The sequence below is a fragment of the Seriola dumerili genome, unplaced genomic scaffold, assembly GCF_002260705.1.
Source record: "Seriola dumerili isolate Sdu_G_001 unplaced genomic scaffold, Sdu_1.0 BDQW01000050.1, whole genome shotgun sequence".
NCBI lineage: Eukaryota > Metazoa > Chordata > Actinopteri > Carangiformes > Carangidae > Seriola > Seriola dumerili.
Window position 1 is genome coordinate 1,679,433 of NW_019174305.1, and position 55,987 is coordinate 1,735,419.

General features: G+C 41.6%; 2 protein-coding genes across 3 annotated transcripts in view; both read right to left on the bottom strand.

The window, feature by feature from the left end:
* Positions 1-9,423, bottom strand: part of htt (huntingtin) — a 32,612-nt gene extending 23,189 nt beyond the window's left edge. Inside the window, exons 1-13 of the mRNA XM_022739988.1 lie at positions 9,070-9,423; positions 6,939-7,022; positions 6,177-6,297; positions 5,811-5,870; positions 5,599-5,678; positions 5,148-5,286; positions 4,527-4,668; positions 4,174-4,352; positions 3,858-4,062; positions 3,151-3,228; positions 2,601-3,004; positions 183-309; positions 1-88 (exon numbers count right to left, since the gene is read on the bottom strand). The exon at positions 1-88 is cut by the window's left edge and continues 28 nt beyond it. Of these exons, the coding sequence (XP_022595709.1) occupies positions 1-88; positions 183-309; positions 2,601-3,004; positions 3,151-3,228; positions 3,858-4,062; positions 4,174-4,352; positions 4,527-4,668; positions 5,148-5,286; positions 5,599-5,678; positions 5,811-5,870; positions 6,177-6,297; positions 6,939-7,022; positions 9,070-9,167 (1,805 nt within the window). The 5' untranslated portion in view covers positions 9,168-9,423. The remainder of the gene's footprint in view (positions 89-182; positions 310-2,600; positions 3,005-3,150; positions 3,229-3,857; positions 4,063-4,173; positions 4,353-4,526; positions 4,669-5,147; positions 5,287-5,598; positions 5,679-5,810; positions 5,871-6,176; positions 6,298-6,938; positions 7,023-9,069) is intronic.
* A 4,189-nt stretch (positions 9,424-13,612) lies between these two features.
* Positions 13,613-53,822, bottom strand: grk4 (G protein-coupled receptor kinase 4). Of its 2 annotated transcripts, none has more exons than XM_022739896.1 (16): positions 53,527-53,822; positions 40,854-40,949; positions 35,041-35,153; positions 33,919-33,996; positions 32,624-32,724; positions 26,414-26,506; positions 25,738-25,801; positions 25,261-25,401; positions 20,646-20,836; positions 19,172-19,209; positions 18,505-18,594; positions 18,022-18,230; positions 15,906-16,043; positions 14,982-15,119; positions 14,561-14,692; positions 13,613-13,697 (listed from the first exon to the last, which is right to left on the bottom strand). In XM_022739896.1, the coding sequence occupies exons 1-16, from the start codon at positions 53,576-53,578 to the stop codon at positions 13,641-13,643; spliced, it is 1,731 nt and encodes a 576-aa protein (XP_022595617.1). In that variant the 5' UTR covers positions 53,579-53,822; the 3' UTR covers positions 13,613-13,640. The 2 variants fall into 2 exon arrangements, with proteins under 2 accessions (XP_022595617.1, XP_022595618.1); XM_022739897.1 differs by having other exon boundaries at positions 13,617-13,697; positions 14,515-14,692.
* Between the last annotated feature and the right edge of the window lie 2,165 nt (positions 53,823-55,987).

Below are 55,987 nucleotides of genomic sequence, written 5' to 3' on the forward strand. Positions count from 1 at the left end.
TCGTCCTTTGGTATGAAGCGGTCCACACTGCTGTCTGAACCCTGCCGGTTGTGACCTCGACCCTCAAACAGATGAGGCTTGCTCAGAGCTGCACACAAACACAGACACAATAACCATGATCAAGACTTCATATCAATGAGAGCAGAGCCTGTCTGTGTGTATATCTTTGTACACAAACATACCCAGTGCTGACTGCAGGAATGGTTCTGGTGGTTCTTCTTGGGAGGACGGTGCAGCTCCTTCATCTTCTTCATCCTGTAGTGTTCCAATCTGCATCCCAGAGTACTGACTCTCACTGCCATCCAGCACCTTATGCACAGACACAAAAACACATGACTCCAGAAGGGAACTAAACTCAGCTTTGCAAATACACCAAACGCGACAATCCGTTTCAGTTTAAAATGCAACCGCATGCAAAGGACACCTAAAGAGTTTTGAGTCACTGAGTTAGATTTGCTGGGTTGAGGACAAAGACACGGCACAACAAATGGCTAGAACTGGAAGTCAAACGACTGCTCCCCTGTTCAAACTCTACTGAATCATGCTCGGGTCTGACACAATTTACAGCAAATCAACTGCATACAGGAAAAAAAAGCACAGGCTTGATAAACTCTTCAGTTGTGGTTGCCACAGGCCGCCAGAGGAAGAGCAAGCTTTTGATCCAAACTATTTGACTCTGAAATTCATTTCCCCTCGATCAGGCAACTCTTACTTTTACTTCTTATTTTCCACTTGAAGTACACATGATTTTTACATCATCTGCATGACCTTTTATAGAAACCTAGTTTGGTGACAAGACTTCCTCCTAGGAAGATGCATCTATGAAGTACTCTTGAGGAATTTGAAAAATATTGTCTATTTCACCAGGTTTGGCTTCCACTGGAACAAAAGCCCGTCATAGCCTCTCGAAAGGGTATAGGGAAAATAATTAAGGAACAGACGGCCTTCATGCTTCTAGTTTTGAACTTCATGGCAAGCCAGTAAACATGGGTTATCGGGGTTGCTTGTTTTTACAAAGGTCTTTCAAAGGCATCTCATTTTTGGGAGGGGAATTACTGGAAACAAGGAAAACAAGGGGCACAATGTACTGTCAGTGACAGTACAGTAGAGAGGGGAAAGTAGCCAAAAGCAGGAAAGAATTCTGTGCACGGGTTGAGACGAACAAGCGAGCGAAAGGAGAAAGAATGAAGAAAGCCAAAACTTTCCAGACAAGCAAGCCCCTCCCACTCGTTTTCAGTGTCCAATTGGCTGACCTTGTCACTACTGCTAGAGGAAGAGGTGGCATAGAAGGAAGAAGAGGAGGAGAAAGAGAAAGAAGAAGACGAAGAGGAAGCAGTGTAGACAGAAGAGTCACTGTCTGTGGCATCGGGACCCTCGGTGGAAGTTGGCGAGGGTGGGGACGGCTCAATCACCCGCGGCAATGGAGTGCGCGACTGCGGCAATGGAGTGGGGAGAAGGATAAAGGTGAGGGGGGCAAGATCATAGAGGTAGAATTGTTAGAATGGACAATCTCACAACAAAGTGTCTCCAGAGAGTCACAGGTCAACATGAACCTGCCTCCCAAAGACTCAGTGGATTCAATATAGGCTGTGACATCACATTTTGTTCAATGTGTTATGAGGAGCAGATGTGACAATTTTATAAAATACTGTAACATCTGAGTTTGCATTTTTACTCCATTCCAACTACCAAAACCAATATTTCAAACATAACTGTCAGCCACTTTCCAATGTGTTTAAGACTTTGTGCTACAGCAGGCCAGTGGGACAAGGCCATAACCACAATGTCTATATCTAAAGTTCTAACATACATATTCCCATTTCCATTTTAATAGTAAGTAACTGTTACACATGGGGTGGAAATATTCTGCTTTGGATTTGTGTGGCAGTCAGTGGCACATTAAACATTGCTAGGATAGTGGGTTCCACTAAATATCAGTAAATTCTGGATGCAAATGTCACTACGTGCAAAATCCACCACGAACTGCTTCAAGAAACACAAGCTGAGGCTTTTGAAGCAGCCCTCACAGTCTCCTGACCTAAACATCAGTGAAATGCTCTAGGTAGATCTTAAAACATGCGGTGTGTGGACGACAGCCTAAAAGTATCTCAGAATTTGACGTGATCTGCAAGAAGAGTGGGTGAAAATCCCTGAATCAAGAACAGAAAGACTCTTAGCTGCTACAAACAAAGTGATATCTGCCAAAGGAAGGTTTACTAAGGACCGACTTAAACTTGCACCAACTTTTGTAAATGCCACAATTACGATTTTTTCATATTTTATAAGTTCATGAAATATAAAGTAGCAGTGCATTGACACTGCAGGGGGTTTACATAGAACTGTAGCTGTTGTGCCAAACAGAAGTAGGAATTCATTTTTTTGTCCATTCTACAAATCCTAATTCTATGAGGTGTACTGGAGCATCATTCATAAACCGGGTACTTGGTCATTACATACAGACCCCAAGGTGAGTCTTTCGGGTATCTAGGGAAGAGCGCACTGTATTCTACACACATATACAAAAATAAAATGCTGTATCCTCAAGCTGTTGCCCTGAAACTAATCAAATCTCTCTTGGATGCCCATACAGTCACACTGACCAGTTCTGCTACGTCTGAGGGAGTGACAGCTGAGTCTGGGCCCTCTGTGGTGGTCTGGGAAGAGTCGCTGGGTGGGAGTGAGCGATCATTAGTGCCAAGCAGAGTTCCGCCCTCTCCCAAGGGTCCTCCCTCCGGCGTGGCGTTTTCTGGTGTGGTGTAGTCAGCCGTCTCTGGAGTAATGTTGGCCCCGCCACTGGAGCTCCGGCTCAGCATTTCCTCCTCGTTGTCATTGGGTGACTCTGGAGTGTCTGATGCAGATGTCCCGCCTCCACCTCCGCCCTGCTCTGAGGAGGCACTGAGGTCCACGGAGTCACCAGGCTGCAGGGTATGCTGGGAAGAACGTGGCTGCTCTGTGATGATGTCAACCTGGGCTGCGGAGGAGCTGTCTGCACCAACGACTGACGCTAGGAGGACAGAAATACACCATATCACTTTTTTTATTTCAGATTGGGGCATTGCCATCTGGTTTGAAGTGTGAAGTTACTGAAGTCTAGTTGGTAAGACTGCCACATTTGCCAAATTACTATGCATTCTGGGTGATATATCTCACCTGTGAAGGCACCAGTGGTCACCTCTGTCCTCTCAGGGTCATCCTCCAACCCATCCTCCTCTCCAGAAAGCATTTTACCTTTTAAAAAAACAAACAAAAAAACAGTTTTAATGTCAATTAAACATTTAAGCATTAACACCAGCTTAACAGAGGAAAAAACACCTGGGCATGAGCAATTTACTTCAAACTGAGTGCATTCAAATTAATAACACATGAAAATTCAAATACTATTGATCAAGAATTTAGAGGAAAATCAACTGTCTTAAGTGACCCAGTCAAAGGTAAATTTACCCAAGCCCCGACTGGAACTTGAGTGAGAGGGTAGAGGTGAGCAGAGGAGATAAATAGACTAGTCACCTCTCTGTTTCCTGAGAAGGAGTGGACTGCAGGAAGACCCTCCCCCCGCTGCAAGTGGCAGATAAACAGGAAGTAGAAACGGGAGGTGATGAAGAGAAAAGCAGCAAAAGCTCAGAAGGACTCATAGGAAACACAACCAATTAGTTACAGGGAACCAGTTAGCAAGCAAAGAAAAAGGCCACAAACACAGACCACAGCAGAAACTAGAGAGGAGCACCAACACAGTTTGGTCGACTAATGTCCTTGCAAAGTCAGTATGGGTTAATGAATTAAAAGCTACCTGAAGCAAATGCAGGGCCCACACTGTTCAAGAGGAATAACAAGATTTATGAACACGGTCCGAAGCTTACCAATGAGCTCGAGGATGCTGCCAGAGCGTGCACGGCTCTCGATGTCCTGGCGAAACACTGTGGCATGTGGAATGCTGCCAGCAGTGATGAGCATGTGCAGAAGCTCTGGCGGAGGAGTCCTGAACATCTGCTGCAGGAGCTCCAGAGCAGCTGTGACCACATTGTGATCCCAGTGCTGTGTGTAGTGTAGTGTGAGCTCGTACACCTTAAGACACAAGCAGGAAAGTGAGCCAAAACTTTATAATAACTTTCTGACACGCGCACACGCGCACGCACACACACACAGACACAGACACAATCACCTTCTTCTCCTTACCTGTAGCAGCTGTTCAGGTGTTGGCTGTACGTCAGCCTCCTTCCTCATGACTCCAAAGCTTCCTTTGAGGCTGGTGGTGTTGACTTGCTGCTGCAGCAGAGGCATCAGGTAGCGAAGAGTTAATAGCACCCCTAGAATTAGGTGGCTGGGGTGCTCCTCATCCACTGGAACCAACAGTCCTGGAAAAGGAAAAAAGGTGAGGGTGTATCTTTCTTTGTCCAATCTGAACATTTGTCACCTGGGTACCTGTAACTAAAAAGCAGTTGGCTGAAATAAGCTTAACTGTCAAGTAAAAAGTTGGAAGGCAAGAAGGTGTGTGTACAGAGTATGTGTGTGGGCTTTGTGTGTCCTACCCAGCAGCACATTAAGCAGCCAGGTGTAGAAGTAGCTGGTGCGCCTGGAGTGTTGGCACACACTGACAGCTGAACTTGCTGCTGTCCGTCTGATGGTCGGGGAGCTGGACTTCAGGTTGGCCACAAATGACTTCAGCAGCACCTGGGACAAACGTGGTTAGACTACAATGAAAACACACTTCTACTTCGTGTATTTGGTGTCCACTTACTTTTGCAACTTCCTCCTGTCTTGGCATGTATGGGTGTGTTGGTGTGTTGTAGCCTGTATTTTGTCTGTTTGCAGTAATTATTTCATGGTTTTTATTTCATTGGAAAGGAACAGCGCTTCAAACGTTGAATGTTTCTACAGAGCCAACATGAGGAATATATACAGTTTCATTTGGACCCCACTGTACTTCTGAAGTCGAGAATCCTTAGGAACAACGTTCCATTTCAGCTAGTATAAAATGGCTTTCAGGTAAACTAGGTCCAGTGTGTTTACAAGAAGGCTGGAGCAGAGAGGAAAAAGGATAGGAAGCATCAATTTCGTCAAGACAAAATTTGAAGCAAAGCTATTGTTTGAAAACAACAATAATCTGAGCCCAAATTCAATTTCCAACTGTTTCTACCCTCTGTAGATACCTTGATCTCGCCATCATTGGCAAAGTGTCCCAAAGCTGCCATAATCTTGGGCATTGCTGCAGCCAGAGTCTCCTGCACCGTCTCCTCCTGCCGCTTGGTGATTCTGGTGAGGCACGGCAACAGGTTGACCAGGTAGGGTCTGCAGCACAAGGTGGAGATGGAGAGAGGGGTAACAAGGCATACACAACAAAGATGAGTAAAGGGCATTTAAAGCTGGGTTAGATAGTGATGTTGCTTCCCCCAACCATAGCTGATTATGTTTGAAATACTTAAAAAATAATCAAGAAAACACAATTAGCTTAATAAGGTGGTCCCCATATTTGAAATCATTTAAAGTGATTTTTAAAGGAGCACAGTAAGTTTATAAAGTACACCAAATTTGTTGTCCCCCCCACATAGGATCCCTGCTTGTCATGTGAATGAAGCCTTTTTCGGGCATATGTGCTTATACCTGCATTTCTGTGGTCTGATGAGGTGGGCAAGCTCAGCAAACCTCCACAAAGCAGCCCTCAGACTCCGAGAGGCACCGTTCTACAGAGGAACACCAACACTCATTAACATCTCCACAAGCATTTCATCACCATTTCTACAATCATACCAATATCTTATAGGAATGACAACACACAACAAAATGGCTCATGACGCAGACACATATCTCATTACCTTTTTAATTTCTTTGTACAGCTCCAGCTGCAGTCGAGGCAGGTTGGAGTCCATCAGCGCCTGAAGATGAATATCAAAAATTAGCATTCTGAGCAACATGGATGATTCAACAATAAAAACCTGTTTAAAATTTAACAACAAAAATAATGGCTTGGTGTAAATTTTGCTAATACTTATAATCTTTTATTGTTTTTAAATTGATCACATCTTTTCATGCGATCCAAAAAAAGGGAAGTGTACCATGACCCAAGTGAGCACCAACTAAAAATGTACTTATCATCAATTCACTATTGATCCTATTTTTTAAGGCAAAATGAAGGAGAATGTTGAGGGAGCCTGGCTGAAAGTTTATAACTTCCTCCTTACTTTGATGATTTTGTTCAGGCACTCATCGGCTACCATTCGGACATCCGATTCGCTGTCATCACTGCAGAGCAGGAACATCTCCATGGCGATGCCCAGCAATTTCTGAAACTCTGGAGACGTTCTGTTCACGGGACCAAAGAGAACAAAAGTCAGGCAAACGTCCTTAAACACAAACACGTTTAACTTTCAACAGACATTGTTTTTGTGTGTCAATAAAACTACTGTCTAATGTTCACAGACCAAATGTTCAAATGAACATACCCACACAAGTGTCTCCCATTCAGCTGTATTTAAGTCAAATGCCTTTTCCTTTCTCACGCACATACACATGACTCGCACATAGATCAGTTTTGTAGTAATACATTAGATTTCTTCTGGAGTAGCTAAATAGTTCAGACTTAATTTGATAGGCTGAGATGTTAGTGGAGAATCGTTGATGATTATAGTCATGACTACTTCTGAACTGGAGATCAGTTTCAATTCCAGACTGCTGTGATAATCCTCAACAGCAGAGGCCAATATAATCTTAGCTGCTCTTACAGTTTTAAAGTAATATAAACTAGATTCCTGAGGGCAGGACATGATGATGGGTAGAATGTGACTGAATTCTGGCATAAAGTCAGAAGTGAGAATATTTTGTTCCCTCTTAGCCTAACTCAAACTGGCATCATTAAACTTATGTAAACTGTAATCACACAACTTAGTAAATTGTAAAATGTGATTGGGAAAAAAAAAAATTTAAGTTCAACTAACAAGGCCTACCTCAGTGACTGAGCTACGATGTTTTCACATATCGTCAGACAGTGGGTCACCCTGTCCTTCTTTGTGGTGGCCTGTTCCTTTTTCCTGTGAAAGAAGAAATATGGGGAGCATGAAGAGAAGTGGCAGAAAGCAAGAGGCAGTCAAAGAAAAGGAGAGATGGAGGCAGAGAGGGAGTAGGATTGGAGAGAGCGATTCAGATTCAGTGCATTTGTCAAAGTCTAATGCTGGAAATCACTCCATCTTAATTAAATCTCTTGCTAACAGCCAAACAGCACAATGAAAATACAACACACTGTTCACTTCTCTAGATAATAAAAATATTAGATTTCAGTGAAAACACTAAACTACAGAGATCCATGAGGGCATAACAGGAATCCCAGCGTACAAAATGAAGCTAAATCTAATAGTGTTCCACGATTAAAGTGAGAATGGGCCATCTAAAACACTTTTGACTACCAAAATGCTTCAAAGTGGAAACTCACAAGACCACAACTTCAGACCTGTCTAACCTAACCTATCCAAATCTAACCATAGAGCATATATCAAAGTGAAAGGGAAGCAGCAGTATAAACCCTGTCCCTAATGTTGCGTAAAGCAGGTTTTTGAAGATTACTAAGGGGATACAGAAAGAGAGAAGAATCAAAATTCATGGTTATGGCATCATTACACCATCTAACAGTATATGCAGGCATTTCTTTTCATTAGATACATAATACTGCAAATTATGCAGAGTAGGAGGATCGATGATGGATATAGATTCAAAGTAGTTGCTCTTTCACACTGTGTGCATAGAGGTTGCAATGTTATCAGTGGTTACATAATTGATCAAAAATAGTGACCTCCTTGTGTAAACCTCCTGAACACTACAGCCATCATACAAACACAACAATAAAAGTTGCTAACAATGACTTCTTAGACATGACACAGGCCTGCCCCTGTACTGATCATAACTCAGTGCCTGCCAAATAAAATTTTGTCTGACTTGATCACTACTTGCTGCACTGTCACATTGACAAAGGAATGATAATCTTCTAAGAGCCAGGCTGCTGCAGCTTTGGCACCACAGCTGCTTTCCACTGACAGCAGAAGCTCAATGCGTGATGGGAGAGACCTGGCTTCCCCCTAACGTAAGTCCTTATTGGCTCACCAAATTTAAACTCATTTGAGTTTAATGATGTATCACGATTCTGAATAAGGGCTTTGAGCGGTTACATGGAACACACCAATTTCATACGACAAAAGCATTGTAGATAACATTTAAAATTTATTTATGACATTAGTGAAAACTGCCTGACTATGTTAATAAACTGGTAATACTAATCAAAAGGAAGAAACATCACAAAGAGTGTATTGCTGAGAGCAGGGGAAGATTTTATGGACATCTGGACTGGGTGATGAGCCTGATGAGTCCGTGGGTGCTATTCAAACATTACGAGTATTCATGGTCATAACACGACAGATCCCCCTGGCAAGACTGACTAGGCTGATTATATATACTCTCATGTGTTCCTTGGTTTGCTGAGCAGGGGCCTAACACAAACAAGGCATAAGGCATCACTTGCTCCACTGATCATGATGGGGTAAATTACGTCAGTACAGGTGCATTAATATGGCATTAATATGACGATTGATGCACCTAGTCATCGGCGAAATTAGTTATAATATCTGTCCTTCTGTGTGATTAATTACATAACGTTAAAACATTAACGTGGCTTTTCAAACAGAATGCCTCAGCTCAGAATAATTTATTAAGCAGACACTGAACCGTTTAACTGGTTCCTGACCCCTTTTGCAGGTGCGTGGGCATCAATTGGCAGACGTCCTCTATGTCGGCTATCGTTCAGCTAGTCTGACCCTACAAACCTGCCAAGCTAACACTCGTATGGCGTGAATATCAAGAGAAGAAACCTCGCTAGGCATAGCTGCAATGTCTGGCAAGAAGCATGTGTAAGATAGTAGAGAAGCTTAAATACCAGCTTAGACTCTGGCTGTTAGCCTAAACTAGCTTCAAGCTAACTATTAAACCTTGCTTACCTGAGAGGCGCTAACGTAGCTAGCGAGCTAAGCTACCTGTCTAGCCCAGCGCCTGTTAGTTCGCTATGCAATCACCATTAGACTAAAATCTACTTACTGCCTCTGGACAAGCTCCTCGGCGGTTGGTGGTCCCTGTTGTTGCTGGAATGACTTCAGAGACTCAAAGGCCTTCATCAGTTTCTCCATGGTGGCCATTTTAGCAATCAACAGTAAGCAAGCTAGCTTGGCTAGCTAATATTTACTATGTCAGCTAACTAGCTAGCACAGTGGGGACAAGTTAGCGCACGGAGAGAGCAAAGCGGTGCGTAGAGCGACGAGAGTGCTAACACTGCTCGCGACAACTACCACCAGCTCTCCGCTTTCTCTTTGCGCAAGAGGTCTCTTATTCTTCCACAGTATTACTCCTAAATGAATAAAACGTTGGTTGATTACAAGCCATCTTTGAAGCAGCGTTGCGTTCGCCAGACAAATCACACCGGGAAGTGGAGTATATGACAGCTTGACAGAGAGGGGAGAGGGTGCAGCCTCAGTAGCCAATCAGACCGCGTGTTTATGTTGAGTGGCGTGAGAAAGAACCAATGACTAACTGTGATTTTTTTTCTTTTGTTGTTATTGTTGCTGTCACGGGACCGCTGAAATCCAGCTTGTGAAAACAGATTGGTGCAAGACCAATGTTGTGGCAGTGGAGTTTATCGGTGTGTCAAGGGGGGTATGAGCGGAAAATGTGAAAGTGAGGAGGCGACTAAATCACGTGTATTGAAATCCAAGTTGTCCATCTCTCACATTCACATTTACATTTATACTGTAGCTTATTATACCCACAACCCCTGACTCGGTAGGTGTGGCAGAGAATGAATGGAGAAAAGACAACCGTCCAATAGAAAGAGATGTACTTTAAAGAGAACTTTAATATGCAATTATTTTCTGTGTAATGGATGAATGGGGTAGTAGTGGCAGCTTTAATGAAGTCCCACCTGTAGCAAATATCCTCTAATGCCACCAGTGCAGTTACTTATAGTGGGTTGAACATAACATAGCCTGTGGCATGACACTATTTTTTATTCCTCCTATGCCTATTTATTTGCAAGAAACAACAAAATAAGATATGACACAAATAAGTAAAGACACACGTTTTTTTTATACAAATGGCAGTGTATTATTTCATAATTACAAATGTCAGATATGGTACAACAACCAGTGATACAACTTGTACAAGAATTGACAATGACTGCAGTGGTTGAACAACATGACTGTACAGATACAAAAGAAAAAGAAAGAAAAAGAAAAAAAAAAGAAAAATCAATAAGTCCCGGGCCCAGATTGAATACCAATAATGCATATGCCATTCCTCCTTCCTTGAAAATATCACTGAACTGACATATCTGGACAGAAGAGTGTGAAACCCTGGAGGCCTTCCAGACTTGTATCGTGGTTATCCCAAAACTAGACTCAAGTGACATCGAGGAACTGAGGATCTCTAGCTTCTGATGAGTATCACCCCAGTTTTTTGGGGGGGACTGACTCACCATCAGTGCCTTGGAGGAAGGCAGAAGAGAAGGAATGCTTAAGTATTCAAACCGGGCCAACTCAGCTGGTCACTTAGCCATTTATAAAGTTGTCCTCAGATACCAGTGAGATATGTTGGCACTAGAAGGTCATCATTTACATATATAAGGAACCTGAAGTATTACAAACCAATACATGCTTGAGTAATAAAACATATGTATTTTTTTTTTTTTTTTAAAACAGGCATTAAAATGCACTTAGTGCGGACATTCAAAACTGTTGAGCTGTTTAAATTTCCTTTATGTGAAGGAACTTCTCTCAGGACGGACGGAAGGATAAAGAGGTTGAAAAATAAGGGGGGGTGTCAGAAATTAACATGGTAATTGGCACACATAATAAAGGCTGTCTGTCTCTCTTCAGTAAATTCTTCGGCAAACAAAACAAATTTGTTTTACTTAAATGTTGCTTTTGGTATCATTGGCAAAAAGGTTAAAGACACTTCCTATATAATCATTGTCAAATCACACCATAGTGCAATGGAACTGAACAAAACATCTTTACTGCTATATGGATGGTATAAAAGTAAAGTTACTCCAAACAATGACAGAGGCATGGGTGGCAAACACAGTTTAGTTTCCCTGTGTGTGTGAGTGAATGTGTGTTAGAGCTTAGTTACATGTTAGAAATACACAATTTACAAGGTTTTTGAGGCTAAAGAGCTAAAAGGCTAAAATCTACATTGGCAAGAGAAATCAGCATCAAAATGTGCCTGAGAGCAAAACAAAAAACAAAACAAAAACCAAAACAGAAAACAAAGACACTCAGAAACTCAAGTGACAAAAGCCAGCAACAGCTAGATGCACATATTCAACTCCTGATTTTGATGGAGTGTGCAACAGGGGGCAAAACTTTAGAAAAAGCCAACTCTCCAAATTGGTTTACTAAATGGGGAACTACATGCGTACCATTTTAACTGTATGCAGTTTTGAATATTAAAAATTCAATAAAGTGACATTCAAGCCCCTACACAATTTGAAACTATTGTATTGATAAAATGCAGACATTGTTTGTTTTGTTTTTTTTGTGGGAAAAATAAAAATAGAATCATAATGAATCAATCCTTCAGGTAAATTGATTCTTACTGCACAGGGGCATAGCTAATTTACTTCAATGCATTAGACTGAACAAAAGCTGCTTTAGCATACAGTGTAATATACACGCACAAAGCTAACACGTCCAGATTGGATATTCACAGCATTAAAACAGGTGGTGGGGAGTAAACAGCGACTGCCTCAAAAGCAAAATTCAAAAGCGAAATGGCTTCAAATGCCTCTGAAATGCCAGTGAGAACAAACAGAGAGTGAACATAACGAATCCTGATTACAACATGTTTGGGAAAATGTATTTGTTCATGATTGATTAACTTGAATAGGAAACACTTCCTCTATAAGACAATAATGCACAACAATTGTGGTTCTGCAAGTGGTCGAGTGTTCCTATACACAGACGATGGTGCCTCTGCAGGCAGGAGTTTAGACATTACCCCCCCCAATTCCTCCCAGTCTACACACATACAAGAAACTGTCTTCTGTCATTCCTGTCAGACAATAACATACAGGATTTCAATGGAATAGTTAAAAGGTGGACGCTGTTACACTGAACACATATTATCTCTATCACAAGCACAGCTGAAGCCTGATCTAGCTGGAGGTCTACTAGCAGGATAAGTGGCCGACAGGCATCATGCTATCTATGATCAACAGGCACAGAGGCCTAAGCTGGCTGTGTCTTGACTCAGTGCAGAGGCTAATAGCTGTTGACAGCTGAATCAATAGAAGTAAATTTGATGCAACAGCAATTTGTTGTCTAGATGAAGCCATTGTGAGCTGCAGGTCAGATCTCTGATACTGTGTCATCGTCGCCATCATCCTCATCATCATCATCTGTCTCTATGCTCGAAGTCATTTACCAGTCAACCAGTTGTAGGCTTTCTGCTGTACTCAAAATATGGGTAGCAAATTACTAAGAAATTTCAAGGGAGAGGTTTTCCACTCTGCACATAAAACAGGTTCATAATAGGGCAAAGCCAAGTAATACGACAAAAGCAGAAAAAGTGAATGAGGAGTAAATATGAAATAACCAAAAAAAAAATCTTCTGCCTGAGTGAATAATGTAACAGACATTTACTGAACAGCTGTGCTCCCAAAGGGAACACATATCTGGCATCTGAAAGTAATGTTCTGAGGCTTTTGAAGCTCTTGAAAGATATTTCGAGAGGTCCAGGAATGATATCTATTAGGCTTTGTGTCCCTAAAAATGGCCTCCATAGTATTTCCTTTTTATTTTAAAGATATTAAATGCTGCACATGCTGACTGCTGACTATTTCCTCAGAAATAAATCCACGCCATCTCTGCTAGAATCAAGCCGGTACAGGCACCTAGAAGACGGTTTACTACACACGCCATTCTTTCCACTGCCACCTGCCTAGCTGGACTGAGGGAAGGACATGGATTATCAACTCGGACTTCCAAACTAAAAGTTAAAGGAGCAGGCGGAGAGCTGGGAAACATGGGAAGGTTTAAGCAGCATGGCATCAACACAGCAATGTCAGACTGGATTCATCTGGATCTACGCCCGTCATTCAGATCTACCTGAGCCTTGAGGGTTACAGGTTGGTTTGGGACGGGATGGATCTGATGTGCTAACAACACGTCACGTTGGCCAAATCAATGACAAACATACAGCACATATAAAAACAAAACGGCCTTATGCTACATTGAGAAAAATAAAAGACTACTGGTACTGTGCTTCTTAAAAAAAAAAAAAAACTCCCCAATACACATTATCCATACTCATTCCAAAAGGTATAAAGGAAATAAAAATGTAATGTATGCATTCAAGTGGTACTTTTATGGCTTTTTGTACAATACAACCTTTAGTGAAAATATACATCTAGACATAAATTCAAGTACAAATGTACAAAATCTTTAAACTCATACTTTTTTCTTTAATTATAATACACTTTTAATACAGCTCATAAATACAGGTCAACATTCACTGAGTTCCTAAGATTTGCGCTCGGTTGGAGTTTGTGGTGAAGTTCAGCGGCGAAGGGGAGGGTGGCGGGGGTGGGTGGGGGGCGGGCAGGTGGAGGGAGTGGTTTAAAGTCGCGAGGGCTCTTCGGTCTCGTCGTCACTGTAACCGCTCTTAAAACAGACCTGGGAAGAACCAAAAAGTGAGGATACAATCACTAAGATTAGCAGCTTCCACAACTTCTCCTTCTCACATGTGCAAGATGTCACGTTCATCAGAAACGCCGACCGTGACTTCACCACATGGCAAGTATTTCCGTCTCAACTGCCTCATCTTTGATTGCACCTGCAGGTCTTCCTCCCAAGGTGCACACTACACCTCCACCAATAATGGAGAGAGGACTGTACGTCACCTGAGAGGCAAAATGCAGGGACCAAAAACATCTGTGATGCACTCACTGCTGCTTGAGAAGCTTATTGCTGTGAGTGCACAGTGACTGTGACTGAACTAATCAAACTGAAACTGTAGAAATGTGGGGACAAAATGAAGGATTTTGAAAAGTGAGGGGGCATATTGCTCCCCTCCCCAGTGGAAATTACATCTTTCAGTTCAAAGGAAGTCTCAGTGATAAAAAATCTGTTAGTTAAGAAGCTCCTGCAACCAACGAAGAACCATTTTATGACGACATTTTGTGTTACTGCATTAAAATATGGAAGGCAAAGCTTTATGTCACGTCTTCCCACAACCACAAACCAGTTCTCTGAAGAAAATATTCCTTATGTATGACCCCCTGCAACAAAGTGGCATAGCAACAAACACAGGGACAGAAAGGGACAGAAAATTTCAAATTCAGAGGAGAAAGGAAGGGAGGCCTTATTCTAACCAACACAGATGAACTGGAAACAAATACTCAAAGGAGTTCAGAAGTAACCTTTTCACATGTTGAGTTTGGACAAGGCCTGGAGGGGAAAAAAGGGAGGAAAGAAGGAAGAGAGGAAGTACCTTAGCCCCCACCCCCTCGAACAGTTGCCGGAGCACTAGCACTTGCCTCTCTTCTGAACAGGCGGTAGAAGAAGCCTCTCTTTGGTGGAGGGTTAGGCCGATTCATGTCCAGGTCTGGGCACAGCGTCCCGTCTGTCTCGTAGACATTGATTTCTTTAAAGCACTCCATCTCAATCATCTACAAAGGATGAGAGATCAAGTTATCCAACCTGATACGTTTCACTTTTCAACTCTCTGATTTACACATAGAGGATGTGAATCAACACCTACAAACCCTGTCTAATTTATATTCAGTAACTTGGCTCATTCATAGGGAAACACATATTCACATTAATAACCAATGGCATCAATTTGTCCTTCCAATTAAGTCTAGTATTCCTGTGTCACCAGCAGAGCTGTACTGCATTAGATCTGTCTGCTGTGGAACTGGACGATGACATCATCTCGGCGGCCTGAGTGTGCAGTACCTCGTTCTGCCACGGGATGGAGACACTGCCTGTGACAAACTTGTGGTAGAAGTCATCGTCTGTGGGGTCAAGGTTCACGCCTTTGACAGTGGAGAACTGCTCGATGTCCAGGACGTCTTTACAGTACACGGCCCGAGGCTGAGGGAGAGAGGAAGATAACAGAGGGAGAAATGAGACAAAAAGGGGCAGAACAACTGTTAAAAGTGTAATTATTCTTGGATGAAAAGGGGGAAATACTAAACCTGAAATACTAATAATAATAATCATATGGATATTTGACTAACATGGAAATCTTCACATGCCTGAGGACTCTTGGTTGCTCTGTTTACCTCAGTGTGGCCCTACTGACCTGAATAACCCAAAATAGAAACACAGATAACACTATCTACTTTCAACTATTGATTTAACCTCTCGGGTCAGTCACTCTCTCTCACTCAGTCTACTTATGACACTGAAAATGAAATGTAATGATTCTTTCTATGAACACCTTTGTTATCCCAAAAGTCTATAAGTGCAGCACAACATAAAAGCTTACAGTGATTTTGGCTGAACTACATTTATCCAGGTAAGGTGGTGCTCATGTATTACACTCCATGGTTACACATATACACACGTGAGTTTCCATACTGTTCATTGTTAAAGGGCTTCACTGGAGGTAATTGTGATGAGAAAGCGTAATTGTTATAGAGAGCACGTTTTCTATTTTATCAGGATTTCATACAAAGACACTGAAATCACACTCCTGCTTCTCACCACCGCCTTTGGCTACCATGATAGCCAGGCTTATACTGGAAGTGTTTGTTTACTTGTGACAATGGTATTTCCTGTATGCTGATTTGCAGCTCGCCGAGGTTTCAGGCTACAAGCTTTGAATCAAGCCTATGTGCTGTTGGCACTGTGAGTTTGCGTGTGTGCTGCTCTTACATCAGGGCTGAAGGGAGGGTCCAGCATGTTGGCCTCCAGCCGTTTGAAGTTGATGTTTCTGAAGATGGGGTGCTGCTTGACCTCTATGGCCCCGCGTCCCTGACAACCAAGGCGCTCCTTGGGATCCTTGGCCAGGAGCTGGCGCACAGCGAAAGGGAAGAGGGAAAAGAGAGTGAAACACTGTAATTCTCTAAAGATGTGTGTGTTAGCCCAAATGGCTCTGGCAGATAAATTATAGCTCAACATGTTTCAAATTTCTCACGAAGAAGAACATAAAACAAACCTTTATTTAAGCCCTTTTCTCCATCAATAATTAACACACACAAAGAAGGGGAGGGGGTTCCTGTGATGTTGGATACCTCCTGACAGTTTTATGACTAATCTCTCCGGGTCAATGTATACAAAACACATACATAGTTTGCATTTAATCCTCTTGGCTTTATGTATCTGACCTTTCATAATCTAATAATCTAACAAATCCATACACTCAGGGGTTGATGCAATGAGAGCTTCTGGATAACATTACTACGACACCAGTTAGTTGGTTTGGCTACTAGCGGACACCTCACTGGCCGCTTTGTCGCCCGAAAGGCTGATGGTGGTTTCAAAAAATAGATGCCTTCTCTATTTTTCACCACATCTCGAAATTTCCCCTTTGTTTTTCTTGTCCTTGCGCAACTCTCGCCCCAATTCACACCACGGTTCAAAGCAGACCTCACTTTCTGCTCGACAACTCGGATCACTTGTCTATTTTGGGCTGTGGTAATAGCCATCCCTGTAGCATGGCAGAGGCTGCACCCCCCAACATTCTCTCTCCTTCCTTATTATCTTTCTCCCATTTCTTGCAGAAACCTTTCTTCTCCCGGCACCCCCCACCCCTCCCCTTCCACTTCTCCTCTCCCTGGGGAGCCTTTGAATCTGCTGAACTTCGGGTCAGAATGTTCCACCACGTCACACAAATGGACGTCCCGTCCCCTCCCCGGCTCAGAGGCTGAGCAGCTCAGTGGCTCCCTCTTGGAGCACGGAGCAGTGACATTGTGGAGGACAGAGCGGCTGAAAGAGAGATGAGCTAAGCTGTAATAAACTTCTGATTTGGAATGACGATGTGTAACGTCAACACACCTAACCTGTCAGTTTCCATCAGCTCTACGTAGAATTTTAGCCTCTTTCAGCACATTGTTTTGGATTTTACTGCAAACGGTTCAGTCGGTTCAGTCCCACCGTTCTCATCCACCTCGATTCCAGCAGCAGCAGCAGCAGCAGCAGCAGGCAGCTGCAATATACCCACTGTACATCAACTACTCAGCACCAAACAGTAGACAAAGTTAGCACCTTAGACTGCAGTGGAAATGAAGGGCAGTGAATACGGACTTGCGTTCGTTAGGTGATGTTGCTTTGTGTCTGCTGGATGTCCAAATGTTCACTTTTTCATCTTTAAAAGGTGATAATATCTCAGGTGGCTAAAAAACAAATTATACAGGTTTAAACTAAATCTGTGTTTAAAAATAAAACCACTTAGTAGATAGTTTTCTACTTGCCTGGAAATGCTGCTGAGCCAAAGAGAGAGAACTTGGCATGTGCTGATACAAAAAATGTATAGTATGATTGTTTTGGCCTGCCTCACCCTGCACATGCACTCCTCGCAACCCTGAACTGGATTAGATTGGTGTTGAAAAAAATGGATGGATGGGTCTTGGCTAAAAGTATCATGAGGTCTTCATTGACCTAATAACAACCACAGACTTGAAGACAACTCTTGTACAAAATATTATAACGTTGCTAATTGCAAAAAATCAGCAATTTAAGAGTGTGTTTCAGACTTTTCAGAATACGTCTGACACAGGAAAAGAGTGTGTTGATTACAATGAAATACATTCAGTCAAACAGGACTGTTTCTAATATCTCGCTGTGCCTGAAGACATGATCTTCCTGACTTTCACGCATACAGAACTGAATTTTTTTTTTGTCAACCCCTGCAGCCACATCCCTCCCTGTCCTCACTCCTCATTTGCAACTCACCTCAAACAATGTTTTAATGTGCTCTCCTCCCTTTGTGCTTTTTCCACCCGTGTCCTAATCCCACTATCATCCCTCACCTCCATCTCTTCACTCTCACCTGTCTGCAGATGTCCTTCGCCTCCTCTGAGAACTTATCGGAGTACTCTTCCTGGTCCTCGCGCACTCGTCTGTCCACCTCCTCCCGCTTGACGCGCTCCTTGCGCTTGCGGAAGGGCGACTGCCCCTGGATCATCTCAAAGATCAGGCAGCCCAGCCCCCACCAGTCTGGGCTGAAGGTGTAGCTCTCGTTCTGGATCACCTCGGGAGCTGAGGCAACAATGAGGGGTAAGAAAACAAAGGTCATTGCCAAATTTAAGACTGAGACAGAGAGTTCATAAATGTCAGGGAGAAAGTTAAGATGCTTGCACAGAGAGCAAAGGAATGGTTGAAGTGTATAGAGGTAAATGATGAAAGGTTTGACTAAAAAAGGCTGTAGAAGAGAGTATCAGAGCGTTGTTTGACCAAAACTTTGCTTGTAATTGAGTGGCCAAAGTTCTGGAGCTTGTTTTTAGCTTCTTTTAGCAGAGTTTATTTTACTTACCCATGTATCCAACAGTTCCCACTCTCCCTCGTATCGTCTCTCCTTCAGGGATTTGAACAGCAAGGCCCAGGTCTGAAATTCGGATGTGTCCTAAACAAGAACCACAAGTAATTATCCAACTGAGATGTTGTTGAATGTACATATTTTGATAATAATTTACACTTTGTTTTAGTGACTAACAGAGGAGTACATTTAATTTCCTGAACACCCAGACTTATGAGAAACCAATACTAACTAAAGGTCAGAGCAAAAAGGGGCCCAGACAGTAGTCATGCTACATTAAAATAATTTTTCTATGATAGAAGTGGTTAAGAAAGAGAATAAGAAAACATAAGAGCTTCAGAGAGACATGAAGGAGATTCCTCTATTTCCAGATAAGTCCATGTTTCAGAGAATAGAAGATACAGGAGTATGACTCAGAGGAGAGAGAGCGTGATGTGAAGAACATGAAGAAATGACTTTTCAGCGTTTGAAAGATGGGGAGACACTCCGCACATTATGAAGCGGACTGCTTACAAACTGTTCCTTTTGTTTTGGACATTGTGAGCTATGAGTTACATCAAATAAACACTGGAAAACAAATAATATCCTCGAGCCAAGACGTGTGCCCACATACTGGCCCGCTCTGGTCTGAACGGAACAATAAGAAAAATGAAACTGGACCTACCACGATCATCCAGAAGGATGTTTTCAGGTTTCAAATCCCTGCCAAAAAGAAAAAGAGGAAGAAGACATTAGGGAGTCATACCTCTTGTGCTTGGTTAAAAATAGAACTTACATTTGAGAAGAAAGATACAACAATAAAATACTGGATAAATATTTGTATTCTTTATTAACTTGTCATTTTGTTGACATTTCATTGCCTTTATTGCCCGTGTGCTTTCTGTTCTTGAGCTTCCACAGTCTTCCATGTGGATTAATAGATGGCTCATCTGCACACATTTGTTTTATTTGTTATCACGTGTTGTATTGTACTGAGCTACATTTCTGCGTTCAATAGTGTTGCAGCAGAATGTCCAGACATGCCATGTTGTCATTTATACTGCTGCTGAATCCTCTTCTAATTGTCTTGTCTAACTTTTTGAAAAGTGCAAGATACCAACCGTTTGTTATTTATTGTATTACAATACCTGAGGCACTTTACTAATGCCATCCTCAACTACAATGCCAACTGTGAAGTTTACTGTAACACATGCAGAGATCAAGGCACACTGTGTTTATAGGACTTTGTGGGCCATGTGTATGTGGGTGCTTGTGTCTTCTAAGAACATCAGTGTTTATGTTAGAATTACTTTGAGGCTCCGTTGAGTGTGACAGGTGCATTACAGTGGAATCAGTACACCATTAATCCAGTCACACTTCATCATCCAGGACTTTCTATTTGCACGACTGCAAACACTCTCTTATGAACGTATCTCTGACTAACACCAGAGCTGTGACAAAGAGCTGCACATACACTTAGTATAGGGTTTGTTTTGCATTGGTGAGATTTGCCTAATTAGTGTGTTCGGTTTAAAGGGATATTCCACCAATTTACAACTGTTCTTCCAGTGGAAATATCCTGACTTTTAGTCCCTTTGTATGGGTCAAGCTTCAAAATCCCAGATGCTACATTTTCATCAATGCAACTGGCTACAATCTTTTAATTTTGGCCCTCACTGCATGCTAACTTCACAACCACTTTGTAACACAGACTGTGTCAAAAATGTCAACTCTCAAGCCTTAATCTGAGATATCCCCGACAATGTCACTGACGCATCATTTTCTCAGATTTAAGAAAATCCCTCAGAACCACAAAATAATTCATAAAACTATTTTCCCAGGCTGAGTAGTACTTCTCATGACAAGTAAACTGAGCTGAACTCGAAGTGTGTAAAATTTGTGGAGTGCCCCTTTAAATACCAGGACATTCTTGTACAGAAACAAGCTCACATAATGTGGGTCCGGGACTGTAAACCTCACAACATTGTCCTCAGAGACAAAAATCCTCAAAATAACCCTGAAGATTTTCCTAAAGCCTCTGAGCTTAATGCTGTTTCTGAGACAGTAAACACGGCTCGCCTACAGCATCTTCTGATCTTCGAAACAGAAATACTATCATGAAAAAAATCATCTTCTATCTGACCCCCATGTGACCTAACCTGTAGACTATCCTCTCGCGGTGCAGGTCCTCAAGGCCACAGCAGATCTCAGCAGCGTAGAAGATGGCCCTCTGCTCGTCGAAGCCCGAGTTGCCCATGTTGTAGATGTGAAACTTTAAGTCACCGCCATTCATTATGGTCAACACCAGGCACAGCGCATCCTTGGTCTCATAGGCATATGCTAGACTAACCTGGAGAGGGAGGCAATTTTGGGGAAGTGGTAACAAGGGAGGCGGGGGACCAGTCAAGAAGAAAGAAGTCATTGTAGAGGAGGGCGAGAAGAGAGAAAGGAGGGAGGAGGAGGAGGAATAGGAAGAGGGAAGAGTGGTGGTAAGAGACAGGGCGGCTAGAGGAGCATGATTGTTTCACTTGGTTTGTTTAATGCCACAAATAATCATCCATTATCCCACATCACAATTTCAAGAATGTACACAAAGAGAGACAAAGAGATATACATCACAGATATGGAAAACCAGAAGCTTCCTCTCCACTTCTCACTCTATTGCTTCATGTCCTTCCCCTCTAATCCCACCATCTATCTCTCTTTTCTCCCTTCATTCCCACCAGCATCCCCCTCCCCCCTCCTGTGGGTCAGTGACATGCAGGGTATATAGTGTGTGTGCATGTGCTCTTGTGTACAAGCAGGATGTTGCTGCCATCAGGAGGAATCCCATCTGCTACAGAGTATGCAGTCAGAGACAGACCACAAGGGCAGATGGGAAAAATTCTTCTGGGCCAAGTGAGTAACACATGCATTCCCTAGCCCTGGCCCTAACCATCACAAATAAATACCTAACCCTAACCTAAACCGAACCCTAAAACCAAGTCTTCATCCTCACACAGCTCTTTGAAGTTGTACTTTGTTTAAAATGTATAGAACACGATAAAAACACATCCAAAAAGTGTTTCAATTTTTCAGTAAAAATATCCACTAAAACCTGACATTTGTCCAAATGCAATAACTTCATAGAAATTAAGAGAACCCAAGGCAATCAGCTCACTGGTGATTCATAATATCATAACATCCACGTTGCCCCATCTGGAGTTTAATCTTCTCAGGTAATGGACAGGACAGTTATGAACACTGGTCCTGTTCACTTGATTCCTGATCAAACATCTAAATCATGTAATTTGTTACATTTAATCATAAAGTGTTTCCAGTCTTTAACTATGTTATCATTACTGGCACCAGTTTCAACAAATGTCACGATAACCAGCCAGGTCTGCTTCAGAGCATCAGAGTTAGCTCTACCTCTGTCTCACCTGCTGGAGACTTTAGAGCAAGATGACCCTGCCCTGTGTCTCATATACACACTCACACACCCAATATGTGCACATGGGCCAAACAGTAGCTATGTATAGATATATTGACTAATAGTATGCATTGATAAGAGAGAGGGAGAGAGAGAGAGAGAGAGAGAGAGAGAGAGAGAGAGAGAGAGAGAGAGAGAGAGAGAGAGAGAGAGAGAGAGAGAGAGAGAGAGAGAGAGAGAGAGAGAGAGGGAGAGAGGGAGAGAGGGAGAGAGAGGGAGAGAGAGAGGTAGAGAGAGAGAGAGGTAGAGAGAGAGAAAAATGAGGGGTTTGAGAGAGCACTTGACTCTTCTCCTTGCTACTGCTGTTTGGTCAGTGTTGCTAGGCAACAGAGCTGCTCTCGTAGGTAGAGAGGCACATGAAGAGTCATCAGTTCTGCCTGAAGCACAGAGAACGAATACACACACACACACACGCACAGACACACAATCATGTGCCAATCCCAGGTGACAAGAGCTGCAAGTCTGAGGTTCTGCAACAAGCCCACTACAGCCTCTGCATGTGTGAGTGTGTGTGTGTGAGTGCGTTACATGCCCATGCACATGTTTCTTCCATGACTCACTCATAACAAGGACGCGCAGCATAGCTCACTCTGCATCAGAAACTGACTAATCCAACACACAGTACAAGTCAAACACAACACACACATTAGCTTCAAATGGAGAGCTCAGAGGCTCTTCTTTACTCTGTTACAGTCCAGGTTACTGTACTACAGATCAATATCACAGTTCTGTCCAGTTAAACAGTATTAACCAATATTTGTACACACTGTAGAACACAGTGTGTACAAATATTCAGAGTACACACTGCACACAGACCCACAGACCAGAAACGATCCCTCTAGTTGCTCCTCAACATGTTCCAAGAATGTTAAAATGTAGACTTGCTGTAATTTTCTTGTCTTTGGAACAATCATTTTTTTAAGAGAGCTACAACACTGAGCCAACGCAAAGTTTTCTTTTCCTGCCCGAGCACCTGAGATGTTTTTGTGCGTGCAGCTGAACGAAATGGAAAGAAGCTCACATCACTAGTTTTCCAATTGCGCTTGAGTCCTGATGTTCACACGCGCAGTTAAGGAGGATAAAAATTCAAGCATTTCCATTTTAACACACAACACACACAAGAAAAAAACAGAAAGCGATACATCAGGAACATGTTGCACAAGATGTACACAGTGAGAGGTCAAAGGAGAGAAGGTGGTTCATATTGTGAAATGTGTAACACGAATGGGAACTCTTGCTCCTCATTTGTAGTATTTTTGACAGAATACCAGTTAACAAGGCCTTATAGTTAATAAATGACCCATAAACATTATTGATATCTCCCTTTAAGGTCGTGAACTGTTCCTGTAATGTATCATCTTACATGTTAATGGGCTGTCAGCTGTAAATTCCAGCCCTTCAGTGCTTTGGTGCAGCACGGAAGAAATGAAAAACTAGGTGACTCCCTAAAAAGCATTCAAGCTTGGCGTTACAGTGCCGGCCAAAAACCACCGCTTACTCAAGACTATGGCTCAATTTATAGAAATCCTCCATAGGAAAATCAGCCAAGAGCAACGCCACCATTAAGAGCTTGAGGCATGGCAGTACGGTGGCAGGGTAATAATTTTTTTTTTTTGGCTGGCACACATGCTCAGAGCAGGACACTGTACTACCTTCTTCTACATTTAGCTGCTCTACTAGGAAGAAATATTATTTCTGTCTGAAACTTTCATAAAAATGCATTAACATGTTCAAGACAAGCCACACGCCCGAGCACCCAGACCACAACCTGCATTTTGTGGTTTTGCAACCCAGACTCCATAGAAATTTTTAAATAATTCATCAGTGCTAATGACCTTTGTTCCAGTTAGTTTCCAATACTATGTAAAATTCTTTAGAAATTCTTTCATAGTGTTCCTGAGAATTGTCTTTGAAATGTCACAGTTACTTAAATTTCATGCATTTCATTGCATCTATGACGTGAAGTTTTCACTTGACTACAGATGTGGTTTGTTCGACCTTGAATGAACTGTCAAACTGTGAGACTATCTGAGACACTTAAAGGAGTCTGGATTAACTGTGACTCAGTTTTGCCCCATACAAAAATGTAATATATGACATGTATGTCCTTAGATCAAGAGTGATGTTGCCATAGATGTCTCCTATCAAGGATATATTATCATCATGTACATTCTCTGGATATATGAGGATAAAAGTTTATAGCATATATGAAATACCCATGGTAAAAATATGTGCATATATTAAAAAAAACTATCTATATGATGAATTGTTATATGGTATAACATGTTGCAACCATACAGTACCAGTGAAAAGTGTGAACACACTTTCCCACAATGGGAAACTGGTACTGTATATGTTAATGATATATATTTCATGTATATATGCAAGTTTATTACAACAACATACATACAAAGATTCTATATGCTTATTTATGTTTCATTTTAAACATGTCTATCATCCCTTTTTGGGATTTGGACACTACTGTATATACAGTAATATCAACATATATTGACAGGCTTTGGGATGGATATATATATAGTTCCAATTTCTAATAGGTTTAATATATAATTTGTACACGTGTTTTTATTTTAAATGTACACATATTTCATATATGGAAATTCAATATATGTACATTTATTACATTTGTGTATGGGGAGGTTCACCACAATGATTAATACTTTATCTAAAGTAGTTATTTATCCTGACAATCTATGCCCCTTTATAAAAGGACACAAATGTATAACTATCAGTGTGTATATTTGAGTTTCAAACACTTCTGTATCAGAAATGGTATGGTAACAAAACAGATTTCAATCAAGTTCAAGAATACATTAACAGATGATTCACAGCTGACAGTATGCTCCAAATAAAATCAAATTTGGCATGTTTGCAAAATAGCAAGTTTGTTAAGAAAATAAAACAGAATATTTGGTTTGCTGCAGTGAATGCAAGATGGTCAGACTTGTTGCTGACTGTCCTGCAGTGCACCTGCAACAGGTCATCATTATCATGTGACCCCCCCCCCCCCCCCTTTGTAGTTTTATCTCATTGTGTCTTTTTCCACTGCAACTCACATGCTTCTCCACCTGGCGTGGACGTCATTAAACAAACAGAACTCAAGTCGCAGCGAGTGTCTTTAAAAGCAGATCGACAGCCTTTGCAAACACACCATTCAATTTCATTTGCAGGATCCTGGAGCTGTAACAAACACTGCTCTCACAGGCGCACAAACACTCACACACAGACACAGAAAACAGGTACAATTCTGATGAAAGGTTGAATAAGAAAAAAGTAGTACTTACTACAAAACTACTGTTAACTTTTTCTAAAATGCGTTTTTCGTTTAGTGCCATTGCTTCACCTTTTCTTTTCTTCACTCGTTTCTTTTCCAGCTTTTTACAGGCGTACATCTTACCGGTGGCACGTACTTGGCAGGCACAAACCTGGAAAACAAGCAACGAGGAAACATTATCACACACACACACTTACACACGAAAACACCCTTTAAAAGTGTAACTAATGGAAGTTAATATGTCACACCACAGATCACTCCACCCAACATCACTGGAGCGGAGACATAAACAGCGCTGCATTAACTAAGTGTTAAAGATGACTTGCAGCAACTTAAATCATTAACATTAACATCTCATTCCCAGACTTAATGTGTAAAGGAAAATAATGTCGGTTCAGCATCCGTCATAAAAACTTAAATAAGCTCAACACCAGGCTAAACCGTCACAGGCACTCCAAATTTATGTCTTGATTGCTGTAACACTTACCTCGCCAAATCCACCTTTTCCTAGTACTCTATAATGTCTGAAGGTATTTTTGGTTACTGGTTGCCTGCAGCGATGGATAGAGGAATGAGAGAGAGAGAGAGAGAGAGAGAGAGAAAAAGATAAAAAAAGAGACAAAAATAAGGAGACGTAAAATAACTGATTGGTTATGTCATTCTCACAGACCACGTGATGCTGCAGACAGACTAATGCTCTAATATATTATTAATCCACCCTGATGGCTGCTGTTTCCACCCAGCCATTATGCAAAGCATCATCAATTATTTACCAGTCACACAGGAACACTGATTGCCGGCATCACCTTTGTGCTTTGGTGCAAACACCGCTCCTGCTACTGGTCAGTATGTACACTGTATACTGTTATGTTTATGTCTTGTTTGTGTATTTGAGTATTTGTAGTTTGTTGTAAACACTTCTAATGTCATTTTATTAATATAAAGTTGAAATACATTTACTATTAATTGACTTAAGTATCTGTTTGGACATGTGCTGGAAGTTTAAAGGAGACAAAGTGCAAACAAATAAGTGCAATGAGGGAGAATAACCTGAGCAGTGAATATTCAATGTGTGTAAGATCACAGGTGTCATTGTAATGTAAGACAGAGGGATTGTTTGCATGTTTGCTTTAACAAGGATGTAATGTGCACTGACTACCCACCTCTCCAACCATTTCCACTGCAGGAAGCGAGAGAAGTACATGGACTCCTGGTAGAAGGAAAATGGAGCTCCACTCAGATAATCACGAACTATTCTGCAGGAAGGGAGGGAGAGAGAGGAGAGGTGAACAATTTAAGAATAAGTTAACCAGAAAAACATACAAAAAAAACCAAAACAAGCTCATTTTAGATATCTTCCAGACAGACAGACAGACAGACAGACAGACAAACACAGACAGACAGACAGACAGACAGACAGACAGACAGATGGCCTGCGTTCCCCAGAGAACGCCTTTTAACCTTTGCAACCACTTAAAAACACATCCTCTTTATCCAACTACTCCCTGAATCACGTGTGTGTATGTTTGCATATATATCTGTGTGTGTGTGTGTGTGTGTGTGTGTGTGTGTGTGTGTGTGTGTGTGTGTGTGTGTGTGCTCAGGCGTTGCTGGCTGTGTTATGGTTCAAAGCTGCTCTCAGTGGAAAGACGGAAAAAAAAAACAAAAAAAAAAAAAACTCACTGTCGATACGCCACTGTGAAAAATGAGAAATGCCTTTGAACAGAGACATTCCACTCAAGCTAACCAGGAAACGGGATTTGGGGGGGAAATGCTTTTTAGGTTGAGTGGAACATCTAATCTCACTTTACATGAAACATGAATGTGGGTGTGAGTCTGTCCGAATCTATCTGATTATGTCACACATACAGACGTTAGCGACCAAAAACCTTAATCTTGTAAAAATCCTGCCCTGAAACCCATGACGACGCTAAAGTGACGTTCTTTGAGGAAGGCAGGGGTCATTAAAGGTCACACATGTCAACCATCACTCCACTGAGAATTGTTAGAACATGACTCTTTGACATGACCCCGCTGGCCTCTCATATTAGCGTCCTTTCTAACTACTAGCTCTTGACCACAGATGTTGTTTGACTTAAACACCGTGTCCTCTTTAACATTGTTGTACCAAACAGACATGAGCTGAACTGTACCAAGACACATCTATGGTTAGACTTCAAGGTTTGTGATGAAAAATAATTAGTAAAGGACTGTCTACTGTCCTTGCTGTCAGTGCTGTTGACAGATTAAAATATTCAAGCTGCGAAAGGAGAGGAGCCAGATGCCAGAGAAACAAAAGGATTGTGAGAGATAAAAGTGAAAACAAATGTAACTTTACAAATGAAGTCAACATTCCCCCTTTTAATTAAAGCTTTAACATTTCATTTAATCCATTCAGTCAAAGGAGGAGATTCTGACCACTAGTAGTGCCATGGAGCAATGTTTTTATGACTGGGTCCCCAATTTTGTTTGTATTGTGCCAACGCAATTTGCATCCTGCAGCCAGTTTCATACTATTCTGCTGATCGACAGTTGGTGGCAGTAACATGCAAAGACAGAGAAGAAGAAGCCTGTATGTAAACAATGCAGGATTTACAGATTTTTTTTTTTTTTAAACCCTGTTTTTCAAATGTTTTATAAAGAAGGAAATGCATTCAGCATGTCTGTTAGACCTCCAGGATACATACAGTGTGTTCTGGTGAGAAACACTGAATGTAAACAGAACTTTTGTTTGTTCGTAACAAAACTCTGCAGGGCACCTTTAAGCTTTCACTGAATTACTGTTCTTAGCGTGGGAAATTGTAAATGCAATTCAGTGCATTTCTGCTCTGGTCAACCTTCATTGAACATATTCAAAATTTGAGGGATCAAGTTGACTGGCATGTCTGCTCACAAATATTACATCAGAACAAGAAAAACAAGTCACCAACACAAGCTTTCAATGCAGAGTTTCATATATCCAGCATAAGACATGAATGCTAATCATCGTCTGACTGACAGACAATAACTGCACTGCATCTACCACAGCTAACTTAATGAAGCTGAAGAAAGCAGGATTAAAGAAGTCCATGTATCTGTTATACATAGCAGCAGACAGACTGAGCCAAAGGCCAGAAGCAAGTACTTGTACCACTTAATTACCTTAAGACAGACATGTGAGAAAAGCTTAACCTGTTTTGCACATCTGCATTTGTACTCTTAAGAAAAACATGTCTGTATGGGTATAAGTCGATGTGGGTGATACATCTGTATAATGTTACTGGCTTTAAAAAATCTAACTGGAGCTCTGTAACTATTATGGACAACACCAGCAGAACTTATTAGCCAATTAACAAGTCTGTGGTATGAAGGCCAACCCAACCACTGGGAAGGTTCAGTAATAGTAAAAAAAAAATAGTATTTTAACAATAGAACCAAGTGATTCAGCCAATTAGATCACACATCTAACAGAAGCATCTAAAGAGGCAACATACTGTACTACGATCCAAAACACTGTGGTTACAAAACAAACAAACAAAAATTGCACCGATGCAGTTTCCTCCACCGCTGACCAGTGTGATCACAGTCTCTCCTGCCAGACTACAACACATGACTAAAAACCAAAGCTACAAACCAAAACTCCCTCCTCTACCACCCAAATGCTGAAAGAGATGCTCATATTTGGCCAGGAGATTTTCCTTGACCATATTACTTCATCACTAAGGAGGATGAGGAAAGCTGCCTGTGGTTACCAACAGCACTGGGGTGGCTGTTCTTGGCAAAAAGGCCTGAGAGTAGAGAGTTTCCACAAGGGGAGCACCCTCCGCTGTGTAAAAGAAAACTGAATTATGTCATCATGGGACCGGGTTGCTCGGCACATGAGCTGAGCGTCCACGATCATCTATCCTGACAAGACCTTGGTTCTTCACATAAGTGGTACAGCCTCCAAAGGATTTCATTACTCTGTCCTCTGCTGCTCCTGAGCTCAGAGGAGTCTGTACTAAAATCATGTACGTCAAAGCGCAATCAAAAAAACTTTGTTTTAATTAAACAGTCTTAAGCACAGTAAATGTTTTTCCTTGTATTAAGTTCTTCCTCAGTTTCTGTCATTAACTCATTACTTGAATGAATAGTGACTGAAAGTTTTTCAGATCAGACTCTCATCCATGTTTTCAGGTCATTGAACTTCAGTCCGTCTTACAGGACAAAACTGGTCCCGGACATTTAAAGAAAGGGACTCCAGAAAGGCAGGAGCCTAGCAGTGCCTGGCTTGGAGTCGAGTCTCAGACAGACACCACTGGGAGTAGAAATAAACAAAGCTACAATATGGCTTTTGTTACACAAAGGGAGTGGGTGAGGACAAGAAAAGGGGGGGGGGGACAATCAGCAGAGATACCTTTGTTAAGATACACAAAACATCTGGATAGACACGCACTGAACGGCCACGCTCTACTCTCGGTGTGACATAACCCTATGTTCCACTGCAGCAGAAGAAAATCCATGAGTGAGCTAATACATTTCTGCTAGTGGGTGCGTGGCTCTGCCAAAAGTCACGTTTCACGTGTAGTACCATGCTTTCCTACAGGCTCTCTCTCTGAGAAAAAAAACAACTGAGTAAGCCCTGACATATCGGAATAAAAAAATTGAAGAAAATCAAAATTCCACCACGGAATATAAATAATAATGATAGTGGAAGGAGTGATGACAGAACTTGAACAGGAATCCCATTCAAAAACATCTGAGCTCCTGCTGTTGCGAGGCTTTCAGCAACAAACACGTGCCTGTGTTGTTCTATGTTTGTACACTCTGCTGTTTTCCCCTGCTCTCCTTAACACTCTCTTTCCATTTCTCCTCACTTTTCCCAATTTCTCCTTTTTGCTCTCCTATCATCACTCTCTGTGGGTTTTCCAAGTCAGCCCCTCACGCTGCGCTTTCTGCAGTCATATCATTTCATCTCTAACTCCGTGCTTTTTTTTTAATCCGGTCAAGAAGTTTGAATGGAGCAGATGCTGAGCTTCCCACATCAACCAAGTGTGGAGCTTAAGTGTTGTAAGGCTGCGGTCTTTCTTACTATTGCACCACTTCTCTGCCCTCCTCTGTGCCTTTTTGACTACTAGGTGTAAGACGAGGTGTTAAAATAGAGACGCATACAGAGGGGAAGGAAACCACCGCATCAGACGTTGATCAAAGTTAGAGGACAGGTGTGTGTGTGTGTGTCTGTGCTCATCTTAACCAGAACCACTGATGTTTCCAGTCTCAGTCAAACACAAGCCACCGTGCTCAGTTCAACCTCCCTCTACTAGTGCATCTGTTGTCTTTTTGCGCGCCCACACACACACACACACACACACACACACACACACACACACACACACACACACACACATCACACAAACACACATCACACACACACACCACAACACACACACACACACACACACACACACACACCTCCTTGCTGTGCCTCTGCACTGCTCATATTGTTTGTCACTCTCCCAACCCTCAAGTAACTTGTGCCAACAAACAGGAAAATCAGGAAATGTTAATAAACCACAGATAAACGGAACAAAACATCACATTCAATGAAAATCACCCGGTCTAGAAACTCATACATGGGAAACAGACACATCACAGCTTCAAAATGTTTTGGCAACAGCGCATCTGTCCATCACATCAAACAAGTCTCCTGAAGTGTATGGGTTATTGATTTCATATATCCAACAGCTCTGGAGCAGCTCTCCACATGTGTTTTGCCAAAGCATGAGCGCAGGCGGAGAACGTAACTGAGTGTTTTCCCATCCACGATTCCCACTTCTCCTGAGCTCCGTCTGGCAGATTCCGGGATTCCCCGGGGAAGCTCAAATGAATCAGAGGCTGGTCGCAGCATTTCCAATCCAAATCCGTCTGCCTGTGTGGCTAAAGGCTGAGACTTCGCAGAAATACAGCTTTTGCCAGGACTAAAGAAACATGGGCCTACTGACATGATGAGAGGTGTGTTGTCCTGTACTGTACATCCTATGTACTGATGTCATATATCTTTCTTCTCTTGTTTTATAGTAATGTTGTTTTCATACATCGTTCCTGACAAATAAATTGAATAAAATAAAGTAAAATCTGTTGTATGGCAGTTTGCTGTGTACCAGAGGTATGAAGCACAATTTGCATAAAAAAATATGCTTCTTCTCAGAATCATACTTAAATAAAATCTGAATGATAAACACATTTTTAGATTCAGCGTGACTTCACTTCATCTGTTTTCATCGGTTTAGAAATCATACTGAAGAGCGTTCCTTATTCTTATACATTAAAATTACTTCTGACCTTGGTTTTACCTTCCTGACTTGATGCAGTATTTCCTGGGTAGCGCTTGACAGTAAACGAAAGTCAGTTTTCTCACATCATAATTCTCCATAAACAGTCTAAACTCTCTTTAATAATCTGTGAATAAATACAATAGCCAATGATGTCTGACAATAACTTCAGCCAACCAATCAGCACACAGTGCAGTTCAGACATTGAGAATCCTTAACTGCTCTTACTGTAATTAATAAATAACAGCACATCAGAGGTGAGCAACCATGGACAGGAAATGTGGAAGAGAAAATATAATACATTGACATATTTAAAATAGGTATCATTACATTACCAAGGTAAATGTGACAACTTAGCGCAATATAAATTTCACAATATATCATTCAGCTGAAGCCTAGGGCAACAGACACCGACTGTGACAGAGTTAAATTATTGGGCTAATACAAAGTTACGTTGAAGTGTGTGTATGTGTGTGTATCTGTGCAATGAGAAGTACATTTGGGGGTAATAATCCCCGGTCTGTTTGCTTCTCCTGGCTCTCAGAGCAGGAAGCAGAAACACCTGCAAGTGCGTGTGTGTGTCTGTGTGTGTGTGTGTGTGTGTGTGTGTGTGTTTGTAAATCTGTGTTTGTGTGTGTGTGTGTGTGTGTGTGTGTGTGTTTGTATACGGGGAACACTGAGGTGACTGTTGTTTTCTTGCCAGCCATCCGGATGCTCTCTCTGCCCACTGCTCTTTTTCATTCGCCTCCACTGTGCGTGTGTTTTTGCAAGTCTGTGTGTGTGTGTGTTATTGCTCTCCAGGTGCCAGCTGCCTCATCATCACCAGTGACAGGGTGCACTCGTCCACAGAGTCCACAAACACACACATGGTTTCTGAAGGAACAAGATTCTGTTGGTGCCACTGCACTTTGACGGGCAGACTCAATCAGGGAGAAAAACAAAAACACTAAATTCGTTTCCAAATAACAAGCATCTCATTAACCGTCTGAGTGTTGGACAGCTGATGCAGGTGAGTTCATAGTATAAAGTTAGAGTATGAAAATGTCCCGCTTTGCCAGACATGTGGGGAAGATAGAGGCTTACTTGGTGCAGTCATTGAAGAGCTCCTTACACGGACTCTGTTCCAGCCTCTCCCGGCAACCAGCGACTACATCCTGGGGTATGTCTGGCAGATGGGCTGCTGACTTGAGGGTTAGAGAGACACGGAAACAGAGAGTGAGGCAGACAGGCAGAGAGGAACAGAAACAACATGAGAGGTTGGTGTAATGTGGCTGTCTGAGACGAAGAGAACAGTCCACTCATGGCCTTTCTGTTTGTGAACCTACAGTCTCATGACATCAAGGCTGCGGTCACACCTGACCTCTTTTGCTCTGGCTTTAACAAGCTTTGGTTCATTTGCCAGTTTGGTCCACTTGATTTAGTCCAGGGATTCTCAAACGTTTTCACGTTGAGGACCCCTGAACTGACACAAATCAGATCACAGGCCCCTATCTCATAAGATTTTTGCTTTTAGATGTTTTATTACAGAAGGTGTTTGAAACCCTCGACCAAAGTAGTCATACATTCTGTCACTGTGTTACTTATGGATGGAAATATAATGAAAATAGGTTATTCCTCTTATTGCTAGGGACCCCCAGGAACCCCCTCAAGGACCCCTGGGGGTCTTTGGACCTCACTTTGAAAACCTTTGATTTAGGGTAGTAAGAAGAGTGTGAACTCTTTTTGTAGTACAAATCACACCAAGCTTAACAATAAGTCTCTGTTCGGTTATGATGACAACACAACAAAGAAAAAACACAAGAGGGTGTGAAATATGCCTGTGACACAATCATACATTCAAAGGCTAAAGCAAACAATTTTAACCAACTAATTTCCTCCTTTTTATGGTATAGTAAAACATGTTTCCTACTGTATTTCCAGCTTTGCATTGTCATTTTTATGATAAATAAAGTCCAGATGAGTTTGGACCAATTATGGTCATTAACCAACACAGAAAACCACAACAAAAGGTGTAAACATACCCTGACACTGCTGCAGATAGGGGTACTAGTAAACACAGTGCAGTCCCCAGTGCTGAGGGTGTGTTACACATCGTTGGATAAATTCCACAGCATATCATACATGACACATCACTGGCAAATATGTGTTTAGTCATTAAAAAATATAAATGTAATGATAAGAAATACACCATCAGAGAATTCTTTCTTTCTTTTTTTTTACTTTAATGTACTTTAAAAAAAAATCATGCAGTTTAAAGAGATGAACAACTCAGAAATTTAAGATTTGTAAATGTGAGCAAATATGATCTTGGACTAATATCAACATAATTTCTCCATATCGGCAAGATCTGCTATGAAGTAAGTGTGTGTGTATCTTACCCCATTATTAAAGTATGTGTCTAAAACATTCAGTCCACAGTCCCTCCTCTTCTCATCAGGAGCTAGCTGGTACATGGCCTGTCAGAGAAGAACAGAAATGTGGGAAACCACACCAGCACAGGAAGCCATGCTCATTCAGCCATCTTTAATATCTCTCCAAATAAGGTCAGAGAGACAGGCACCAGAAGGCGAGAGGAGAGAGGAAGGGTGAGACAAGGGAGGAAGAGCGTGAAGGAAGGGTAGGGGGTGGTAAATACGAGACAAGAGAAAGAAATTAAAAATACGAATGAGAGCGGGACTGCAGACGAATAGAGAGATGTTGCTGATGACAAAATATCTCATCTTAGTAAAAGCATCAAACTGGCAATCGTGTTTGTCTTCACGCTTCGCCCGTTACATCTGTCACCTACCAGGATGACGCCTCAGATTTCACCCCATCGCACCATCACAGATTGTGTTTTTGGTCAAATATGGCTGTAGGCAGGGAGATGGTCTGGAGTTTGACTGCTTGCAGCCATATGTTTTGTTTGAAAACATGCTCGGCGGAGAGGAATGGGGCCGAGCCGTGCTACTACGCATCACGTCCAAGGCATGAAGTCCTCAGTGGGACTAACAGCAAGATAAGCACTAAAATGTTTGTCAGCCAGTGTGAGTATGTGCGATTCCCGTATGTACACGCCTGTCTGCCTACCTTGAAAAAGACTAATGTAGGTTCTTATTAAATAAGCATGATTTCCCCGTTTTCCTTTCTCGCATACCTCCAGGGGCCTAGACACAAGCTCGGGCCTGTGTTTGCCTGCTCACCCAGGAGACCTGCCTCTGACGTGGGCTTGACCTCATGGAGGAGTGCATGGAGGAAGGGGAGGGGTCTGCTCTCTGACAGCCTGTCTAAGTTGCTAATCAGCCCCCTACACCAACCCCACCCACCCACCACTTTGTGCTACCGCCAAGAGCAGGCAAAGGACCAAGCCCTGACTTCCCTCTCCTATTCCTTGCTCTGCAGGGGCTGAATCAGGTCACTCCCCTGGGAGAAAACACAGGGACAGACAAGTAGGATAGGATGTCTGAAAGAATGAGTGTTAGAAAATCAAAGAATACGTATAGTAATGGTAATAGTCTTACCACAGCATCCATAAACTCAATGCAGCGCTTCAGCTCTGGCCTGGTGTCACAGTACTGACGGAATAACAGCCGACCAATGGGCTGCTTCTCACATAGACTGGTGTAGTCCCTCTCTAAGAGTTGGAGAGGAGAGGGAGGAAGAGACAAGGAGGGCGACAGACGGACAAATGTTATTACACCAGAAAAATACACCATAACAGTAGCTGCGAACAAACAAACTTTGTTTTTCTGACTTTTCTCTGACGCTTTACTTCATTTGTGAAATATTGCGCAGCTCTAACCACTCAGGCCTCTAAAAAAAATATTCCAATGAAATAAATTGAGGAAGCAAAATGAATCTGACATGACTGCAATTACTCATAACTCACTGACATGCAACCAGAGGATCATCTCAAATACATTTTGTTTCATATTAGTAAAGTTGGGAATCACTGCACTACACTATTTTGTTAGAGGGTATAAGGGATAGTTTGGTTTTTGGGACTCTCTTATCTTATATTGCCTCTGTTTAGAGTCATGCAATTATTCTAGCTTAGCTCACTAGCTTAAGTTACCTGTATTTGTACAGGAAGCTGCTTTATTCAAAAAGGTAAAAAATAAAAATAAAAAATTTATAAATTTTTCTCAGCAGAATGATTCCTTTATTAAGTAGTAAATTTCATTAGTCGTTAGTTTCGGTAAGACAGTTTTACCAAAGAAAAAGAAGAATTTTCTTTGTTAGCATATAGCAACAACGGCATAGCTTTCAATGGGATCTGAAGTTGTTAAGTGCAAACACAACATAACATAAATAATTTACCTGTGCAAAATAGACTAAGCTCAACTTTTACTATCTAGTGCAATGTAACTTAAAACAGACAACCCTTGTAATGGTCTTTTTCAACTTTCTAGAAAGACTGATGGGAAAAAAAATACAGTCAAACAAGCCAACGGAAGCGAAATGGAGGTTAGATGAAAGAGGACATACAACTTTAAATCTCATATCCTTATTAATGGCAAATTGGCAACATGACAAACACACACAAAATGTTAAATGTGTAGACCAACTATCCATCTGTGGAGAAGTTTAAAAGGTACATTTCTATACCTTCGAGGAGAGCTATTTGATGTTTATGCTACAATATTCTATAAACAAAACACACTGCTTGTATAACTTGAAATGATACAAACAATGGATGTTAAACAAGCAATGGAAAAAAGTATTTTCATAGTTGGCATATAACAACAACATATCACATGAATTAGCTATTGAGTCTTTGGTTGCAAACAAAATAAATGCAAGAGTAGACTTTGGAGAAGTTTGTGTATTTCTCCACCTAAAAATCCATCCCTAATCAATGGTACTTTTTCTTATGCTACAAACAAAACACACTATGTCTGTGTCTATGTTTTCTGTATGTGTGTTAGCATGATTTCTATGTGTGTGTCTCTGTGCAGCTGGCCCCAGCTTATTAGGAATAATGGTGTCCATTTGAGTCACATTTCCTCTGGTACCAAATGAGGAAGAAGACCCAGGACATTTTCCATCACTGGTTGACAGTAAGAACACAAACACACACACACACACACACACACAAGATCAACATACAAACAAAAATAGGCCACACACATTCACGTACAACTGCGCACTTGTGAATAGAGGGGGGAGGAGGGATGCATGGGATGAAAATTTCTGAGTGCTGACAGCTACAGGACAACCTCCAACAGTAAATCAGATCTTCACAACAGCCCTCCCAGCTGCACTGTTTATTACACAGCATTCCCCTCTGCTCTGCAGCTCAGCGCTCCTCATTCAGACTCACCAATTATACGACCACAAAACCTAAGTTATCAGTTTGTTAGCAAACAGAGGAGTGTAGAGATATGATATTTTTAATGCTTCCCTCTCTACTGTGTTACCGCTGTGTTTTAAATCTTAAGAACAAAAACCCTTTCAGAAACCCTCACTGAGAGATCTCCAACTATACTGCATTGCACTTGCCGTCAGACATTGCCTTTCATCTTGGATCACCAAGTTATCGGAGGCCTGCTTTGGTGTTTCCTCCATCAGCTGTGTTCAGGAACTGGAGCTGGGAAAGCCCCCACACACACCCTCATAGTTGATAAGGCAATTTTAGGATGTTTGCAAAGAAAAAAAATGTTTGGAGCAGTTTATTTGAACTCTGGAGTATTTATTCCTGTCGTTTGATTCTTCTGGCCAGGTGAGGACAATGCTGTTTGAGTTGTGTATAATAAAATAACTGCCTCACAATGCCTGAATAAGCGCATCTCTCTCTACGTCCATGCAAACAAATGTGTTGTCTTCCCTGAAAATCACATATCTTGTCAATCACCGGACAGGTTACCAACACTTCACCCAATAAAGGAGCCACATGTTAATACATGTGACTGGTGTTTATGAGCTGGTTTGTTTGAAACTGGGCAGTGTGAACCTAAACAAACCAAATTCAGCAAAGTCAATTTTTCCACATTGGTTCAAAAGGAAATTAACTTCGAAAGCTCTCTCTGCTCTTCTGCAACCAAAAAGCAGAAGATTACAGATTTTTTTATATGTAATGACAGTAACAGATTTAAAGATATCAGGTTACAATAAGCCTCCTGATATGGTTTCAGTGTCTTGTTCGAGAACAGGTTTTGATGGTTTCCAAATAGTTACAAGAGTCCCCAGCCACTCCAGTGTCCCTCTGCTGAATCACAGAAACACTGGTCACTGTGTGAGGTGACACACACCAAAAAAAAAAAAAAAAAATTTAAAAAAAACTCACAAAAACTGTTGTGCAATGTTCCTGAAAGGATTTCCATTTTTTTTTGTAACTTACCCATTGAGCAACACATCTGACGTCAAAATGATAAATGTCTCTTGGTGACAACCAGAACAGCCCGAGTTAAGATAAGTGATTAAAAAAAAAGTAATATGTTTTATTGTACAAGTTAATATAATTTAACCTTTTGAATCTATTTTTACTCAGTTTTCACCACTATTATTTAAAGACCTTTATTATTTATTTATTAATAAACTTTATAGTTTCACACCCAGATATCACTGCAGTTTCAGTTCTTCTTTGCTGCTCTACTGTTTTAGAGTGGTGATGAAGAATTGATTTTTGGTAAATAGTGTCACATTAGCCGTTGGCAATATGCTACACCAGGAAGTCCCAAGAATTAAAAGGCAGCGTGTACAGTATGCAAGGCTTTAATTTCGAGGAGTGCCACTAGTGTTAGGACAACTATAGTGTACAAATTGTTATTCATTCCTTTTTATTTTTTTGGCTGACAGTCAAATTTGGTAATAAAAGAAAGAGTAAATGGCATTTATGTACCTGTTCATGGTTTACAAGGGGTTTAACATGAGCCATGCCATACAACAATCTTATCATAACCATGCAGGGTGAATTTTTGTTTCACAATGATACTGGATAGGTAAAAAATGTCATCGGAACATCTCTAAAATTTACACAATTTCATCTGCATAAACCATTGAGTCCTGAGAAGCTGCTACATGCTACATTTCAAGTAGGCTATGTCTCTTGCACACTTTCTTTTTCTCTTGCCTATTTCTTGGATGAAGTTTACTGATTGGTCTTTTTATGTTTTCACCATCTACATTATGTGACAGAATTTGTAAGTTTTGCAGGTGAGCAAAGAGCTGAAGAGAAAGTTTCTTTAGACACCTCCGGGTAAGTGACTGGGTACGTGTGTTTGTGTGTGTGTTTGTGTGTGTGTGTCCGAACTGATTCCAGACTCTAAGATATTTGAATATGAGAACGTAAGCCAGCATTCCACCAATGAAAACTTTCCTTTTTGCGTAAGAGGGAGCCCTCTCTCCCCATCCTGAAGAAAAACAACTATGAAAGAAAGAGGGGGAAAGAGAGAGAGAGGAAGTGCGTACAAGACAGCAAGGTGTCAAAGAAAAATGGGCCAGGAAATGAGAGGATTGACTAGACTAGCCTGGACTAGTAGTGAAGTAAGCTGCAATTACAACTTAATTAAAACTCTAATTTAGGGCAAGACAGAGTGAGCTTGTGAGACAGTGAATGGTCAGCTAATGTGCACAAATGCGAGTAGGTGCAATAGCTTCATGTATGCGTTTGTGTGCACACTTTCAAGGCAGAGACCTGAGTATTGGCCAACACTCGCTGCTGCTGCTGCTGTTGCTGCTGCTACGCAACAAGAGCCGTTAGCCTCCATCCAAACTACCTCTGGTTTCAGAAGCATGTCTAACAAGCTAACGTCAGAGATCAGAAACAACAGGTGCACATGTACTGTAAGTATTGGATGGATACCAGAATAAAGAAAAAAGTGGAGAGGAGTCAGAAGGAGAGGAACGGAGAGGGAGAGTGGTCTATGGCTGGCAGACAAAGTGGCTGCAGCCCACATAATGTAATCTGGGCTTCCTAGAAGTACTGCACACTTGTCAAGGCTAAGGTCAAATGCCTGACATTATCAAGACACAACAAAGACACAGCTATCAGTTGCTATACTGTATGCTTCTATCAGCTGTGCCTACACAGTGCATGGACATGCGTGTGCGTCTCCTAGGCGTGTGTGTGTGTGTGCTTGCACATGCCTACACGTCTGTGTGTTTAAGTACTCGAAGGGGATTATTTTGATCCTGCGCTCGGTGTGATAGGGAAATTATGCAATAGTGTCTATGTAATAGTGACGTATGTAACCCTCAATAGCTACTGCATGCGCGCGCATGTGCACACGCACACACACACACACACACACACACACACACCTCATTTTTTTGAATCCTCTGCAAAAGTTGTAATCCAAATGGCAATAAATATGTAAGATATCTGACAAGTACGATGCCTCCTCACACTTAAGGTGACATTTATGTGCTGTTTTTAAGCAGGTAATCTATCACCACTGACGACAGGTACATTCAAGTTTATGATAATTGGATCTGTGGGTGATGATTTGTGATATGAACACACATCCACAAGGAACACAATCAACGCTGCATAAGAGATATCACCGTAGGGAGTATGTGCATCTACATCTCTTTCCTCCTGCTGTTTCTCTCCCTCTTTCCTGTCCTTAAGAGATCTCTCCTCCCATTGTAAAAGCCTCTCCATCTTTGTTTCTGTTTTTCACTCACTCTCTCCTTACCTCTCCTGTTCTCCCACTCTTATGTTGCTCTGAAGTGGTGGAAAAGAGGGAGAGAGAGAGACAGAGAGATACAGATAGTGGGAGGGGGAGCAATGAAGATAGAAAAGAGAGGGAGGGAGAGTATGTGGGGGAGGGTAGCACTGCAATCTCTGGCAGAGATAGCTGTGACGCACTATTACACACACACACACACACACTCACACTCACACTCACACTCACACAGTGCTGTGGCATTCAGAGAACCAGCATGTGTGGAGGGGATGAGGAGATAATATAGCCCAGGAGTAAAGCACTTGTCTGGGCAACAAAGAGAAAATCCCGCCCCTACCTTCAAGTCAAACCTGGATGTGGACAACAGGAAGGAAGCAGGACTGAAGACGTTTTGATTTGATGTGTGAGCAGACAGATAGGGAGACACACACTATGTTAAAAGAGACTTTGAGATTAATAAACAGCTTGCAAACAGATTCCCTGAGTCAGATACACACACACACACACACACACACACACACACACACACACACACACACAGTTTCCTGTCCCCTGCCTGTAACTGTGGGTGGAGACGGGTAGAAAGAGGAAGGAAGTCCAATCTGAACTTCCTCCCATAGTCAGACACACCCCAACGACACAGCATGGCACGTTATCTTTCTGCCTCACACCCCTCACACACACACTGACTCCCCGTTTCTTACCGATGGTGCGTCGGAGCTCCTCACACTGGCTGATGTGCGGGAGTTTCAGCATCTCCTTCCATTTCTTACTGCGACCGTTCCTCTTGCCTCCTCCACCTGAGAGACACAGACACAGCGAGATTTACATCAGAACATCAAGTCAAGTCACTATTTCAGCATTGCACGTGAACTCTTTAACCACATCTATCCATCCAGGGGCATTTTCAACACAAGATGGGAAGACACCCAGCCAAGCGCGCACGTGTGTGTGTGTGTGAGCATGTTGACCTTGCAGTAACCACAGGCAGGGACAGCTGGTTCATCTCGCCAGTCGCCTCTATGCATCATGACAGAGCATGTGGTGAAGAATGTTGACAGCTTCAAAGATCATCGGGCACACACACACACACACACACGGCTCTTTCCCTGGATCTCAGTCAAACATTAGCCAAACATAGCTTTAACATAACGTTCATGGGTTATCTCAAACACACTCTCATAAACACACACACACACACACACAGTGGTGTTGTGCTGTCCTCTTGGCAGATCAAATGACCCTGATGTGAGGGGTGAACGACCTCTAGGCACAACCGTGCTCTTCAGAGGACCGGGGGTCACTCCACATATTTTACTGAAATGCACATTCCAACAGCAGCAAGGGTGAGTGTGTGTGTGTGAGTTTGTGTGTGTGAGTTTGGAGAAATGGTCTCATCGGGGGTGAACTGAGGTATTTACTCCCTGAGGCAGACAGAGAACTGAAGCTGAAGAAGTTAGTGCTCTGATGAGATGCTGCTTTGATTTGCAAACTAGCACTTTTACACACACACACAGTAGACATTTAAAGGGAAAAGGAGAACTCGTGTAGTAGCTGAGGTTGTGTGTGTGTGTGCTTATGTATGAAAACAGCCATGAGCAAAATGAATGATCATCATTGAACTGGTAAAAACACACAAAGTGGTTATGGGTTACAACTTCTCAAATACAATTATTTTGCACTCTTTGTTTTATGGACATGTGAATGGAATTCCTTTGGCCTTGAGACTACATCAGACAAAACTGTCGTTTTAAGCTCTGTTAATGTAAAAAGATGGAAATTTGACATTATGTTTGACATAAATGATTAATCTGAAAAACTGATCGTTTAATCAATGTTTAAAAAATTATCTTTTGTGGTGTCCCAATAGGTGAATCGTAAGGCGCATAGTACATACTCACACTGTCCCCAGTTAAATGCTGGTAGGGGAGATTGTTCAGTGTTATACCCTCTCTCTGCCCTCATTTCATACATGCCTCTTTATTAGTGTCTACTATCCAAAAAAAATTCCAGAAAAACACACATAAAATACATCTATATATTCTCCAGTTAGTATATAATTTGGTAGTTAATTTTGTTAAAACTCCTATAGTTGAATTAAGGTCATAGATGCAATATTATTACTGAATCTTTTATTTAAACGCATAGTTTCATTGAGATTGGGAACTCATTTTCAAGAGAGACCAGTGTACAAAAATAAACATGTACAGTTTATACATAGACAGACACATAAACTCACAGGCATCAAAAATAGACACACACTGATAATTAACAGACATATTATACTTCTTAACATTTAAGAAAAACATGTGCAGGCGTGATTGTATAAAATATAAAATGTAAGGCGGCGTATCATATGAAAACCAGTGCCCATCAGATGGTGCCAACTATTGCCCAAAAGCAAAATGCCACAAAAAACAACAACAACAAAAAATTGCAGTAAAAGCATCTTTACAGCTTGGCCCACAGATGACCCAACATCACCCTCAGCTCGTTTAAAGCAGCTTCATGTAACCAGGGTCCTCTTCTTCACTGCTGATAAAATCCAACGGCTGTTCTTTCTTGAAGGAGACACAAAGTGCCAAGTGTCATCAATGCCAAGCATATGACAGAGGATTCAACTCTTACTACCATCTGAGAGAATCTATAAATGTCACTGGACAATCGCTTTTCATCACTTTCTATATAATTTGCTACAGTATTCTCAGCAGACGTGGATCATGGACATTTTGTCTGATAAGACACTTGAGTTTCGGCACCGAAAACTGAGACAAAAACTAGGCTTTTTTCATCTTTCTCAAATTTAAACGCGTTTTCACCAAAATCTTTTTCAATACTTAACACACCAAGACAAATTCTCACAAAAGTTACATGTTGTCTGAAAAACAACTTCTACCTATTATTAAATATCAGACACAGCCTGATCAAAGAAAAGGTCAATAAGAATAATAATACATTTATATTCTTTTGCTTCTTATGCAAATATATTTCATTGTATGTAATGATATTTTACCTAAGATTGCCGATAATGCATCATCCATATTTATTCTGATAAAGCTTTAAACGTGAATAATGAAAGAAAAGTACAAATCTAATGGAGGTTATATGGATATATGGGGGTTCAATAACAAGCCCTAAAAAAAATTGTCAATGTTCGTACTATTTATTTTATATTATTTGTTAATTTCCCATTGCAACATTTCTTCTTGGGTTTTTATCATTTGAAATACATTTAGACAGCAGGACACTAGTGAGAGAGTGATACACACACCTGGTTTCAGAGTCAGCAGATTCACACACGTTTTCCCATCATTTCATTTCTATGTTTTAAAAGACTGAGTCAATAAACTTGCCCACGCCCAAGTGAACCATATAGACTGTGACAGTTTGAGGACGACAGAGGGGGAAATCCTCTGCCCCCAAAGTTCGCAAGACACCAGCTGGCCCGGCAGTGACATGTGACAGCTTCAACACAAACACATACAGTGGGTCACCATGGTCAAACACCTGCAAAACAAGACCCTACAAACGCACACAGGCATACTGTTCGTACAGTGCGTGTGCTCTCACCTCTACAGAAACATCCTCATCCCTTTCGTACGTCGCTTTTTTTTAAACTTTTTAATCCTGTGCAGTACTTAAAGTGAACAGTAACAACCACAAACAGACTCAACAAGCAGTCATAAATTATTTGGACATGCAACAGAAGCACACACACAAAAAAAGGACACTTTTTTTTTTTTTTTTTTTTTAAACTGTGTCACACCTCACAGGAGCAATATGAGCAGATACATGTTAATGTTGTTTGAAAGCAGCTCATACGATCCCACTGGTCTAATGCCCTCAGTGTTGACTGGCATGTTGACAAACCTGTTGTGGGTCTGCAAGGCATGTACACACACACACACACACACACACACACAGAAATATCTCCATGCAAAAAAATTTTCTCTCTTCATGGCAGGAAAGGGAAAAAAAGAAAAGGAAAGGAAGAGCAGCAGCAAAGATAAACGTTGGAGTTAAATGTTGAATTGGCTATCGTACACACCATGTGATGAGAGCCAGTTGCACCTGGCTGGTTATTTTGCAGTAGAAATCCTTTCACGCACTTGAGCCAAAAACAGAATGACTGATGAACAGAGACAAACCAGCTCAACAAAAAGGAACAAACTGTCAAAGAATTAACATCTTCTTTGTCAGGAGCTAATATTATGAGAAGGAAATTTGCGTAGCACCAGTAAAGGTTAGCGGTGGCAATGCTTGTATACTGTACTAAAGGCATGAGGAAGAAATGTCACCGAGGTCAGATGGAAAAAAGAGAGAAGGAAAGACAAAGACAAAGATACGGACAAGAAAAGAAAGACAAAGATTTAAGTAGCAAGCTACGGAAGAGCCGTCTGTGTGTATGTGAGCGTGTGCACGTGTGCACATGCTTGTCAGAGCCGGCTGAGCCACCCCACCCTGTTTAATGTCACTCTGACGTCAAAGCCATGTGTGCCGGCCCTTAATGCAGACAGGATGGAGCGAGTATTTATTTAACTTTGGTTCTCCCCTCCGAGCGGACGGGGCCCTCCATAAACACCGACTTCAGAGCAGTTTCGCTCATTCATGGCCGAGCTACAGCCAGCGCTGAGATCATCGCACAGGATCTCTGGACAGGGGTCTGCGCGTGTGCAGCAGTGACGAGATTCAAATGTTGGAACATGTTGAGAAACACTGGATGTCAAAACATGAAGACGTGCTGCTCCAACTACAAGGATGCACATTCCTTTCCTTAAAAGATTTATAGATGGCAGGTTCATCCTGGTCACACAGCAGTCAGATGTGTAACATGGCATCAACATCATCTCCGGTTTAAGTCACACTGGACACTGTTGCCTCACATCGTCCCCTTCTCCATTTACCCATGTTTCCTGTCGCTTGCTACTGTCAACTATCCAACAAAAGCAAAATGCCACAGAAAAGGCCATAAAAAAAACTGCTAGACAGCCTTGGGCACAGATAGATGGATGACCCGACATCACACTCAGCTCCTTTAAAACGACTTTATGTAACCAAAGTCTTCCCTGTTGATAAAATCCATCAATCAGTCTGTCATTTCATACACCACACCAAGTGGCATCAATGAAAATCTGATGGAGGATTCATAACAAAGCTTCGGAATGACACAAGACAATCACTTTCCATCTCTTATCTGATTCATTGCACTATTTACACCTTTGTGTCTGAGGTGTATTTTGGTGTTTCCTCCATTTCTCATATTTAAGAAATGGGAGAATGGGAAACAGAAAAACAGAGAGAGAGGGAGTAGACAGTATTTGCATGCAGCTTTTGTTAGTATGTCTCTGTCTGGAGTGAGCTACGACCACATTAATGAACGTACATTCATGAGTCTCTTCTGTCACTGTCTCTGCTCTGTTTCCTCCCCCCTGTGATCGGCTCCACTTTTCACATGCTCTTAATGCCCAAGCAGGACAAGCAGAGTCTAAATATGCTTCTCTCCCTTTCCTCCCTCTTTCATCTCAAGTGGGAGAAGGAGCCAGACTGGAGGTCACACACAGTAGACTGTGGCAGTATCATCTCAGAGTGAGCCCCCACCCCGCAAAATCAGAGTTCATGCAGCTTCCACCAAGTCAGACTTCAGATTTATATATTTTTAATGCCAGTTCAAAAAGAGTTCAGAGCTTATTTCACATTCAGAAAAGGTACAGTAAAAGGTGGTCCTTGCTGGTGATAAATAAAATTATAACTCAAACGTTCATAAAACTCAAAAGCATTTAAACTGATTTCTATCTGTTGAATTTAAGTCCAGAAACAAGCAGAACTAGACCCATGTGTCAGCCAATATTAGCTCATCACGGATGTATTGTATAATATGGTGTATGTATTGGCTGATAAGTCATAAGAGATACTATTTTGACTACAAAAAGTCCTGTTGCATACATATCTTGTTTAAAGAAATAAAAAAAACATATTTATTACTCATTAGATATATGTTGTTATCTGATATTCTAAACTGACACACATAAATATTGATCAAAAAATCCTGTGTCAGAACTGGCTCTAGGTCAGATTGTTGTCTAGTAATACATAATATTACATTCAGTAATACGATGTTTTTAGTGCAGTTTGGGTTTTGTTTACATATTTTATACCAAATATGTCAAATAGAAAAATATATATATCTATATCTGTCTAGATATAGATATGCAACATTTCCTTGTCCAGTTATTTATGAAGGCAACATAATTTGGTGGAGTGTATTTTACAAGAAAAAAAACTGCATTTGGGTTATTACCTAATAAAATGTCAAATATTGCTTTCTTTAAGATTTCTTTAAATCCCTATAGAGCAGCAATGACTATTGATTAAATGACTGGTCGTCTGATAGACAAATGGTAACAATTTTGTTCATCAAATAATTGTTTCAGCATTTTTTCTTTTTAAAAAATGAAGTCAGTGGCTCCAACAAGACATCTGGAAAAGCCACCATGAGCTCAGTGAACTTGTTATGGACTTGCTGCCATTTTACAAATTAAATTACTATTTAGTTATTAATCAGTAAAATCCACTCTATATATAATGAAAAAGTATTGTTATATAGCAAATGTGAGAATACAGTTGTGACGTGATTATTTGACCAAAAAAAGCCCTTCTGTGATACCTACAAAAATAGCTGTGATAAAATAACAAACACTTGGAAAGAGAAACAGCATCACTGGCAACTTCTTTTTGCTGTGATTCCCAGCTTTTTCAGATGTGAGCGAGAACGCGGAGCAGTGCGGCACTGCTGTCTTCACAACCCGTCTTTATTTTGCATCGCCATATGGAAGAAGCTGCTGAACACATGTCACATGCTGACACTCAGAATCACAGCCACAAGGCCCGAAAATCCAGCTCGTCTGCGACAGTGACAGACAGACCACGGCAGCAAGCAGTCAGTATTTACATCTTCATGTAATATGCTTTGGGAAGTTCGGCTACACACTTAAACAGAGTCAGTAGATGGTTTGATTCCTAGAGGCCTGACTTAAAAAGCACAGAGGAAGTCAAAGATCAGGGTCAGTGCAAACTTCTGCCTCTGGCCATGGAACGAAGAGAAAAGTCAAAAAGGTAAAAAGCCAAACATGCAGTTAAGTAACTCCACTACATTTTGGCACCAACAGCAATTTTTCTAACTTTCAAAACACTGATAACACTGTTTACCAAGTTATTTTTGGCCAAGGTAATCGTACCCTGAATATTTGGTACCAGCCCATGCCTCGCCTGATTTGACCCCCACCCTGCAGCAGACACATAGGTGGAGAATCGGATTGGACGGCTGTGGTGCTCTCCCAAAAACATGACTTAAATGGTAGGAAATGAGAGAGGGTCACACATAGTTTAGGTCCATTGTAATATGAGCATGCACACGCACATGGAGCACAATGGAGCCTGGCCATGATAAATGAATGGCCGGTTGCTTTCCCAGTCGCTCTCCCATACAGTGTGTGATTGGCTGGAGTAGCCCCTGATAAGGAAAACATTAGCTGCGAGTATCTGTGTTGCCTATTCAAAGCAAATGCCCAGTGTTTGCATAAGGTAATCCGTCTGTATACTCGCACTGAAAGACACACATCAGCTGAGAGAGAGGAAAAGAGAAACATGTGAATATCGGGCAGTACTGCTCTCCTCTGATCCTCACCTCTCTCACATGCCCCCTTCCCTTTTTTTTCATCCTCTGACTCCAGCTCCTTGCTCCCCTCCCCCTTATAAACAGTTTTCTTCTCGTTATGCCTTCGTTAATTCTTTATGGCCGTGACTCCCCTCTCTCTCTATCTCTCTCTCCCTCTCTCTCCCTCTCTCTCTCTCTCTCTCTCCATATGGCCCTCAGAGAAAAGTCGTGGATCACGTGCAAAAATGTGAAACAACATTACAACATCAGAGTAAATTCCTGGACACAACAACAAATGGGCATGGCGAAAGGAGGAAGAGGGTGGGGGGATGTTGGTCACACGAGGTAGGACATGCAGTTTTTCACATGAGCAGAGAAGACGTGCATACACACTGCACGCAGCATGCTGCTCATTCCAGCTACATGCTGTGGTGTTTTGCAAGACCTTTCCTTCCCGTGCCCCATCTCCGTGTGTTCGAGATATTCCATTAAATCTCGCCGAGACGTGCTTGAAAACTGACCCTTGTTTTCCCAGCGTCTTGAGGGAGAAGGGGGGGTGTGGGGGGGTGGCAAGGGAACTTGCTGAGACTAAACTTGAGTGAGACGCGCAAGAGTTTGAGTGTGTAAGAGCACAAGCTGAAAGGTTAATCATCTATACGTTATCTAGGGCAGTCTCTCAGATGAAGGGCCCACTGGTTAATTTCACGGCCATGCTGAAAGAACAGGAACACACACAAAAAAGCAGCCCCTCCAGCACCGAGCCCTTGAGTGTGGAACACATAGCACATAATACGCCTGAAAGATTATCATTGATAAGACAACTTGAAATTTAACCAAGGGCAGACGCCAAAAAGAATGTTTTGAAAAAGTTAAATTGAATTAAAAAAAAAAAAAAAAAAAAAAAAAGAGAGACCTTTGACATTTAATGCACTTGCTGCTCGACTCTAGCTCTACCCGGCCTCTAAAAAGTCTTTTCAGGGAAACAAAATCTTTATTTGAACCATAAGTACACTCAATCGTACGCACTGTTAAAATCAGGCTGACAGCTGGCTTCTCATAGGAAGAACGCCCATTTAACATTTAATAAGGCAGCTGGAACAACGTCCCTATGATGTTCACAAAGTGCCTCAAAAAGTGCCTCTTTATGGTTAGTCAGCTTGCCAAGAAATTGTGCTAATGAACATCCCAGTAGCCACCCAGCTAAACGTCGCTGCTAGTGCCGTACAGCAGAGGCGCGTACGCAACACACTGAGTCTCATTCTCCGCACAGCCCATTTGTGGGTGTCATAACTGTAACATGAGTCCCACATCAAGGCACTGTCACAAAGCAACGTGTTTTACGAGGCTCAGCTGGAGGAAACACCCCAGGGTGATGACAACAAGTGTTAGCCCAGCTATGGCCGCAAAACTAATAAAGCTACGCTGGCTAACGTCACAGGAAAACCCTCACAAGTGGTCTGAGAGGACCTGCTAGCCTACAATTTGAAGCCTGGTGGAGAGGGGGGCTGAGAGTACAGAGAGATTAGTGACACCAACATCAGAGGTGCATCCACTTACATTTGTAATGTTACACTGCAAAAAAGAATAAACAAAGCTTCCAACTTGTAAGATAGAAATGAGTCATAGATTAAACAGGATTAAAGTTTCTTCTGTTTGTCAGAGGAATTTGAGCACTGGACTGTCCACATTCCTTCCTTTTTATGAAGACAGTAGGAATGATGACAGAAACACAGCAGAAAAATATCTAGTGAAATCTGACTCCAGGAGAGAGAGGTACAAGTAGTGAAACACCCTTCACATCCAGTCTCTCTTTACATTTGAATAAGAAAGTAAAGTATGTGTTTGAATTGTAATATCTGGTCTAAATATGTTAATTTCCCTGGTGTTTGTTTTGAATAATAAACACTCAGCTGCACCATTTGATCCACTTTCTCTTGGCCCTTTGGACAATTTCATTGCTTCTTAGCACTGACATATCACTCCTTCAAAACTTGAATCTTAGGATCTGAGACCAAAGTCAGTTAAAGCCATGCAATGGAAATTATCTAGTTTATTACACAGAAAAACTGTCCATGTTTAATCAGTTCAAAATTAAAGGATTTCACCCTATAAAACGTTTTGGTACTCACAACTGAATGAAACAAGTAAATAAGGGCATTCTGGTAAATAATGCCCCTTCAGTTAGATAAATAAACTGCAAATTCACCGACACTAACTGACCTGATTATGTCAATGTGTTCAACTTAATTCAATCCCCAGGTGCTAGAGAGCTGTCACCAAAAAACTACAACACCCATATCCTCCTCTCCTGCCTTCATGGTACAGTACATCACCCAAAACAAAGTACAACACAGTGAGTGCTCATGCTTTAATAGTTTAAATTATCCTCCTGCAGATTGTTTAATGCAGACATGCTTCACAGAAACTCCAGTGTCAAGTTAAAAAACTTGAGTTAAATTCTGTTTTCAACTTAAAAAAAAAAAAGGTATCAATTAATGTGTACGTCATCTGTCAAGCCCGATCAGAAGGACAAATTGGAACAGTTTCACATAATAATTTCTGTAATGTGAAATTTACAACTTCAGCATTGTTTTTAATTGTTTACAGCATCAGCGGGGAGATTAGGATTAGCATCGTTGACTTTTCGAGGTCTGTGAAAGGTATGTCTCATATAAATTTTCGGTGGCACAACTTGTTTTTAACTGAGATACAACTGTATGTTAAGTTACAAGACACATATGAACAAAACCTTTTTATGTGGAATTGATTTTTTTTTTTTTTTAAAAAACGACCCCCAAATTTGGTTATTAAAGAGCTCTGACAAATAAATGTAATGGAGGCAGGATATTTTAGAGCTGAAGACTGAACATAATTCTTCCTCACAGACTTCACACCACCATCTGCTCCACTGTGATAGGGTGCTCTGCCAACTCAGGTGCTGCAAAGTATTGTAAACAGTGGAGTCTGCGGGACAAACTATGATAACACTGTTTCTAAATTATCTCAAGTGCTTTTAACTGCATTATGCACTGCAGCGTTTCTGTGAATATCAGCCAATATATGCCATATATATCATGTACAGGTAAATAGTGAATATGGGTAGTTAACAGCTTGAAAAGGATTTACACTCACAGTACAGTTACTGATGAGATACTCCTGATGTTATACTGAATGAGACAATGTGGAAGCAAACTGCTATGTTGAAAATAACTCTGGTATGCTTGGCTGAGCTTTTACATCCACACAAACTGTGGGTTGCATCCCTGCCAAAAGATATCCTCTCGCTATTCTCACAGTCACCATTTCAAAAAATTTCTAATATATTCTCAGGGGAGCTTTAGCAATAACTTCCTTCAACTGTGGAAGACTTTCACCTCATGCAACCGTCTCTTCATGCAGGCTGAGCAGCTAGAGAGCAAAGGGAAAATCTAAAGACTGTAAATGTGGTAGTTTTCCTTTCTACATTTTGTACCAAATGTATGCGTGAAATTTATAGATGCACTGGCGGGGAGTGTTGGGAGAAGTGTCATCTCTAACCACTTCCCTTGACGTGTCATTTCAACTGCAGCAGACTGGGCACACCCTGTCATAACACTTCTGACTCTGGCCACCCAGTTTCACATCAACAGGTATGTAAAAGTGACTCATGAGTCAAAGTTTTGAGCATCTTGAGACCAGACCCAAAAGTTTTCTAGGTACTAATAGAAGTGCAGTATGGTGTTGTTGGTAAAGTGTTAATTGGGAGATGGATAAAACTGCACATCCACAATGAAAACCTATGATTGTGTGTGCACAAAGCATTCTTCGTAAGCACCAACCTGGGAAATTGTCTGTCATTTCCCCTCTCTGCAGCGAGGTCAGAGAGTTACAGAACAACTGATTTAATGTCTTGCTCAAGGACACATCAGCAGGGCAAACTCTTGCTGACTCAGTGGCTCAGACCCAGCTCCATGTAGCCTTCTGCTGCGTGCAGATGCCATGTAGCATGAAGGTGACTGAAGAGAAACTCTGCTGACCTCTGATGCACAGAAACTGCTTTGTCTCTGGTTTTGTGTGATTAAAAGTGGGGTTCGCTCCACAGCTTGTGACACTTCCAGCACTAACCGTCACTGTGACATATCTAAACACTTTGACAGCAACAAACATCCACCACTGGAAAGGTGAATTAACATCGAATGAGTCTCCTGTGCACCTTAAAGGAATAAATTGGGAGCCATTAGCTGTTTTAATCTGTGTAATAATTAAGATAGTGAATGATATAGCAGGGAGAAATATAAAGGAAAAAAACAACACTGACTGTATAGTCAACATGTATGATGTGATGGAGCATATCAAAACTTGATATGTCTGCAACTACTTATTGATTCATCTACTTTTTTATTTAAATTCAGTCTCCAATTGTACATAACCTAAACCTCTGGTGATAAAAACAGACTATGGACACTGACAGGTACTGAGCCTGTAGATCCGATCAGTGTACAATAACCTCACGGGGTAACACTCATGACAATGCCTAGCACCATTTAATGATGCCTCGTAAGGAGCAGCTGCTGCTATGAAATGGATTCACTGCTGCTGTGAATAATCCATTTCACAGCAGTGTTGGCGTTTAGTCTTGAACTGAAACGCAGACTGAATATAATGCAAACCATAAGCAGGGGAGGCCTCTGCATACGCACACTGAACCGCGACCCCCCGAGCCATGTAGCTACGCACTGTGAGCGACTCTGCTGTCGAATAAAACGGATCAACTTGCACAATATCCTCTGGGACCACAGACCCTGCTGCTGGTGTCCAGTCCGATCAGAGCTCAGAGAGAAAAAAAAAACACAATCGTTGAGCTGTACTAACACCTTTTCCCCCTCCTCTGGCTGCTGATACAGTGTTGCACACCCACCTTGCGCCCACTCACTGGCTACAAAGTAGCCTCTCTGCTCTGCCATCTCCTGGAAAACAGATGGATATTCGCCTCTTTTCCACCTCCAGTGAGCTGCTGTGGGATCACCGGCCCACTGAGCAGCGTGCACACCCGGGGCTGTAGCGCCTGGGCCGCCGGGGTACATGGTGGGCCATCTTCCACTATCCCTCTGAATCTAAAACCTCCACTGTAACATTATTCTTTCATTCAAGCAGCTCGTAGTCAGCATCCAAAAAGCAATGCAGTGGCTTTTATCTGCGTCAAATAATACCACACGTCCACTTTACCTTCCTAATTAGGCTTTAAACACACAGAAACCTACAATGACAGGTAAGAAGAGGCTGTACTCTGTCACAGAGCCCCACTGCGCAGCTATATTTCGCTTTACACTCAGTGCCATGTAATGGGAATACCATTAAATATCCGTTATGTCATCGTAAATTGTAAATATGCACAAAACCACTGGTGCTTGTGTGAAAAAATTTGCTCGACCGCCTGTAATGAAACGCTGCCATCTAAGCGCGATGCTGCAAACACTCCCTGCGTTGTTCATGTCCAGCCTCCTGGGCCTTCTGTTAACCTGTCCGGTAAATATGTGTGTTGTTAGTGTACAAACAGCTGATTTCAACGGAATATGTTTTGTGTTTGCCTGGAGACAAAGCGCTGCGCAGGGATGGGAGACAGAGAAAGCATAAATCCCAAGGAGGACTGCCGACTGCCCAGGCTCGTCCATGACCATGTCGTTGAGGTGGGTGAGAAAAATAACATTTAATTTATTCTTTTTTCGCCACAGAGCACAGCTTACCTTCCCTTGCCTTCAGGAGAACCGTGTTGGCCACGATATTTTCAATCTCCATTGTCAGAATGTGAATCCCGAGCAGTCGCGATACATTTCACTCAGCGGAAAAAGACGGTTTTTCTGATCAAACGTGCCGACGACGGTGAGGCTGCTGCACGCGCACAGGGCGAACGCGGCACTGGCGCATAGTAGGTCTTTAATAGTGGTCGTCGTTCCTCTCCATTGCAAGATGTTTTATCAAACCCTACCTACGGAGCTGTATGATTACGATGGGGCTCGTTAGCATTCACAGCCTGCCTCCCTTCCCTCTCTGCCTGCCTTCCTTCCTGCTTCGGCTCCCTCCTCCTCCTCCTCTTCCTCCTCCTTCTCCTCTTCGCCCCTCCTCTGCACAACGAACCAGCGAGAGTAGGAGGGATCAATTTACAACCACAGCAACCACACACACATTCACACACAAGTGCATTTACACATACATCACATTTCCTCGTTATTTCCATGATTGTGCCATTTGTTGTGCCGCAGTTTTGGATTAAAATGTGTTTATTTGTCGTTTCCTACAAGTTTCCCACAACATTCTGCTCAGACACGTTAATGTTTTAGTGGGAGTCTACTGGAAACATCGAGAAAAGACAAATATTTCCCTCAGTTAATCTACTTCAAACGGCTTTTTATTCAAACATGAATGAACACAGTTATAAGTAAACACTTCCTCTCCATGATTTCCTGCCGTACAGCTGTTTCATGTGCTGCCTGCTAACGTATTGTCAGGAAACATGAATGCCACTGGCCACAGAGGGCTGATACAGACCTCTTATTGTGTGAACAATGGCGTGAGGGTTTTTAAGTTGCTGCATTATGCTGGATGGTGCAGCCTGGAGAAAAGAGATAACACACTGGTTTTCTCCTCATGGCCACACTCTGACCCAGCATTCCTCTGGGCTTTCTAATCTGGCCCTTCAATCTGCTGAAACCACAATGCTTTGAGTGGAGCAGTGTGTCTGCAAAAAGGGAGGCAGCACACCTGTTAAGATGCTGTGAAAGTTGTAAGTTTACGTTAAATGTGATAACTGAGGCTGAGCAATAAAAAGTCCTTTTGCTTTGCATTTTGCTGCCAGGATCATAAAAGCATTAAAGGGAGCCTGGAGGTATCTGTGGCCCAGGGAACTGAGGAACTCAAAGGTCACTAGATGTCATCTTAACATCGTTAAATTACTGGATCAATCAAAATGTGTAATTACTCTTCTCATGTTTTGATGTTGGACTGCTGGGCATATTTTTTAAGCAGTCGGAGGACATAAAATTTAAAAAATGGCAAAGAGTATATAGCAGGTTGTAGTCTTTGTCCTCACATCATTGTTTAGACATCGTCATCATTCATATTTCCCAGAGAAACAGCTGATACAGATACAACCAAGTTGTCCAAAAACATGATTAGTGATTATTATATGAGATGGGTAAGGACACCTGATCTGGAGTTAGCCATACAATTGAGTGCTATAGAGCTATTCTATGAGATCATACGTCTGACTGTGAGGAATTATTTCTAAAATACCTCCATTTATTACTTACTTTCTATTTACTGTAAGGTACATTCTTCTCAGAGGCACAACTTATGGATGCAACATGCACTCACAACAGTATAACCCCTCAGTCACGATCACATCAGTGGGAATTCCCAAAGAAATAGACGACCTGATAATCAACTTATTGTAATTATTCAGTAACACACCAATGTCTATATCCATCATGGTTTGTTAGTTGTCAATGTGGGGTTGCATGTGTGGAGCAACAAATCAGATCGATCACCGTCTTTCACACGTAGATTCAATGCTGCCACCTAGTGGCAATGATGCAAAAATACACAAGGACGTCACACAGTCACAGGCTACAGAAAAGAGCTGAAACAATACGTTAATTGACAAAAATTGAATTGCCATTCGAGTTTTTTTATACAAAACGCCAGAAAAATTCATGGTTTCAGTCTTTCAATTTAAAGGATTTGCTACTTTTCTTTTTAATTATTTTGATTATTTTAATGTAGTTTTAATTCTAATTTTGAGATTTTGACTATTGCTTGGAAAAAACGTGAATTTGAAAGTGTCACTTTGGACTCTGGTTAAATTTGAAAGGACATGTCTCACAATTTTTTACATTTTTACAAACCAAACAATCAACTGATAAATGGAGAAAATAATGAGGAGATTAATCAATAATGAAAATAATCATTGTATTGCTTGAATACAGTAATACATGAGTAATATTCATAATAACATCTAAATTATTTAATATGAAATTTAAAAAACAGATAGAAATAGACAAGATGTAGCAAAACAATTTCTATAGGACACTGTGTTGTGAAAACCTTGGAGAAACAGATATACAGTATATGAGAAACAGGTAAACAATATAAATAAGAGTTTTAAATCATAAGTCAGTAGCTTTTAATATATGATTGTGATTTTTAGTA

Bases quoted from the DNA above. Each gene is read 5' to 3' on its own strand.
- grk4 (XM_022739896.1), bottom strand. From the start codon at position 53,578: ATGGAGATTGAAAATATCGTGGCCAACACGGTTCTCCTGAAGGCAAGG. The intron at 33,997-35,040 runs GTAAGACTATTA...CTTCTCTGACAG, and splicing joins TTGAGTTTATGGATGCTGTG to GCCATGTACCAGCTAGCTCC. The intron at 14,693-14,981 runs GTACTGCACACT...CATCCTTTGTAG, and splicing joins CCATCCCGTGGCAGAACGAG to ATGATTGAGATGGAGTGCTT.